This window comes from Eleutherodactylus coqui, chromosome 2 (assembly GCF_035609145.1).
Source record: "Eleutherodactylus coqui strain aEleCoq1 chromosome 2, aEleCoq1.hap1, whole genome shotgun sequence".
NCBI classification, from domain to species: Eukaryota; Metazoa; Chordata; class Amphibia; order Anura; family Eleutherodactylidae; genus Eleutherodactylus; species Eleutherodactylus coqui.
The window spans coordinates 132,537,716-132,609,067 of record NC_089838.1 but is presented as its reverse complement, the minus strand read 5'-3'; the positions used below and the strand labels follow the sequence as shown (position 1 = coordinate 132,609,067).

General features: G+C 43.2%; 4 protein-coding genes across 6 annotated transcripts in view; 2 read left to right on the top strand and 2 right to left on the bottom strand.

Annotated features, from left to right (window-relative positions):
- LLPH (LLP homolog, long-term synaptic facilitation factor) overlaps positions 1–3,956 on the bottom strand; it is a 7,545-nt gene extending 3,589 nt beyond the window's left edge. The window contains exons 1-2 of one of the 2 annotated variants that reach the window (XM_066591568.1): positions 3,861–3,956; positions 1,126–1,341 (exon numbers count right to left, since the gene is read on the bottom strand). In XM_066591568.1, coding sequence (XP_066447665.1) covers positions 1,126–1,330 — 205 coding nt within the window. In that variant the 5' untranslated portion in view covers positions 1,331–1,341; positions 3,861–3,956. The remainder of the gene's footprint in view (positions 1–1,125; positions 1,342–3,860) is intronic. The other variant, XM_066591569.1, reaches the window with a different exon arrangement.
- A 228-nt stretch (positions 3,957–4,184) lies between these two features.
- On the top strand, positions 4,185–18,856 carry TMBIM4 (transmembrane BAX inhibitor motif containing 4). The gene is made up of 7 exons (XM_066591567.1): positions 4,185–4,351; positions 6,659–6,767; positions 7,632–7,737; positions 10,742–10,775; positions 10,866–10,983; positions 13,705–13,750; positions 15,113–18,856. Exons 1-7 carry the CDS (start codon positions 4,258–4,260, stop codon positions 15,317–15,319), a joined length of 714 nt encoding a protein of 237 aa, XP_066447664.1. The 5' UTR covers positions 4,185–4,257; the 3' UTR covers positions 15,320–18,856.
- A 3,268-nt stretch (positions 18,857–22,124) lies between these two features.
- Positions 22,125–60,863, top strand: XPOT (exportin for tRNA). Of its 2 annotated transcripts, none has more exons than XM_066591566.1 (25): positions 22,125–22,299; positions 25,149–25,285; positions 25,791–25,873; positions 27,537–27,593; positions 28,944–29,013; positions 30,870–31,088; positions 33,533–33,717; positions 35,558–35,726; positions 36,762–36,998; positions 37,100–37,138; positions 37,421–37,483; positions 39,032–39,156; positions 42,802–42,946; positions 46,393–46,512; positions 46,999–47,093; positions 49,386–49,455; positions 51,032–51,270; positions 51,910–52,195; positions 53,282–53,471; positions 54,881–54,997; positions 55,084–55,199; positions 55,397–55,444; positions 56,025–56,096; positions 58,118–58,174; positions 58,261–60,863. In XM_066591566.1, the coding sequence occupies exons 2-25, from the start codon at positions 25,226–25,228 to the stop codon at positions 58,285–58,287; spliced, it is 2,889 nt and encodes a 962-aa protein (XP_066447663.1). In that variant the 5' UTR covers positions 22,125–22,299; positions 25,149–25,225; the 3' UTR covers positions 58,288–60,863. The 2 variants fall into 2 exon arrangements, with proteins under 2 accessions (XP_066447663.1, XP_066447662.1); XM_066591565.1 differs by having other exon boundaries at positions 33,515–33,717.
- An 8,454-nt stretch (positions 60,864–69,317) lies between these two features.
- N6AMT1 (N-6 adenine-specific DNA methyltransferase 1) overlaps positions 69,318–71,352 on the bottom strand; it is a 7,554-nt gene continuing 5,519 nt past the window's right edge. The window contains exons 5-6 of the mRNA XM_066591564.1: positions 71,019–71,160; positions 69,318–70,142 (exon numbers count right to left, since the gene is read on the bottom strand). Of these exons, the coding sequence (XP_066447661.1) occupies positions 70,030–70,142; positions 71,019–71,160 (255 nt within the window). The 3' untranslated portion in view covers positions 69,318–70,029. The remainder of the gene's footprint in view (positions 70,143–71,018; positions 71,161–71,352) is intronic.

Genomic DNA, 71,352 nt, shown 5'->3' with positions numbered 1-71,352 from the left:
ACCCCATTAGAAGTTAATGGTGCCTGTTGGTGGGTGAAGGGGCATTGTTGGCCGTTGTGTGATGGGTCCGACAGTTATGGCTTCTGCTCAGAAGAGGATGCAACTGAAAAGAAATGGGCTACAAGTAACACCAACACTCTAGGAAATATAAATGCCAAGAGAACCATTTAAAATACACACAAAAAGACAAGTGATTACTAGAGATGAGCGAGCATACTCGCTAAGGACAATTCCTCGATCGAGCATTGTCCTTAGCAAGTACCTGCCCGCTCGGGAGAAAAGATTTGGCTGCCGGTGGTGGGTGGGTAAGAGCAGGGAGGAACAGAGGGGAGATCTCTCTCTCCCTCGTGCTCACTGCCGCAACTCACCTCTCCCCCGCCGCCGGCAGCCGAACCTCTTCTTCTGAGCAGGCAGGTACTCGCTAAGGGCAATGCTCGATCGAGGAATTGTCCTTAGCGAGTATGCTCGCTCATCTCTAGTGATTACTGTAGGTGGGAATACTACAGCAATGGTAATATTCAGTCATATTTCCTAGAGTGATGAGGTTATGTGCAGCCCTTTTCTCTGCACGTCATACACATTGGGCACCTCATTACCAGGCTCCCTCATTGCGTAGTGCCCACTATTTTTTGGTTGTTAGTTTTGCTCAGTAAAAGGAGGAGGAGAAGAAAGAGGTGCATGCAGTGCTCTGCACACATGTTTTCCATATGCCCCACCTATTTCTATAGGACACACCCAGTGTTGGACCAGGGTGCCTAGAACACACCAGTACAATTAATTCTGGGGGCTCACTTTACTGATAAGGAAGACGGGCCCCAGGAAGGGAGAGTAGCGGCCAGCCCCCAATGCACATAGGTATTTCATCCAGTCTATGCATCTAAATAGATTGATAAACTAGCCACTTTATTAGATGGCCATACAGCCTGGCTGATATGCACTTCAGCAAGTGTACTGTGCCGTGTGCCATGGGGAGGGGTTGGAGTGCCCTCTCTGGGCTCAGAGCCCACTGGGGGATTCACCAGTCCAGGCCTGGATACACCACTAACAGCATTTCATTTTATCCAAAGTCCTTATTGCAACAAGACTGTTAACAGCCAGTAATATAAATGTCACACAAACGCTCACCTTCTGCGGCTTCGGCTTCCTTCGCCTTCTCCTTGGCTTTCTCAGCAGTCACAACAGTCGCAATGTCTTTCACATCTTCCATCAGTACGTCAGCATTTGCCTTTGCCAACACGATTTTTAAGCGGGCGAGTTCTTTAGGAGCATTTTTCTTCCTCTTCTCGGCCCGCATCTTCCTCTTCCATTTGCTTCTGATGCTTTTGGCCATTTTTATCTATGCTGCCAATGATGGAAGATGCGTGGTTACTGAACTGAACATGGTTTCCATTCCAAACCACTGAATGTCATCGGTCTTAACCCCTTAGTGATCAGCCTATTTGGTGCTTTAAAGGTCCAAGAGATTTTCATTGTCGCGTTGCAATAACTCGTTGACAACCATATGAGGGTGCAAGTTATATATTTTAACCCTTTCCAATCCATTTTCCCTGCCATTTACACACTCCCCAAGCTCTTACTTATTTTGGGTGGGAAAGTGCATTGTGGATTCCGTAAAATGACTCAGTAGGGTAGTAGGGGACATTCTGTCGCAATGTGAACCCAAAAAAGTCCAGGACCTCCAGGATCCTGCAGCAGGAAGGTCTGCCTCCTATGGACACTAAACTAAAAAGTCATTTAGTTGGGTGGCTACAGGAGGGGTATAGCTGATAGTCAATTCTTCATTTGCTTAGTGTCCGCCTCCTAGTGGCAGGAGCTATACCCAAGGTCTATGCAGTGACCCCCCCAAAGACACAATTAAGAAATATGTATTTTTTTTAATTAATTTTTTTTCCCTTTAACTTAAACTTAATTGAACTTTTTTAATGCTATTTTTTTAGTCTCTGAAGGAAACCCTGAAGATGTGATCATTCGATCACTAGGATAGTACACTGCACTACTTGTGTAGTGCATACTACTAAGCCTATGACAATAGCTTATTAAAATCTGGAAGGCGGGGCCTAATAGGCTGAGCTGCCATGTTTCCCCAATAAGACCGTCTTATATTACTTTTTGCCCCCAAAGAGGCACTAGGTCTTATTTTCAGAGGGATGTCTTATAACAGCAGCAAAGCACCTTGATTGTACTTTCGCAGCAGTGTTCCTGCCTTTGACAGCAGCTTTAGCAGACCCCATCATTGATGAAGTGCGATAAATACAAAAAAATAGAACAGACAGCATTCGAAAATAATGTTTGAGCGCAAGTCTGCAAGGCTCCCATTGAAATCAGTGGGAGCGTTATACCACGTTTTAAATGCCGCGGTAGTTGCATCTGTGTGCTACTTACCTAGCACGGTCTGGATCCCTCCCGCTGGTCTGCGGAGTTCCGGTAGCATGCTTACAGTCGCCGACTGAAGAACACTTTCTGGTAACAGGGTTTGTAAACCCTGCCTGCAGGAAGCGATGGCTCCGATTCTTTCTTGAGTGCCATGGCACTCAAACTGCAGCGCTTGATAACCCAGATTAAATGGCTGTAATTGGTTCATCGAGTGTGGCATTGGTTGGCTCAGCCGCGGCGCTTGAGAACCAATCAGAGCCATTGCTTTCTAGAGGCGGGGTTTACACACTGTTACCAGGAAGCAATCTTCTGTTGGCAGCTGAGGACTGCAAGCAAGCCGAAACTCCACAGTGCAGCGTGAGGGACCCAGACGGTGCCTGCTAGGTAAGAATTACTTTTTTTTATGCAGCATAGCTAGGGCTTATTTTCAGGGTAGGGCTTATCTTTCAAGCACCCACACCTCTGAAAATCAGGTTAGAGCTTATTTTCAGGGAAACATGGTACATAGCAGACATGGAGGCTTTTGTCAGGATTCCGGCTGCCATGAAACCCATTGGTACCTTACAATTACACTGCGGGGTGCCAGGATCTGAGGTTTCCCCATCACTGGTTGTTGGAGCAGGAGCCTTGCTATTAGTAACAAACAAACACTGTGCGAGTCAGTGGAAATATCATGGTGCTTACTGGCCGTGTGCAGCCACCTTATCGGTCAGTGTGAACTGACGCCGGCATCTAATGTGTGTGCAGACACGGACGGTACGTCTGCCCCATGCTGCCCCCTGGAGTAAGGGAAGGGCATGACATGTATGCCATGTTCACACGGGGCAGATGTGCCATGACTTTCCGCATGGAAACCCTACGACATTTTTGTACCAACAGCCGGAGAGCAGATGTCCTACATGGCAGACACACAGAAGGCCAACGTCACACCAGCTGGAACAGATGCAGAATCATCACAGCAGATTTTGCTGTAGAAACAGGGAAGCTTCTAGAATCTCCTTCCCCCGGAGGAGAAAATTTCCAGTGTTTTTATTTAAAAGCCGCAGCACGCCGTTTTGTGCCGCTGATATCAACCCTTGAAATACAAGCGTTCAGATCTACAGTAGATCTGCTACAAAAAAAAAAAAGTGCGTCCAAATCCACACCATTTTGGTACAAATATGTCCGCCGCTGGTTTCCAGTGCATTCACTGCAGAAGCCCCCATCAGATACAAATATATGAAGTTACCCAGAATGCACAGCACAATAAGCTCTTACCCACAGAAGCAGTGCAAAAAAATGTGCCCCGTGTGAACAGAGCCATACAGTCCAAGCACTGCCAGGAGGAACTAGAGAGGTGCACGCCTGCTTGACCAGGCTTTCCTTCAGCTTTATTACACAGTGGGCATTAAAATAATGCCGTCCTATGTTCTTCCATGAAACTATTGGAGAGTCTATAACGTTGATGCCCTCCAGATGTTACATACATGTTACATACATGGACTAACCTCTCGTCAACACGACACGCAGCTCCCACGCTGCGCAGTGAAAAGACCCGGATATGCTCCGCACTCATACAAGACACTAGAGGCAAAACTGCTCGAACGAAAAACAACGTCCCCTTAACAGCAGAGAAGTAACTGCCGCCATTTTTCCGAAGACACCCTATCCACCTACCACTTATACACTCCACACGTCCGCAGCGCTCTACAATTACACAGTACGTCACGTGACACGCTTAATCCACCTGTAATTTTATATTCAGCCATCCAAAAAGGTCACGTGTCTGGTATAGAGCCAATCGTACGATGCGGGAGGCGGGTGCTGAGGCCCGCCGCTACGTCATCACACCCCCAGCTGCAGTGTCAGGAAGTGTCGCAGATGCGATAGTGGGACCTGGTAATAATGACGGCTGCGGAGCACTACCCCCGCTCCTCCATCGAGGATGACTTTAACTACGGGACCAACGTGGCTTCGGCCAGTATCCAGATCCGTATGGGTGAGAAGGATGTCACCGGGCGCTGCTGCCCAGAAGTTTACAGACTGACACTCATTCTGGTTTTTCACAAAGTTTGCTGCTTCAGTGTTCTCAGATCTGTTGGTCGGCTGTTTCTATGGTTACTGAGGTTCAGTTCTAAGCATTTCAGAAGTTTTTAAACTTCTGTTGCATTACGTTTAGGCAAAGACTCCATACTTATAGCGATGACCCTTATCTTCAAGGCTTCTAAGATTTGCCCTGGCCTGTTGGATATCTGCTTCTTTGCCAAATCTTGACTGATTGCAGCCCATTCTTGCCCAATCGGTGCTTGGAGTTTCACAATTTCTGTGATTTTTGCTTCACACATTGGAAGTGGCCGCTCTCCTTCTTCCCGCGGTATAGCAGCTGTCGGGCTGCCCTCACAGGGGGGCGAGAAAACCGCCTGAGATTTGTGCATTGCCAGACGCTCAAATACGAACTCCATTCTTTTGAATGGGGCCATACACAAATCTTGGCATGCTCTACCTCGCTGTGTGCTCTTCGAAGTGATGCGGGGCATCCACTGGGAATTCAAAAGGGGGCCAGCGTGATATAATGCGTGATTCACAGCCTAATATTGCGCTTGCCTATGTGAAGTTAGCCTTAGAGTATTCGTTCAATTCAGGTGATATTGTAGCCATATCTATATGTGATGATCCGTTCAGTCACTCTATGGATCATCGCTCTCCATGCTGTCCTATCCTTGACCGCTGCTTTCAGTTCCTCCATGTACATGTTTGCTGAGCATCAGTGTTTCCAGAGAATCGGCTCTCAGGATATGTCCAGAGTATGAGAGCCACTGTTTGCTGATTTTGCCCTCCTAGGGATATTTTTGGTTATATACACTCTAGAACCATCTTGTTGGTGACCATTGCCGACCATGGTATACGCAGCATTCTTCTCCAGCTCCAGAGTTCAAAAGCATTCATTTTCATTCTATCTGCCTCCTGAGTGTCCAGCTTTCGCATTCATATATGGAGATCGGGGACACGATTGCATTTATCATTCGGATCTTTGTAGCAATGGTAATATCCTTGCCATTCCTTGCATTACACTATGGCCAAGTGCAATTCTTCGTTTGATTTCTGGTTTTGATTTTCCATTGCTGTCAATCTTGGATCCGAGGAAGAAGAAATCTTTAACTAATTCAATTTCCTCATTGTCAATTTTTTACATGGACTGTTCCATTATTTGCTGTCGTCATTACCTTTGCTTTCTTTATGTTAAGGTACAGCCCCATGCGCTCACTTTCTTCTTTAACTCTTCGGATTAGTTATGTCAGGTTCTTTTCACTTTTCTCCAGCAACGTTGTATCATCGGCATTTTGAAGGTTGTTGATGTTTCTCCCACCGATTTTCACTCCAGTTGTTGATTCATCCAGGCTGTGTCGTCTCAGGATTGTTTCAGTGTATAGATTGAACATGGCTGGTGATAGAATTAAGTCTTGTCAGACGCCTTTCTCAATCTTGAACCAGTCAGTGTTACTGAAAGCTGCCCGTACTATCTAGCCTTATCTATTAGGTATGCCTAATTGTATGTGTGATGCATCGGAGAAGAACACAATGAGAGACACTCAAGTGATGTTTCCAAGTTCTTCTAAAGTGTCTTATTATTTGCATGGTTTATTTAGAGACATGCAAAGCAGTGCTAAGAATCGTCCAACTATCATAAGTAACATGAGTGCAGAATGTGTTTCTAGCATTTTGTTGCAAATCAGAAACAAGGTCTTCTATGACATTTGCATACATTAGTTCATTTCACATGCCCTCCACAAACAAGCCAGCCCGTTCTACTTTTGAGTCTTTTTAGTGAAGTATATTAACCCTGGGCCATAATGTGCAGAAACAATTACTAGATTACAATATCTATTAAATAGGCTCATCACAGAGACCTGTCAGCGCTCTCCCCTCCTCCCCCACGGCGGACTATCGCTAGTGATATTCCGTCATGGCCGTGGACAGGCAGCCTACTCTTACACGGGTGTGTCTAGACTTGTACCTCACCCTGTGTGCATGCGTAATATATATATATCTCCACCCAATCCTGCTATGATGCCATCCCTGGACTCATCCTTGCACCGCTCTTGGATATCGGGGATTATTACTCAGTGGCTGATGCAAATTAGAACTTGTAAACCGGTGTTTTATGAGAAGGTGACTCTGGATAGTGCTCTTTCGCTGTATCTTACTAAATATGTGCTTGCTAATTATGGCCATTTTTGTTTCCTCTTTGAATGGCTGCTCATCTCATCGCCATCCCACTGCAATCGGTCATTGGTCTTTGGCACAGATTTTCTTCGGAAGGTCTACACTATATTGTCGGTGCAAGTTCTTCTGACCACCATCACAGCTGGAATATTCCTTTATTTTGACACCATCCGGACGTTTGTCCACGAAAGGTGGGTTTGTTACTTGTTTACTTAATGGCGTTTACCAAGATTACATTCACTTCCTAAAAATCATGAATATTTGCAGTTGCTACAATTTTTCTAAAATGTCAGATTAACAAATTCTCAACCCGCAAATAGTAAAAAATCTCTGTTTTTTCATCGTTTCCTATGGGCCCGTCCTGCAGTTGCTCTCTAGCAGAGAAGCTTAGTATGAGCAACTCTTCCCTGCACATAGCACGTGTTTCTCTCTGTACTGTGAGATATGTGCAGCTGAATCTGAGAAAGCTTGAACTGCGTCAAGCAAATGTACTTTTCACGACGGAAGCTTGTGCCGCATGTTATGTACAGCGCCATTTATTCAAATGTCTTGTCCAAGGAAGTTTGATGGAGTTGCAGGGTGTCATTTTTTGCACAGTAGGGCACAGAGGAGGTGGGTGAATGCAGATTTTCATATTCGCTATTACGGCACTATACTGTTCTTTATTCTACCCAAGCAAACCTGCCAAAAGTATTACACCAAGTACAGTGCCACTGAACATATGTGCCAGCCATACTGGGCTCAAGGCAAAATATAGTGGCACACGTATGCCAGTGACCTCAACTGTGTGTGTGTGTGTGTGTGTGTGTGTGTGTGTGTGTGTGTGTGTGTGTATGTATATGTGTGTGTGTATATATATATATATATATATATATATATATATATATATATAATGTGTGTGTGGTATGTGTTCTATTTATTATATCAATTTTTATTGAAAAACATGGCAGATTATGCGTTTCAATATAGTCTAAAAAAAAGATACCATTATATATATCACTGCTACTGCCAAACTTTGTTTGCATAACTTCCCATTTTGCCTTGGTTTCTTCCAGCCCCGGTTTGCTTTTGATCTCTGCCCTCGGATCCTTGGGTACAATCATTGCCTTGACAGTTTACAGACACCAGCATCCCGTGAACCTGTACCTGCTGTTTGGATTTGTGAGCATGCTTCGTTATCATATATAATTATCTTGGGGCAATAAATCATCCATGTAGCGTTTATTCCTTGTCACATGGCAGCGGGTCAGGGTTCAGTATGCTATTGAGGGTTACAGTATGCAGCAAGCCCGTTTGGCTTCCTAATAGCTGTGCTAAACACAACTGGAGGGAAGATATATATATATATATATATATATATATATATATATATATATATATATATATATATATATATATATATATATATATATATATATATATATATATATATATATATATATAATATAGCCTTGGAGTTTTACATGCTGAGTGGTGATGATGCAAGTAGTTACACATGAAGCTCTCTACATGATACGGTCAACTAAATCACATAGATCATCATGGCACAAGCATTACCTGGCAGGTGACTCTGAACCACAAAGAGGCTTCTGTTATCTAAATGGGAACTTTAAATGTCAAACTTGTGTACAATAATCTCCACTAATGTGTATCTAATCCTGCATGATAAAATATACAAAGTACATCGAAGTCTTCAGATGAGTGATGAGATGTATCTTTAGTTTCAGGATAAGTTCTCATAAATTAAGAATAACAGTTGTTCCCTATAATACAGCTAGAGAGTATTAAAAAAGCTCTGACAATCTGAGATGAAATTCGATTCCTTTGGAGCTGCTTTTATGCTTCTCTTATGATTCTTCATTGTGGTTTCCATCACTCTTGAAGACACAAATGGTTCAGCACGCAGCCCTGTTTTTATATTCCGGTCTGTCTGGGTTCCATCGTTTTGATAAGTTGCCTGATGAGCACATGAATGTGGTTATTCAATTTTGTGATAAAGTAGATCACAATCACATGGCTCAGTAGGGGGAATTATTGTACACTTTCTCAAAGAAAATTGAGTACCTAAGATGTCGTTTTGCTGCAGAATTCGGCCTACAGTCACATCTCGGGCAGATTTTTTTTCTTCTACAATGAGTGTATTTACACATCTGTTTGCACAAATGAAAATTTATGATCTTGAAATGAAAATGTTTAGCATGTCAGGAGACTTGCAATCACATTTTCAGCTTCTGTAGCCAAAGTCGTCCAATGGGAAGCATTACACACAGTATGTGCAGTGCTCAAAAGGAACAATCATAATTGGTCCAACTTTACATATTGTTGCAGGTAAGGCTTTAAGTTCTTGAATATCGCTAAGCCCACCTCCAGTCCCTGAACAGAGCAGCTGCAGCAGTAGAGCAGGCCATCAGATCTAAGTGTCCTTTTTTTCTACCTGCAGCTTTCTAAAGATGAAGGCCTTATGTCCACGGGGAAAATCAGGTCCGCTGCGGATATGTAACGCGGATTTCTGCTGTGGATGAACTTAAATTCCTTTTTTTTTTTCATGCAGGAGATCAATTGAGCTATGAGCTTTATGAGCTCCCGCACGCGTGATCCACACTTAAATGGAGCATGTCGCCTTTTTTTTCACGCGAACGAAATGTTAAAATCCCATTCGCGGCTGTTTATTTACCCGCAGGTGTTCAATGCATTCCAATGGGAAATTTTAGATGAAGATCATGCACGCGGGTGATCCGCTGCGGATTTAAAATTTTATTTTCCCCGTGGACATGAGGCCTTAGGGTACGTTCAGACATAGCGGATACTCTGGATTTTTCATTCAAATTTGTAGGTGGAAAATCCACAGTGTATTACAGAAGCGGGAAAGTGGATGATATTTTAACATATCCCATCCACATACTGTGGAGAAGGTTTGTGTAAATTGGCGTGGTGTGGATTTTGGATCCACAGCAAGTCAAATTTATGCTGTGGGGTTTTTTTGTTTTTTTTTTACTGATTAATGCCCTTAATGTGATGCACGTAGATTGTTTTCTGCTGCAGAAATTATGTTGTCTGTCAACTTACTCTTAGGCTGGGGTCACACGGCACGGAAATCCCATGAAAATCTCGCGGAATGACTGAACCGAAAAAATACGAGATTTCCGTAGGATAAGTGCAGCTTCAAAACCCACGGCCTTTAGCGGGCCTTTTGCTGTGGATCTGCAACATTTCATGCAGATCCACAGCAAATTTGCCCCTTCGATTTGAATTAAAATTGAATAGGTGAAATCTTATGTGGATTTGCACGAAGATTTGCAACAAAAGCCACACCAAAAAGTACAGATTTTTTTTTTCAGCTGCGGAAAATCCACAGCAAATGTGCCATAGGTGAACGTAAGACCTATTTCACACTGACAAGCGCAATATTGCTGGGAGAAGATGGCAGAATGAAGTCATTGAAAATCATGAGTCTTATAATTCAGAGTTTTTGCACTCTTGCATTGCTTAAAAATCGTGCGTTTTTTTTTTTGTTGTTTTGTGGTTTTTTTTTTGTTTGTTTTTTTTCCCCTCGCACATGTGAAGGCAGCCTGAGGGTGTGTTCACATGTAGCTCCTTTGGTGCAGATTTCATCTTTTCGATTGAGTTCAAATTGTGGAGAGGGGGCGGAGCTCAGTGCACTGCTCCCGGATCTTCCAGCCTCCTCCCCCTGGAATAAGCCCTAAAGGAGAAAGTGCACCAAATTCTGCATCATGATCCACACCAAATGCAGTTTTTGATGCGCAATTTGCACTGCGGACATTCCGCAGCAAATCTTTCCCATGCGGACACACAATTGGGGTATGTTCTCACGCTGCAGCGTCCAACAATACAGCAGTGTGGATGGGATTTCAAGAAATCTCCTCCTCATGCTGCAGAACAAATATAAAGCCTAAATCGACCAGTGGATCGGCTCTTTAGGTCCGCAGTAGGTCAGTTTATGCTATAGATTTTGGGAAGATTTCAACTAACCTGAAGGTGTGAGATTTATGTGTTACATTCAGAATTTAGTGCAGTTTTTTATTTTTTGTTATGCACTATATGTGCTGGATGTGGATGAAGCCTCATAGTATTCTTTCTTTGTGGCTTAATTGCGTGTATTTCTGAAGTACATACAAGATGATTGCTGTGATCTTTTTATTTGCAGACCCTCTTAGAAGCCGTAACAGTCGGTATTGTAGGTAATTAGGTTTTCTCTTAATAACATTTAGTGGCTATGTGTTCCTTTTGTTGTTATACCTTGTAATCATTTTCTCCTGTTTTGTCTTCAGTCACGTTCTACGAGGTGGCTGTAGTTCTTCAGGCTTTTATCCTGACAACCTGTGTCTTCTTCGGTCTCACTGCATTCACATTCCAGTCAAAGAGAGACTTTAGCAAGCTTGGAGCTGGGTATGTTTATTTCCTTCCACTGCTGAACTACAAACCTACCAAAAGAATGGTTGTATGTAGTAGAGCTTGTTAACCCCTTAACGACCACCAATAGGCCTTTTTAGGGACTGTATTGGCGGGCTATGTATGAAGAGAGATCACGTGGCAATCTTCCTCCATACATCACGGGCGCCGGCTGTTTCTTACAGCTGACACCCAGCGACAACAACTCCAATCAGCCACACAGCTCATCGGAGTTGTTAACATTTTAAATCCCCCGGAAGATTTTCAGGGGTCTTATATGGCCCACTGCGATCAGATCGCAGGGAGCCATGCGGCTGTCACGGCAGAATGCCTATCAAGCCATCCCTGTGGGGTGGCTTGATAGACCATTTGCCTGATAGCAGTATGGATGGACACTAATGCTGCATTAGCTTTGCAACTGACCATAAGGCTAGTCTCACTCAACCAGATTTGAATTGCGGATTCCGCAAGCGTTTGTTTCATGGTAATACGCGGAGCGCTCAAACGCATTGACTTGCGCAGTTCTGATCAGTGTGCTGGAATTGCGCAATCCACGAACAGAAAATAAAACGCAGCATGTTCTATTTTATCACAGATATAAACAACATAGAGCCCATTGTTCTCTATGGTTGTGTTTATACCCATACGCAATTACATTGCATATGGGCTGCAGTATCAGCGTCACCGCTGAGTGACGGCACAGGAAATATAAACAAAAAAACTGGTGTCCTGCGCATGACCGCCTCTGAGTATGCAGTCATGCGCAGTACAATTTCATGGCTACACACAGGGCAACAGCTAGGCTCACAGTTGTACTCCGCTGAGGGAGGCCCACAGCGGATTCCGCTTACGGCTATTTGAAATCTGCCACAAGCAAATCTGCATGCTTTATAGGTGGATTTTCATGAAGATATTTGGTGCAGAATCTGCAGCATTTCTGCTGCAAATCCACATCAAAATCTGTATATAAGACGTGGGGTTTGTGGCTGATTTTATGCCATGTGTGAATCCGAGTCTGCTTCACACGGGTGACAAAAATCACATAAAATTTGTGTGTTATGAGATGCACAAATATGAACCCCATTCTTTTGAATGGGGTTATAAACATGAGTGATGTTTTCCCGCATGACACCGTGATGCGGGAAACAAATCGTGGCATGTTCTATCTTACCGCGTGCTCTCGCATCGCACCACATGAAACCAATGGGAGAACTCCACAATTGCTACATCCCCGAAGTAGATGCGAGGCTGTTTTGACATGAACACCTCACATCCCTGGGAATTTCACATGGATGGCGAGCCTGATATGGGGCTGTGATTCACGGCCACATATCGCGCTCGCCCACGTGAAATTTGCCTGAAGCTTCAGTAGCAGACAGAGCGCTCTCTCCTAGGCAGATCCAGCCTGCAGGAAGTTTCTGTTGCAAAGCTTCATTTTATAATCAGCCAACCATTAGTGCAGGAGCCCCACTGTCCTTAAACAGGTGAGTACCCGCTATAGCTGACACTGGACAAGTCCCCTTAGGGACTGCTGTTAGTATATTGGTGGTCACTAAGGAGTCAAATGATTTTTCTAAACATTTTTAAAGTTTCAAAATGTATTTATAAAACTTTTATTATTTTGCATTGAAGAGAATAAATGACAAATAGAAAATATAGTAAAAATGAAACCGTCATTGATTTATAGTTTTGGTTTTTTTCCCCCCTCTCGGTTGTAAACCTTGTTTAGGGCCAGTTCACATTTGCGTTTTAGGGCAGAAGACCGTGCTATTTGTTTCAGTAAAAAAAAAATTGAAACAAAATGGAAACAAACTGAAAGTATTCCGTTTTTTGGAAAACCTATTTAAATCAATAGAGCAACAAAAAAAACAAAACTTTAATTTGTTTTATTTCCTCTTCTCTGCTCCAAAAACAGAGAGATTAAAGCCGTAAAACACAAATATAAACTGGCCCTTAAAATGCTATTGTAACAAAGCTTGCAGAATATTTAATAGACTTGAAATCTGTTGTAGAAGGGAGAGAACAGGAAGACTTAGGGTAAGGCTGGCTGTCCACAGGCGGTCCGATATCCGGCGGTGGGAGCAGGAGCCAGCAGATGGATCTCAGCGGTGAGCCTATCTGACAGATAGGCTGACCGCGGAGAATCACGGCAATTCGCAGCATGCTGCGATTTGCCGGCCGCAAGTGGAGAATCGCTATGATTCTCCGCTAGTGGACAGGCGGCTGCGCTTTCCATAGCAACGCTATGGAAAGCTGGCACTGCGTTCGCCGCGGCCGAATTATTGCCGCAGGAAACGCAATGCAAAAACGCCCGTGGACAGGCAGCTTAAAAGGGTTTTTCTCAACCCTTCGTTTCTTTTCTCTGCCTGGTGGATTTCCCGCTTGTGTTGGAAACTACATTGTAGTCCCATTTCCCTGCTAAGTAGGAGATTAGAGCATCGCTGTTAAGGAAAAGCTGAAGGGATCTTGAAGAATAAGCACTTTATTGAGATGGGAATACTATATTAATTTCTATGGATTTGGAAGAAAGGTCTGCAAGAATCGTAACATATACAAGTGGTCATTTTGTAATTAGTGCAACAAATCAAATCATGTAGATGGAGTTAGATGCTTTAATAGTAGTTTCATGTACAAGGCGATAACAATACTTATAATTATGAGGACTAGTACGCTTTATACAACTAACCAAAATAAACTGACTGCAAATTATTGTTTCAGGCTTTTTGCTGGTTTGTGGATTTTGATCATTGCTGGATTTCTAAGGGTAAGTAAAGAGTCACTAAGCTGAAACCATATCTGTAGATTTGTCCTTGTACCTTCATTCCTTCATTGTTGTTTATGGCCTGCCCGATAGAAGGTAGCTAGGGGGACACAATGTGTGAAGCCCTTATCTCCACTTCTTCCCAGTCTTTGGAGGGCACGTGTTTCACACGCTGGGCAGCAGACTGCAGGTAGTGCTCTGCCACTGGATGGCAATGTAGTTTCAGTAGCAGATCTGTGCTGCCTATGAAGAACGAGAGCAATTCTAGCGCTAGTTTACACTTTGTAATGGGGGGCATGCTGGCAGCTGTTAAGGGCTCCTGCACACTGGCGAGAGCAATATCGAGGACAGTAAATGGAGACTGTGTTGCCGGGTGCAGGTGGTTATTACTTTGGGGTAGGGACGTTTCCTTCCATGTGTATAGGACTATAAATTCATATCCCATTCTTTTACTTAAGGAAATAACATGCAGAATAATTCCTTGATAATTGCTGATTATCTGAGTTGTCCCATTCATTTCTGATAATCGGTGTATATATAAAGGAATTGCTGTGTCTGTAATTTTCTTATGGTAGTTTTAGCTTGCTTAGCAAAAAAAAAAAGTCAAGATTAAAAATGGAGTCATTAGGACAAATCACCCTAATAATATATCTAAAAAATATATATCTGTGCCCTGTCCCTCCTGGAAACCCCAATAAAGACAGAGTACACCATGAAGATTGTATTTGCTGGGAAGAGGTATGAAGCTTTACCTTTATATCTATATTTTTCTCTTTCTTGTTGGATTCAGTGTTGATTTGTTTCTGTGGTCCAGAAAACTTAGCTGTTCCTGCTTGTGACTAGAGTTGAGTGAACATACTCTGCCGAGCTTGATGCTCGTTTAAGTATTAGCGTACTCGATGGTGCTCGAACGAGCATCAAATCACATTCGACCCCGCCCCAGCTTTTGGCTCCTCCCACTGATGTGCCTGTTTTGGCCCCTCCTCACCACGACACAGCGCGTGTCATTTGAAAATTTTTGGTCTGGCGGGGAGGGGGAGAAACACGAACCAAGAAAAAATAAAAAATAAAAAATCGCTCGGCACCCAGCGTTCCACATACAAAAATGCTCGAGTCTCCCATTGTAGTCAATGGGGTTCGTTACTCGAGTAGAGCTCTCACATTTTACGAAAAGCTCGACTCAAATAACGCGGACCCGAGCATTTGGCACTCATCTCTACTTGTGACATACAATATGCTGTGATCACACATATCTCTCCTAATGACTAAGATTGGGTACACAGAACAGTCCTCATGGGAATAACTCTTTAATAAAGCTGATTTTTGTGAAGAATATTAACAAATCTCTGAATTCTCTCTCCCCAGCTCTTCTTTTATAGTGAGACTATTGAACTAGTCATGGCTGCTGGTGGAGCGTTGCTCTTCTGTGGGTTCATAATCTACGATACACATCTGCTGATGCACAAACTCTCTCCAGAGGAGCACATCTTGGCTGCCATCAACTTGTATCTGGATATCATCAATCTCTTCTTGCATCTGCTTCGTCTACTAGAGGCTTTTAACAAGAAATAAGACACCATATTCTTGTGTAACAAATGGTCACCCACAGAGTGTCAGTTTTACCAGTTTCATTATTTTGCACAATACTAATTATTTTAGAGAATATACTTCTTTTTAAAGGGGTTTTCTAAGACCAAAGTCAAACTGCTCTGTGCTAGATTTCGATCCCGACACAGCAATTGTAATTTCCAAGCAGTAGAGTGGTTGCTAGTCAAGCAATTACCTATAGTAGTATTTGAAGTAAAAGTAACCGTACCAAACTTGTATTTCCAAAACATTGGGTGGTTGGATGATGAGCAATTGCCTATAGCAGTATGTAAAAATACAGCAACCTATATTTTGGATAATGTTAGACAATTACTCGACTGGCAGCCGCTCAAGGTTATGGAACTGCAAGTCCTTGTTACAGCTACTTTTGTTTTAGATAATGCTATAGGTAGTTGCTTGACTGTCAATGGCTGAATGTTTTAGAAATTGAATTTTGTGGTACAGCTACTGATATTTTAGATAATGGTATAGGCAATTGCTGGATTGTAAATGCTGCAGATTTTCTGGATAATTTATGCCCAGTGTGAACATGACCATAATGATGAGTAATTTCCAATAATCTCAGACCTGATCGCTAATATATTTTTCCTTCGGCGATATGCTAGAAATATAATTTTTAAAGATCAGGTCAGAACCCAAAAACTTGAATATGCTACACTATTCCTCCTACTTCCCTGGCCAGTATCCATAAAGCAATGCTTGAATTGTTTGTTCGAAGATTTAACGTTATCCTATATCTGATCAGTGGGGATCAGACTGCTGGGACCCCCTCTGATCATGGGAACCTGGGTCCATTCATTGCAATGGAACTGCTGGAGATAGCCAAGCGCTTGAACTTGACAGTCTACTTCAGTCTTAGGCCAGTGACACACTGTCGTATTTCGGGCTGCATTTTTCATCCAAAATATAGAAGTGTTTCCCGGCCTGAACTGCAAGCATCATACATTCCTATGATCAGAATATGGGTCAGGAGACCCACAATCAGGCTGGTACGCACTTCTGTATTACCGTACAGATGCAAAACACGGGCAAAAATAGTAGTACGTCATTGGCCTTAGTGAAATGAATGGGGTGGGAGCGTGCATACTTGACCTTGGCTCTATTTCATTGGGGAGTCTTTGGGCCTACGGCTTGACCTTGGTTCTGGCAGCCTCATTGAAAGGAATGGAGTGGCAGTATTTATGCTGGGTCTCTGCTCAATTTCATTGGGGGTTCTTTGGGATCTTCATTCTAGTGATCGCGGGTGTTCCAGTGGTCAGATATCCACCAATCAGAAAGTTATCTTCTGCCCTGTATCGAGGGGATAACTTTACCAGTGGATAGAAATACAAATTTCATTTAATGCACAATGCCATCTGTGCATTTACTATCCCTTCAACCAAAATGCATCCTATAGGAAGACTGCCTGCATCACACATCTGCCAAAGGCAGACTTATTTCACTACATCTGGACTTGCCCAGATCACAAAAATGCACCCTTAGTAATCTATAGGGGTCTCCTGGTGGTGACTAGATCCTTGATAAACAACTGACTTCAGCCACATGCCTCAACCTTATGAAGAATTACAGCCAAAATGAAATACGCTCTGAGTTTGGATAGAGATTTAGAGGCCCTTTTACACATCTCGTTGGGTGTAAAAGGGCCTTAACAGAATGAAGGAAAACGTGCAAAAAGCTTATTTAATTTGCAAACCTTTAGATAACGTGATTAAGGCTGGTGCAAGCTTTCAGAAATACTGATTGGTAGCTTAGATAGGACGTCCAAAACTAAAGGCCCGTTTACACACAAGGACAATCTTTCAAATGATTGAAAGCTTGACAGTTTTAGCGATTGTTTTGCATAAAGTATTAATGGACACTAATGTCCATTAATACTTTTATCACCTTCATTCGCGTGTAAAAGCGCCTCCAGGAACTGTTTGCAGAACTTCATTGTTCTCACATGGGCTGCCGGTAAAATACAATGTAATCTCCAGCACCTGCTGAGAACACCGCGCACAGTCCCAGTTATCTCTCACTGGCTGAACGATTGATTTTAAGCTCACCTTAAAATCATCATTCAGACGAAAAGTGAGCGATGGCCGCTTTTACGCACAACGCTTATCGCTCATCTGCAGTTGTTTAAACGAATTTTGAGCAATAATTGTTGCGTGTAAATGGGCCTTAAGGCCAGCCACACACAAACGATCCAGAATCTGGCTGTGATCTCCACATACTTGCCATTTCTGTATTGCAGATGACCCCGGCGGCTCGGGTCGAACAGTCACCATTGACTTCAGTGGAGGCTGTCCGCAGCAAAGTAGAGCGTGCTACCTTTTTTAATTTTATCTCCGCTCATGGAATATGTGATCTGTTTCTGTGAGTGTGAAGGAAAAATCGAAAGCACATACCTTTCAATGTGCACGATTTGCTGCGGATCCTCCGTGCGGACACTGACCGTGGATTCCGCAATAGGAATCTGGTCATGTGAAGCCAGCAAACTTGGAAAAGTAAAAGTATAAATGTAGGTCTTATGTATTAATTACTTGGTCAAATTACTAAACTTTTTGGCGACATCTAGAACAGAGCTGCTTTCACACCTGCGTTAAGGTTCAGTTCAGGGACTCTGTTTCTGTCTCTCTTTCTGGACGAGAGAAACTTGAATAAAACTGAAAAACAAATTTTTAAAAAAATTTATACTCTTTTAAACCCCATTGAAATCAATGGAGGAAAAATAATCAAAGTATACTGAAGGGCTTCAGTTTGCTTCCATTCTGCCAGGTTTCTGTTTTTTGGGGGCGGAAAAATAATGCAGTTTTTTTTTTTTTTTTAAACTAAAAAAAAAGTGTAAACCTGGTGGAATCTTTTTTTTTTTGTTTTTTTTTAGTTGATTTCAGTCTCACTCCTCCAAAAACGGAGCACAGAGATGGAAACCCTAAACTGCTATATGTAATGTACTGTACTGTTTTACCTTGTTTCCTCCCCTTAGGGCTCATCCAGACATCCGTATATCGGCTGGGTTTTCATGCCTGGCCGATATATGCTGTCTCCCTCTGCTGGGGGAGGAGGCAGGACAGGAGCAGTGCACTGAACTCCCGCCCCTCGAAACTATTAGCAATGGGAGGGGGTGGGGCAGAACTTGGCTCCACCCCCACCCCTCCCATTGCAAAACAGTGGCGAGGGCGGGAGCTCAGTGCTCTGCTCCCAGATCATCCTGCTTCTGCCCCCTACAGAGAGACAGCGTATATCAGCCGTGCGTGAAAACCCAGCCGATATACGGATGTCTGAATAAGCCCTTAATTTGATTGTGTTGTATTGAAGCAAAGATAATTTTCAGTTCATGATTCTATAATTTAAATAAGTGATCCATATCTTGCTCGAACCATCTATGTTTGTCTATTATGTAATTCTTGTTTATTAACATACAATAGGGGAGGAGTCTAATGAATGTGATTGTTACATAACATTTAAAGGGATGCCGGCCTGGTTTATTCAGACAATAAAATCCTCTAAGCAAGTAAATGTTTCCTATTGCGAAGTATTTGTACATGTCTGTGTACGAGCGTTCATGGGAGTGGATATACTTTATAAAGAATGATTGATTAGATTTGAGTGCTAGAGCAGCCGATGAGACGGGGCTACTGCATCGTGCCACGTTTTGAGTCGCTGAAGCGGGGCCCAGGAACCAGATCAGTGGCTGTACGAAAATAAGAGGGCAGCAGGTAATCCCCACTCTTCTTACCACCTCTGCTTCCGCGACAATATTTTGAGAGCGTGTGAACGTTCTTGGTTTATTTACGTATAACACAAGGCAGAGCTCAACAATATACTGTAATCACAGGAAGAATCTAGTGTTGGTTGTACTTCCTTCTGCACCCAACTTGGTCCGATGCTTGTGTTGGGTTTAGTGGATGCTCCGTGATGAACTGAAAGGGCATGAAGGATAGTTGGGTTCTTTTGTCAGATAAGAAGGTGCTTCTTCATCTGCAGGTAGGATCAAGTGTTATCATCTAACTGCGATTTAATCTTAAATGGTAACTAATGCCCCTTTTTCATGGGGCAATTCTTGTTTGCCCGTGTGAATGAGCTTCTGACAGCACTAGCTCGCTCCCGCTCGGGCAGCGTTTTTAGACTGCATGATCCTTGTTCACTTAGGAATGTGAAACACTGAACGATCAGTGTTTAAACTGCCCGACAAGTGAATGAGCCAGCGCTGTTTTTTTTTTGTTGTTTTTTTTTTGCCAACTGAAACTGAATGAGCGAGAACCTTGTGAATCTCTATTGGCATCTAAACTTCATGATTATCATTCAGTTTCTCTCGTTGGTACGAGAATCCTTTAGTGTAAATGCACCTTAAAAGGGGTTTTCCAAGGAGAATACTACTGAGGATTTATCCTTAGGATAGGTCATCAATAGTTGATCGACTGGCGTCCATCACTCGGTACCCCGACTGATCAGCTGAGTGGGCGCATGCTGTCAGCGTCACAAATACAGAGGTCAGAGTGGAAGTCTCCGCTCTGCCCTCTGTGTAGTGGCCGTCGCTTGTAGTTGCAGGCACAGCTCTCATGGATTTCAATGAGAGCTGTGTAGAGATGAGAGAGCATACTCGCTAAGGGCAATTACTCGATTGAGGATTGCCCTTATCAAGTACCTGCCCGCTCGGAAGAAAAGATTCGGCGGCGGGCGGGGAGCAGCGGGAAGATCTCTCTCTCCCTCTAACAGCAGGCTGTGATTCACAGACTCATATCGCACTCCCCCTGTGTGAAACTAGCCTTACTGGAGTCAGTGAGACAGGAGATGTAGAAGAGGGACTCATTGAATTACATGTGAGTAGGGACGGACACACACCTGCTGTTCATTCACATCTCCACTCCTCAGGTGTGTCACAATTGTGGCATATAGTACTGTCCACCTGATGCACTGAGAGCCCAGTCAGTGTATCGGCAAGTGCACTGTGAAGGGATAAGCCAGTGGCATAGAACAGATTCTTCATACACAGCGCACCACTGGAGGAAGAAACAATATACTAAACACCAGCGCTAGTCTACAGCTGTGGGGCACAGGACAAAATATAGTAAAAACTGAATAAAATGTTTCAAGCAGGCTTCAAGTATTATAATGGTATAGACCAGTACATACAACTCGGCCACTCTCTTCTGCTATTCAAGGAGGTGTCCCTCACAGCTTCCTAACAATTGTGGCAATGTCTGCAGGGAGGGTGTCAGCGACAACACAGCAGCCCACTCAGTCCTTGTAAAAGTCCAAATAACCCTATTGTCTTAAAATATTCAGGAGTAACAGAAAAACTTAGTGGAAAACAATCCCCACTGGCAGCGCATACAGTGTGTGCAACAAACAAAACAAGCGCTTGTCCGTCAAGGGGCTGACTAAACAGCAGCCCACTCACTTACTACTAATGTGCAGCAATGGCCAGCAACCAGCAGCAGCCCACCAGGGTTGTGGATGTGCTCACTCCAGTCTCTAACTGCTTGAGCGCCTGCAGCCTTTTATGTCCCAGTGATTACATTAGTGGATCCAGAAGGAAGACCTGGCATGGAGAGTTATCTCACCCAGCCTAAGCATTTGGGTCCAATGTACCCTCCCTCCAGTGCTCCTCCTTGCACATGTCTACACAATGTATTCTAGCTGCAACAGCAGAAGAGGGATATTGATGGAAAAAAAATACAGAATAGGTTAATAAAACATATTACGAAAAGGCTTAGAAAAGCCTATTCTGGACATAAAAAACCTTGTTCACATGGGCAACAAAATCTCTCGATTTTGCTATAATGCTACAAATCGTATGTATAGGAAAGCATGGGCTTCACATGGGTTCCTTCACACTTGCGATGTTTTGTAGCATGCAACAACCCGACACAAGAACTTTGTGGGTCTGGCGCTAAACTTGTGAGGTTTTGTAGTCCATGTTTCCTAATGGAGCCTTCCTCTCTGTTGCATCGCAAAAAAACGTGATTTTCGTGCGGTGCGATGCAACTTTGACAGTAGGAAATCCTACTATCAAAACCTAATCTAAGCCTTAGCTACTGGAAAAAATTTTAAAAAACTGTGTAATCACCTTAGAAGCGCTGTCAGCCCAGATGCAGCTTCTCCCTAGGTCCCTGGCACTATTCTCCTCCATCTCTTCTGGCTGGGGATTGAAACATCCCGGCCTCCTGGGAGCGCTGGCTCTGATTAGCTGACGCTTAGCCAATCACAGCCATTCATCAAACGCTGGCTCTGATTGGCTAAGCGTCAGCCAATCACAGCCAGCGCTTCTAGGAGGTGGGGATTTTTCAATCCCCAGCCAGAAGAGATGAAGAAGACCAGTGTTAGGGACAGACAGGAAGATGCTGCCGTGGAGCTTCGTACAGCGCTTCTAATCCCTGTGTATTGCACTGTGGAAATCGTCTCATATGAATGAGCCTTTAGAAAAACATGGCTGCTTTCTTCCAAACAAAGCGTCACTCGTGTCCATAGTGCGTACGACTATTGAAGATTAGCTCCATTGAAGTGAATGGCAACTAAGCTGCAATACGCGACACAACCGCGAACAAGGGTGACGCTGTGAATAAAGGAAAGCAGGCATGTTTTTCTAACCCAGGAAAATCCCTTTAAGTCAAGCCTTGCGCAGAGTCTAGTGTATAGTATGAACACAAGATTCATGCGGAGACATCTGCAGTAGCTCTTCGCTACCGGTAGATGTCGCTGTCACACTGGGCGCTTTGTACGCCGTTACAACCAGCGAGTAGAGTAGGCGTCGCAGCGTGTACACGTCATGAGGCCACGCCCCTGGAGCGCGCCGACTAGCTGAACGTGTTACTGGAGTTCGCTGGCTGGCTTCTGCACTAACTACCGACGCTGTGACGTCATACACGGAGCATCGGGGATCCCGCACGGTACGCCGGTGTGGCGGAGCGGCGGCTAGGAGGAGGAGCCGCCGTATGGACCAGTGATCGGCGGGGAAGGTGAGGGTGAAGGGCTGGGCTGTAGGAGATACTCAGCAGGTTCAGCATCTACCCCATGTGGTCTCCTATAGGGCGGCGCGTGTTGTGTGGGGCAGCAGAGTCCTGCAGCCGGCGCAGACGTGTCACACATGGAGCTGCCAGCAACGTGTCAGTGCAGAGCGCCAGCATGTGTTGTCCTGGTGCTTGCAGCCTGTTGCATCATGTGCTGCTGACCATAGGACGCCTGCTGATGAGGCCAGCAGTCTTGTAGAGATCTGTGTGCGGTCGCCCCTAGTAACGCCATCAGTCGTCTAGTGTCCCGTATAGATCTGTGTGCGGTCGCCCCTAGTAATACCATCAGTCCTGTAGTGTCCCGTAGAGATCCGTGTGCGTCGCCCTTAGTAACGCCATCAGCCCTGTAGCGTGCGGTGCTCAGCGGGGAGATCCGTTGCCCGTAGTAACGCCATCAGCCCGATATTCGTACGTATTCCCGCATACAGCAGATTTCCTGTAGTTCCCAGCGCCTGATCCAGAGGATGGCTCTCTATTGTCTCAATAGACTGCAGTCTTCTGGTTCTCACAGAACCAGATATTGCGCGTTCTCCGATTTGCATCTGCAGCGTATCGTACGTCACGTAGCCGCCATGTTCTCATCCCGCAGTTCCCATGCCTGGTGTCCCATCGGTGTCATTTCTATAGTGGCTGCTGGTTTTCAGGCAAGGGTCACTTCAAGTTCAGCCTCCGGGCGTATATTCCATCCGTTTTCTTTTACCGACTGAATGTGGAGCCAGTTACTTAAATTGGTCATTCAGATGTGCTTTTAATATTTTTTTTTTTTTTTACACAAAACAATGTTGTGCGTAAAACAAAAATAACTCGCAGTGCGTCTTATTTTGGCCCGTGTTTACAGATCAAAATCATCCACTATAGTCTATGGGTGGGTAAGCTTTTCACCTACCAAAATTGCATACGCCTGTGTGAACGAGCCCTGGGTGGTGGTATCTGCTGTTTTTGTGGAGGGAGGAGGTAACCTCCATTGTGTCTGATGGTCCAGTGTGCAAGAACCAGAGCTTGTAGGAGGGTGGTATGAGGCTGTATTCACACACGTCCGTGCGCTCAGATCCTGCACATCACATGTTACTCTGGTCCGCGAACAAGAATAGGACATGCAGCGATGAATTTTTTTTTTTTCTCCCGTGTGAAAAATTGACATGTGAATGGGTCTTCAGAAGCGTATAATCATGCCCTCCTTTATAATTAAATGGGTATTACAGTTGCGGAACAACTTTTCAGGTTTTGATACATTCCCAGGATGGGTAAAAACTGATAGATCAGTGGAGGTCTGACCGCTGGGACCCCCACCAATCCTCTGTGCTGCAGCATGGAGGACGTTGAATGGAGTGCAGGTTGTTCCATTCACTTTCAGTGGGACTGCCGGAGATGGCAGAGTACAGAGAGCTCAGCTATTTCCATCAGCCCCATTGAAGTGAATGGAGCAGCGGGGACACAAGCCTCTCCTGCGCTCCATTCAGTGACATCACCGCGGGTGGGAGAAGCATCAGAAGCGAGAATGAAGGAAACGGGACCTCTTGTTCCCGGGATCAGTGGGGGTCCCAGTGGTCGGACCCCCACTGATCTATCAGTTTTTACCCATCTAGTGGATGGGTGAACACTTGAAAAAAATATGTCCCGTAACTGGAATACCCCTTTAATGTCACATTTGGAAATGGCTTGTTTAGGGTTTTAGAACATTGCCGCCTGGCACTTGGGTAGATCTGTCATTCTACACTGTGTGATGGAAATGTGAAATCAGTCTATTTTAGTTGAATTACATGATTTATTTCAAACTACGATTTTACCTGGTCTTACTGCTCATGTCCATGGAGTCAATGAAAGTTGATTGACTTTCACTGATCCATGCACACTGGCGTGTAGATACGCACGAGAAATAGATTGCAGCATGTTCTACTTCTCCGTGTACCACGCAGCGTGAGCCCTATACATGCATAATTAAATATTGCGCATATATATAATGTGCGTGTCACTGACTTCAGAAATAGAAGATGCTTTTCGTGTAGGAATAAGCTGAAGGATTTGCCCAATGTCTACTTGCACGCTCGGATTCCACTGTGGAGTCCAGCCATGCCCGCGGACATGGAGAGAAAAAAACATTTTCTTACCTTTCCAGCTCCAGCGCGGGTCTGCTCCGTGCTAGCCGGATCTTCTTTCTTCAGCACGGCAGATGAGCCGGACGCATGCGCTGTGCAATTAAAAAATAAAATAAAATCTGCTTTTGCGCGGATCCGCGGCACCTCCACAGTGACAGCTGTGTCTGTGCCACAGATTGGACGGCTTCCATTGCCTGCAATGGAAGCCGCCTCGCAGGATCCACAGAAAAATGGAGCATGCTGGGATGTCTTCCTGTGTGTGCGATCGGCATGACAAGAAACAAAAGTCACATCCGCGTCCTCTAAATTGTTTTGCGGATGCTAATGCATCCCTATGGGTGGCAGGAGGTGCGGATCTGATAATAAAATCCGCCTGTGGACATTGGGCCTTAGACTTCCCCTGCAGTATGATAGTGTAAGCTGCAGTTAATGATTCTCCATACAGAAGGAGCTAAAGCCTGGTAAATAATCTGTCATGTTGTTTGTTCATATTCTGCTTTTTTAGAGAATGAACATATTTCAGACTGGAGCCCGTGATGTTTGGTGTCCTGTGCCCCTTGCATGTATCCCTCGTGTATCTGTGGACGCGTTCCACCCTTTATCTGCCTTGTTCCTCTCTCCAGGCTTTTGCTGAGACCAGCAGCACTATTGTGCTTGTGAATAACATGTTTCTCCTAACTTTGCTTTTTCATTCTTTGGCAGATGTTGGTTGATCCCGCTGTGCCAGAAAGGGGCAAACCTATTGTGAGAAGCGGGGAGCTTGAAGTATAGCAGCAGAGATGGATGAACAAGCCCTGCTTGGACTAAACCCAAATGCCAATGCTGACTTCAGAGAACGAGTACGTCTGCTCACTTACTGCTCCGGGTCACAATTCTGTTCTATAGAATGGAACACATTGGCATTTTATTTTTGATAACTGATTTACTTTTCTGTGGCACAAAGAACGTATTTGTCATAGTATTTTTGTCAATAGCTGATAAATGTGTTTTCTGGAACTTGATAAACTTTTCAGTGGCTGAGAAATGTATAAAATGAAAGTACATAGTCACCTGCTCCAGTGGCATCCTGGCCAGCGCCCCGATGCCTGCCACCGGCAGGCAGCCACGTGCCATTCATTGTATAGATGAACGCTCAATTGCAGGCTTTAGCGGTTCCATTCATCAGGATCGGTGGGGGTCCTGTGGATAGGGTATAGCTTGTTCCAAATGGAATACTTCTATAAGGACCGTAAAACACCTTTAATTTGCCACAATATTTTTTTTTTTTTCTTGGATTTCTTGATATTCTAACGTTTGCCCTACAGTGTAAAAAGACCAATAACAATGTGTATCATTTCATTTCAGGCATTGGCATATTTTGAACAGTTAAAAGTATCACAAGATGCATGGCAGGTCTGCGCTGAAGCATTAGCCCAACGTATATATAGGTGAGGACATATGTCACCTTTTATTTTTAATACCACTTTCTAGGTATATACGTTGACTAAATATTTAACCCCTTAGGCCTCCTGCACACGGCAGAGCCAGATTCCGCATGTGGGATCCTGCAGTGGAATCTGGCCCTGGGAGCAGCGGCGTTCACACGTACCTGCTTACTTTCGTTTGCATCTGTACGGCGGAGGGTCCGCACGGCGAGCTAACGGACATATGCAGCACAGATTTTTTTTTTTCAAACTCCTGCTTTTTCGGCGTCATTGCCTAGCAATGTCAATTGTAAAAGGGCTGTGGATTGGATGGCTTTCATTGACTTCAATGGAAGCTGTCTGAGGAATCCGCGCAAAAATGTAGCATGCTGCGATTTTTCCTTCACGAGCAGAAATCGCAGTCAATTTCCTTTCGTGTAGAGGAAGCAGTGGTTCTCCATAGTAAGTAATGGGCGGTATTTGCTGTGGAATTGCGGTGCTGTATGAGGGCTTGTTTTTTGCGGGCAGAGTTGTATTTTTCAATGGTACTATATAATGTACCGTATAATGTATTGAAAAGCTTGTAAAAAGCTGACAGAGGGAGGTTGCTCCCTCTGTAACCCATCAGATGGTGGGGTCCCGATGGGTTGCTATGGCCTCTAGCTGAGCTTTATAGGCTTTATGAAACTCTGCTAAACTGCAGTATAACAGTGTGTTATAAGTGAAAAAAGATGGTGATATTAAAGTCCCCTATTGGGATAAAAATAAACAGTTTAAAAAGTATATCTAGGTTAATTTAAGTTAAAACCCCACCTTTTTCCTTTTACTATGTAAAGAAAAAAAATAGCAAATCTGGTATCGCCGCATTATTAATGACCCAGAGAAAAACAGTACATTATTTAATCCGCATAGTTCACTCTATGAAAAAAAAATACAAAAAACATGGCAAAAATAGCTAATTTTTTCGCTTTACAAAAAACAGAATAGAAAGTGAAAGATCATAGGTAACAGCAAATTGTACTATTAAAAAAATACAAGTCGTCCCGCAGAAAAAACAAGTCGTCCCTCACACAGCACTGTTGGCAAAAAAGAAAAATATAAGGGAGCTTAGAATGCAGAATTAAATAAAATACCTTCTTCATTCTCAGGCTTAGTTGAAGTCTTGGCAGTCGGACTCCCACTAGTCAGAAAACGATGGCATATCTTAGCAATGCCTTCACTTCCTGGGGAAGGAAACCCATTCAACTTGAACAAGACGGAGATGGTTCCTTCTGAAAGCCTTTTTTTTTTTTTGTTTGTTTAATTTTATGAAGGTGTTTTTTTTTCTTTTTTTACATCTCAGCAGCAATAGTTGTCATGTTAGATTAATGGAGTGTCCTTATATCGGCTTTTCATAGCTGAGATGAGAAAGCAAAGCTTTGGTCACCGGCCAGGCGTCCGAATCCCACAGAGAGAGCCGAGCACGTCAGCTGAGCGCTGTTTTTGTAGCTCTCAGTGATGTGTCTGGGAGCTACAGAAATGGGGTAGCACCGTGCACTAAGCTGTTTCCATGACTCCTCGAGCTACAGAAGTGGCGTGGCACCATGCACTAATATACAAACAAAAGGTCTAGTAGCTTTTAGTTGTAATACAGTGAGTTTGATTTTTTTTTTTTTTCATCCTCTAACAACAGTATTTGTGTTTTCAGCGATGATCATGTCAAGTTCTTCTGCTTTCAAGTCCTAGAACACCAAATCAAATTCAAGTAAGTATTATTTTTTAACCTTTTTATAAAGAAAATTGTATAAAATATCATCTTAGGCCCCCTGTCCATGACCGTGAATTCGCCGGCGGTAAATCGCCGGCAAATCACGCAGGCTGAAGCTTTCCATAGCATTGCTATGGAAAGCGCCGGCCTCGTGTCCACTAGCGGAGGATCATACCGATTCTCTGCTCGCGGCAGGCAACTCGCAGCATGCTGCGAATTGCCCCGATTCTCCGCGGTCAGTCTATTAGATTAGAAACGTGTGCGGCTCCTGCTCCTGCGACGGAGATCTGCCGTAGGACTTCGCAACGCCCAGGGTCAGCCGGCCTAAGGCATCCATATGTTTTTCATTTTGGTATGTTTACAAAATCCAGCAAAAAGCCATAATAACTGTAACACAAGTCACACATATAGTTGTGGCTTTTATTAAGAATAGAGTCCCCTCAAATGCTGATATCAGTGTTCTGGGGAAAAAAAGGGGACAATATTAAAATGCCAAGCCACCCCAAAAAACAACTCAAAAATGCATTGTGTAGAGACCCTCATATTCTTGTTTTCCCTATTATCAAAAACTTGGCTGCTCTAAGTCATCTGAGACTAATGAGGTGGGGGGGGGGGGTTATTGGTGGTCCAACGCTCGACACCTCTGCCAATGAGCTGTTTGTAGGGGCTGTGGTGGTGCTTCTGACTTACAGTGAAGAGGCTGCGATGCTCACCTGAGCACCACGCTGTAAACAGCTGATTTGTGGAGGTGCTGGTAATATATTTATGGCCTATGCCAAAGATAGGTCATCAGTATTTTAGGCCGGCACTTCTGCACAATTCACAGTACAAAAGAAGACCCGGACAAGTAAGTAGGGTCCTTGGCCACAGGCAGGGTCGGATTCTGACCTGCCCGTGGACATGAGCTGTTAAACGTATGGCTTTTTTATACTCCAGTGGGTATATATTCTCTGTAGGTGCCAAATGCAGCCTTTTTCTGCTTTTATAAGGCAAGGTGGTTACCTTGCCAGCTAGATGTTAATATACTCCTCACCGTGTACTGAAAGCAACATTTCAGATCATAATATTCATACAAGGCGATTTCTTTCGCTAGGAAACCCAAACTTCCTCAATAACTTCTTAATTTTGGATGGTTCACAATGAAAATTGACATGTAGTTACCTTATATGTTGCAAAAAAAAGTTTTTCTTAAATTTTTCATAAATCTGCCCTAAAATCCTTTTTTTTTTTTTAACTGAGGTATGTTTAGGCTTAATGTTTGATCATTAAAATGTGTTTGACTGGTTAATAAATGTTCCCAATGCTTCTAAGATGGGATTTCCATAAGGTCCTTTTTATATTTTTCAGGTATGCAGAGTTAACAGCACTCCAACAACAACTAATAAGGGAAACGCTAATCACATGGATACAAGCTCAGGTGTGTATTGAAATAAGACCTTTAAACTGGGATAGATTGTAAAGGGGCTTTCCGAAAATTAAAAAAATCTTTGCAGGGAACGGGCTTAAATAAACTAGAAAAAAAAAGCATACTCTCTGGTCAGCGGTCCCAACACTGCGCCAGTCCAAGAAGAGGCTGCAGCAGTCACATGCTGTTCATTGTACAAGTGATGGGCTGAGCGGCCAGGTGTACTATGAAGAACGTGACCGCTGCAGCTTCTTATGGGACAGTAGCTGTCAAGAAAAGTAAATGCAGGTAGGTTTTTGAAAATCCACAGCATGCTCTGATTTTCGTGTGGATGTTTTGCTCTACGTGTGAATGGGGTTTTAAAGACCCCGTTCACTTGAATTGCACTGTAAATTGCTGCAGAATCCACACTGCAAATCCACTACACCTGAACCCAGCCTCATACTGTATAGGAATCACAAAACTTATGGCTAGAGGTGCTTTTACATGGGCAGATAATCTACACACCCTAACCAACAATGAGCATGCCTGCCTTTCAGCGTTTGTGACTTTTCTGTTGACCCAGACAGATCATTACTAGAGATGAGCGAACCTACTCGTTTCGAGTAATTACTCGATCGAGCACCGCGATTTTCGAGTACTTCCGTATTCGGGTGAAAAGATGTGGGGGGCGGGGGGAGGCGTGGCGGAGCGGGGGGTAGCAGCGGGGAACAGGGGGGAGCCCTCTCCCTAGCCCCCCCACTCACCCACGGCGCCCCCCCGAAACTTTTCACCCGAGTACGAAAGTACTTGAAAATCGCGGCGCTCGGGCGAAAAAGGGGCATGGCCGAGTAGGTTCGCTCATCTCTAATCATTACCAACATGGGGACAAATTAGTCATTTTACTGCAGTTGTTCGTACCCATAGAGCTATTATTGGTTGGCTGCATATCTTCCCGTTTAAATAAGAACATGGGCAACCAAGCAGCTAGCATTTTTTTCTGCTTTCACAAACAAGTTGATCAGACAACAAACGAGTGTTTGTTCATTTATCAGCACGTTTGTTCTTGCCCGATTATTGGGCCATGTAAAAGGTCCTTTATATGGGACTCCACCTATCAAACACAGCATAACCCAATGATATGCCTTAAAATGAATTTGTCACTTTGTTCATGCAGTCCATTCTGTAAGTACCATGTTATAGAGCAGGAGAAGCTGAGTAGATTGATATATACTTTATGGAGAAAGATTCAGTATAACTTTTTTTATTCATTTATATCACTGCACATTCTGAGCATAGAGGTCCAGTGGGCGGAGCTACCAGTGATTGGCAGCTCTATGTATGACTGTACATATAAAACGAAAAATGGTTTGGTACCGTGTTAGCCAGTAGAGCAAAGTGTGATTGCTCTCAGTAGGAGAAACCAAGTAATCTTGTAGATATGATACCTTTTAATGGCTAATAAAAATACATGATGTTATAGCGAGCTTTCAAACCTACTCAGGGCTCTTCCTCAGGCATAATGAAACAAATCTAAAGACCTATTTATATTAAAATATAAACACATAGGAGAGCACAAACATGGTGATCTTAATTTGCACTTGCATGAATACCAGAGACCGGGTACGAGGGTGCAGACGTTTTGTGATTAATAGAGCTTAGATAAATACCAGGGATGAATACATAAAACATTACATAACAGTAAATAATTAGTTCTGTGACAAAGAATGTGAAAGTGTAGTCATTCTCTTTTAGACTTTAACATTCCTTGTCACGTTACGAATTATTTACTGTTATGCTCATCCCTCCCTGGTATATGTTCCAATCGATAACATGTACATCATGCTAGTTTTAATATTTATTCTAGTTATGTTGTTTTACTTCTACAGATGCTTAATTCTCAGCCGGAGAAAACCTTTATCCGAAACAAAGCTGCACAAGTTTTTGCTCTAGTCTTTGTAACAGAGTATCTCACAAAATGGCCTAAGTTTTTCTTTGATATCTTGTCTGTTGTGGGCCTCAACCCCCGAGGTGTTGATTTGTACCTCAGAATTCTAATGGCCATCGATGCAGAGGTAGTTGACCGGGATATAATTCATACCCCAGAGGTAAATAACACTGTTGCATTTTTCATTACATGGTGTAAGGGTATATTCATATTCATATGCAACAGTTTGGATACAGTAAAAACTGCATGCATTTTTGCCACGAGTGTTAGGCTGCCTGTTGACGGCCGCTGTGCTTTAACGCCGCAGATTGCCACCGCGGGAGAACCCTTAAGTCACCGCAATTGTCCGCGATTAACCTATCATTATGATAGGTTAAATTGCGGCATGCCGCAATATTTATACGCGAGCGGAAAATCGCGGCAGATTTTCTTTTTTGTACATTGGACTGCACTTTCTATAGTTATCCAATGGAAAGCGTTCATTGCGTTATCTGCGTGCGGATTATCACCGTGGATAATACAATGCAGAATCGCCCGTGGACAAGAGGCCTTAAGTAAAGAGATACGATTTTGCACATGTGGTTGTTACTCATCCAAACCGCCCGGTGTGAATGCACCCAAATGTTTGGTTTTCATCTGCTATTGTCTTCTGATTTTTCTTTTTAAAACATAAATTGGAGAAAAGTGTCCAACCTAATAGAGTACAGGTAGGTTAGGGCTGCACTGCAACTTTGATCACCTGTAGAGATGAGCGAGCATACTCGCTAAGGACAATTACTCGATCGAGCATTGCCCTTAGCGAGTACCTGCTCACTCGGAAGAAAAGATTCGGCTGCCGGCGGGGAGCGGCGGGGGAGAGCGGGGAGGAATGGAGGGGAGATCTCTCTCTCCCTTTCTCTACCCCCCCCCCCCCCCCCCCCCCTACTCACTACCGCAACTCACCTCTCACCCACGCCGGCAGACGAACCTTTTCTTCCGAGCGGGCAGGTACTCGCTAAGGACAATGCTCGATCGAGTAATTGTCCTTAGCGAGTATGCTCACTCATCTCTAATCGCCTGACTTTGGTTGCAGACTGCAAATGGCAGGGGGGAAAAAGGATCAGGCACCTCGAATATTAACACCGATCTTTTTGTTCGCCTTGGAAATGAGCCTTAGTGGTCTCACTGTGGATGTCTTCACTCATGTAAAACAATCAAATGTTTTGGCGGAACCGATAGTTCAAGTTTATGGGGGAATCAGATGGAATAGCTTTTAGCCAAATAAACATTCAGCTAACAGCTATTAAAGGTGTATGGGCAGTTTCATAAAAGAGTCGTAGGATTTAAAGAGGTACTAACTTTTTAGACCACTTCTGCTCACCTTCTAGATTGTTTTAGTCTCATAGTTTCTGTAATATACTTGCATTAAAAATGTTGTTGCTTCATCATTGGAAATCATATTTGAAGTGGCTGCCACTAGGGGTCTCCCTTACAGCTTCTCTGCAGTCCATTCTCTGTCTTTAGGTACAGAGCTACCTTAGTAACAAGGACATTTACATAGCAACAGGGGGAGGAGCTATCTTCACAGGCAGCTCCCCTGCACTTACAGGCTGCAGGTTGACAGATATGTAGACACTGTGATAAAAATCTTTGGTCTCTACTGCTACTGCTGTTACAGTGGGGGTGGTGGGATCTGTGCACATATTATAGTATGTTTACTAAAAACATTTGGCTAGAATGTCTCTGAATGCCTAAATCATACTGGAAAATCAGAGCGGTAGGCATTCAGATACTGCCTCCTTGCTAATTGGAACACAGACTGCAATGCAACATGGGAAGTTAGGGCAAGGGCGTGCGGATTAGTAAACTACTGTCAGAACGCCAGGCTTCCTAAACGCCCCCTCCTCGAAAGTGAATGCAAATAGCAGAAAAATTGAGAAGACCATCTGAAAATCCAGAACTTACAGAGATGAAACTGGGTGCAAACAGCAGCAATTGAGAGGTTAATGATAACCTGGGGTATTTTAGATAATGTGCTGAAAAATCAGGTGCGCTTTAAATTCAAGAGCAAATCACACACATTTGGTTGTACAGTGAAAGTTGCTGTGTAGACCTGATCTAAGGGCCCTTTTACACTGAATGATCGTTCAGATTCTTACGGAATTGCAGGAATCTGAATGATTGTTCAATGTAAATGCCGGAAGCAACTGAACGACAAACAATAATTTATTCATTGTTCAGTCTGTGCAGGCATAAAAATCAAACGTCGATCGGCCTGTGTAATGTGAATGGAGGCAGGCAGAGGGAATGATATCCATTTGCTCTGTGATCCCTGCACAGGAGTGGTGATCACTGGGACGACTGTCATGCTGTGTTAGAGGACCCTAGGGTCTCATGCCCACGAGCTATTAGGTTCAATAGAAACTAATAGATGTGGAATTCACGTGCGGACTTCCGCCGCGGGAAACGCGGTAGAAATCTGTTCGTGGGCATTCACCCTAAGCCAAGAACATGATGATGCCTGTACTTTAGATAATCTAAGTTTATATATAATTGGATAAACTGCAATCTTTTGTATCTGACAAGTTGTGTTGTTCTTATACAAAGCTACAACTTGACTTACAGGAGGCGCGCAGGAATACTTTACTGAAGGACACGATGCGCGAACAGTGTATCCCAAACTTGGTAGAATCGTGGTACCAAATTTTACAGACATATCAGCACACTAACTCTGAACTGACGTGCCAGTGCCTTGAAGTGATTGGAGCCTACGTTTCCTGGATAGATCTAACATTGATTGCTAATGATAGGTATGATATTATTACTTATTACTGTTTTTACTATTATTGTATGTTCTCCTGTTTGTAAGACTTGATGATTCATCAGAACTACTGCAAGTAGCCTGTTAATACTCATTAGCAAAACGAGAGCTAGAACCTCGTTGCTGTGAGCGAGTACTTCACGTTTCCTTTGCACTTAAGGCCCAATGTCCACAGGCGGATCTGATTTGCGGAAGGGATACATGGGCATCTGCAAATGAAATATAGACTTGATTTCCGGACCTTTTGGTCCAGGAAAAAATCACAGCATGCTCCATTACAGTGCAGATCGCAAGTCAGTGGAAGCCATCCGATCTGCAACCCGTCCGCGGGAAAGCAGGAACTCAAAAAATAAAAATTGTATGTTTGGTAATCTGTTTTAACTTCTGATGGTAACTTTTTTTTCTTACTCTTTCCTGAACATGCTTATGATGGCCATCTTGTTTGCACTGCTAACAACAATTAGGGAGATGCTTTAAAGCAAAAAAATAGCTGTACAAACCTGTAGTCTGGAGATGATTCATTGACTTCTAAAGGAGAGTGTTATAGGCATGCTCTGTGACCTGTGCAGGAAGGGGAGGAGGTGAGCTGTGACCATCAGCTATTGTGAATGATGGATCCTGTGTTATCTATAAAGGTGTTACCTTTCATTGTAATCCTGCATCTGATGATATGACTTCTAATTTGTCTAGGAAGTGTCATCCTATAGGTACTTTTACATGGGGGCGATTATTGCGGAATAATTGCTGGAAACAGCGAATTTGGGTCGTAGTCATCTCGTGGACACCAACAAGGCATTGAGCGATAAATCGCCCTCTTGTCACAGTTGCTTGGTTTTTAGCTCCCCAAAAAACCCAGTGACTATCAGTCCATGTAAATAAGCAGTCATTCATCTTTGAATGACTGATTGCTTGCAGTGAATGGAGGTGGGTGGCCAGAAGGCATCTCTAGAGTGCTTAGCCTTCATTCTCTGAACAATTCTTACCCTGCGTGAAAGCACAGGAGTGATGGTCATCAGGATGGCTGTTGGGCACATAAGTCATCCAGCATAAAGTTATCTTATTAGGCTTGGTGGTCTATGTGGAAGCGGTTGAATTTTTTTTTTCCATATATGTAGAAAAATTACCAGTAATACATAAAAAATGTTTAACCTAAAAACCTGATTACCTATTTTTTTTTACTTTAAGTTCTACAAGATTTTTTTTATGTAGAGACCACATTTCTCATGGAGTATTTCTTTTTTGTGTGATCCCCATATTTTTGTACAAGTGTCAGCCAATAATTGGGAATGGAGACATAAGCGATCTCTTTAAAGGTGTAGTCCAGGGTTCGAAAAACATGGCTGTTTTCTTCCAAACACATCACCATCTTCATCCATGCATTGTGTCTGGTATTGCAGCTCAGCTCCCATTCAGGTCAGGGGAGCTGAGCTGTGATACCACACACCCCCACGGACAAGGGTGGTGCTGATTTTGGCAGGAAGCCATGTTTTTTTTTTTACCTTAGACAATCCTTTTAAATGAAATGCAATGTGGTTCTGGATGAGTATATATGTATTTGGACACTAGTGAGTGTTCTAGTGCAGTGTTCCCCAACCCCAGTCCTCAGGGACCGCCAACGGGCCATGTTTTCAGGATTTCCTCAGTGTTGCACAGGTGATGTAATTATTGTCGGTGCCTCAGACATTGCCACAGGTGTTCTTACCATAGGATATCCTGAAAACATGACCTGTTGGTGGTCCCTGAGGACTGGAGTTGGGGACCCCTGTTCTAGTGCTTTATCTGACTTTATTAGCAAGTTGCCTTATCTCTTTCCTATGCTGGTCTTTCAGATTCATTAATATGCTGCTGGGTCACATGTCGGTTGAAGTCCTGCGGGAGGAAGCATGTGATTGCTTGTATGAAATTGTAAATAAGGGAATGGATCCGGTTGACAAAACCAAATTGGTGGAATCTTTGTGTCAAGTATTACAGTCTGCGGGATTCTTCAGCGTTAATCAGGTTTGTGATATCACTATTCTGTTATAACAGTCTTAAGGGCACGCTCACACAGGTGTATCCATTTTGGTGTGTGAAAATTGCACCATTGTACACGTATTTAGTGTGTTTACAGTAGGAATGCATGGTTTACATGCGGGCTGCATTTGTTTTTATTGAATTTTACACGCATTAAAATAAAATCGCAAGAAGACCCAATTAATGTTGTTTGTTTTGGTTTTTTTGTCTACTGGCAGCGTGCAAAATAACGCAGTGAATATGCATGCAACTTGCGTATCTGCTGCGTTTTTCATGCAATCCCATAGTTTAATGGGCAATTTTGGTCCGTGATATGGCTCAAATTAAAACATGCTGTGACTTTTTTTTTTTATTTTAAATGTACGTAAAATCTGCACGTTGAATACACCAGTTAAAATCAATGGGGTTTATGCTTTCCGTATTACATCCCTAAAAATATTGACAGAAAATACGCCTGCGTGACTGTGGTGAACTGTACACTTTAACATGAAATATTTGTGAATGGGGCAGATTTAAACAACATATACTTAGACAAGACAGGCACAACCGGCTCCAAATTTATGCATACTATGTGATAGATTTGACGCACTTTTCTCTTATTTACAACTTTTTGATTGGCTTACTTTATACCGATATTGTGCATTTTAACCCTTTTTAATCCACTGTCTGACGTCTTCCTACATTCTGATTAAAGCTTGTACAGACAGTTCCAATGTCAGAAGACGTCCGAGAGGGTATTCTTACCATCTACTGCCAGCCATCCCGCTTTCAGAGCTTGTCTGGTGGGCACACACTGGCTTTAGCCAGCAGATGTCACCGTTGTATAACAGCAAAAAGAAAATGACTTTTAGGAAACCCTGAATCCAAAATTGGATTGGAAAGGGTTAAGACCTACTCCTGGTGTATTTACCGTACTATATCTCCCCCAATGTGGTTTGTATTTTTATTCAATGGCGATGTTGTTGGATGTGTCCGGCTCCATTGTCTTCCATAAGTAACAGACACATTACTTTACATTAGGAGGAAGATGTGGATTTTCTAGCCAGATTCTCAAAGCTTGTCAATGGAATGGGCCAATCTTTGATTGTTAGCTGGACCAAGCTGGTGAAATCCGGAGATATGAAGAGTGCCCAAGACACTCTGCAGTCTATTGAATCCAAAGTGCCTCTGATGTTGCAGTTGCTAATCCATGAAGATGATGACATCTCCTCTAATATCATTGGATTCTGTTATGAGTATTTGCACATCTTAAAACAGGTATTTGATGTGTGTTCATGCTAGTTTAATAAACCAGTTGTCTTAAGTCGTACTTAAACATGCTGCTTGATTTAAGATTTTATTTCACTTTTTATTTGCAGTTGGTATTACTTTCTGACCAACAAAAAACTAATGTTGAGGTAAGTGGGCCACAGACCTGGAAACCGTTCTTGCTCAGTTTACTACAGTAAGAGCTACATGTGGACATCCACAGTACTGGACTACTGTTTATCTTTTCCTCTGGACATTTTTTATTTTTTACTAAAACCTAAAAATGGGTATATTTTGATACAGATGAGAGGCACCCCATATAGATCGAGCTATTTGTAAATATATCTGCCGTACACTTCCATATATATGTTTGACTTTTGCTATTTATGTTGCCTTTTTGCATTATTTGATCAGTTGACCTTCTGTTTTAGGCAATAATGTTGGCCGTTATGAAGAAACTAACTTATGATGAAGAGTACAATTTTGAAAATGAGGCAAGTTTCTTGAAAATTAACCTTGAAAAATATTGCAAATTATGTATAAGATGACTTTCTACACAATTTTAGAGATGATCTCACTTTATAGATAATTGTGTGTGTGCGTATAATATATTTTGCATATATATAAATAACCATTCTTGGGAGTCCTTCTTTATGTTCTCAGTCAGCCATGTCCTGTTCAGATACCACAGTATTAACTGCTCATTGCTGTTTTGCACTTTGTCCAGAGAGCAACAAAGTTGCAACTTTATTTCATGGGTATTAGTGACGCCACCGGAAGCTAGCGGTTTGACAGGAGGAACGCCCCTCTCACACCCCTAGCTCCCTATTGGGTCAAGAGCTGAAGATCCTGGAAGAAGCTAAACTGCTCCGTGTGAGACCACCGCTGCTCTGTCTTCCCTTCTGCAGATCGCTAATAGGGCTGTGGAGGGGGGGGCTGGCCCTTTCAGCGGCGCGGCCGGCAAAGCCACTTCAAGGCCCTGTGGCCTCCCTCATGCAGACACCGCTGTGCGCTTAAATACAGAGCGGGGTGCCGGCTTATGTGCGTCCATCAGGGAAAGGGGTTTTCAGCTGCTACAATGCTCGGCTGCAGTGGGGCACCAGAGTGCGGCTGCAGCGGGGCCGGTAGACAGCGGAGGTGCAGGGCACCCTGAGGTCGCTAGGCAACGGAGGTGCAGGACGGAGTGGAAGGGGTTTAAGGTGCCCCAATGCGCACCTGAAACAAGGGCCAGGAATGAACGAAGGTGCAAGGCGGCCTGAATTACAGCAGCTGCAGCATCAGCGTACTGGCCTGCCAGGACTTTCAGCCAACACAGATTTCAGGCCAATCACCTACAGGGGGCATCACCCCCCTGTCAATCTGGACTCCACCACTTGCTGATGGTGGCGTCAAGATACACTAATACCCATATAATGTTCAGTGTGGGATTTCTACTGCAAAATTCTAAGTAGCTACAATATAAGGTACACAGTAAGTTCCCATGCTGATTACTGGATCCTTAGAAGCAGCACATGGCCTGCAGAGATCTGGCAGTCTGCGTTGGTCTCTAAGTATGTGGTAATATTGAAGGTCATAATCGCAGATTTTTAGATTTTTCTTTTTTTTTAGTTACAATTGATGGTAGGCTAAAAATGCAGCAGTCTTCTCTTATTAGGCGATAGAAAATAGTTTCACACTTCCACTCATGTTACTGGGAAACTTGTGGAACTTCTGTGAATATCTGTAACTCATGACAAAACTGTCCGTATAAGGGCTCCTGCACACTTGCGTTTTCCACGCGATTGTCAATGGGACTTTCTAATGTTAAAAACGCATCCCAAGTTGGTGCTTTGCAATTTTTGTGCGATGTGTTTTTAACATTAGAAAGTCCCATTGACAATCATGTGAAAAAAACGCAGCGATACCGCATGAAAAAAGACGTGCAAGAAAAACGCAAGTGCGCAGGAGCCCTAACCCTTGCTTTATTTGATCACTTTTTAATGTTGCATACTACTTAATTGAACTGTAATTCAAACTCCGCCATTCTTTTTCTCTGAAACTAGGGTGAAGATGAAGCAATGTTTGTGGAATATAGAAAGCAGCTGAAACTGTTGCTAGACCGTCTTGCTCAAGTATCACCAGAGTTACTGTTAGCTTCTATCCGAAGAGTATTTAATGGTACACTACAGTAAGTTGGCTGCTACATTTTACTCATTGAGGAAGGAAAAGCACAGATTTCTACAGTGTTGGCTTACAGAAAGCCTAGTCCAGGGACTAAACTGTCTTAAAAGGGATAGGTGATAAATGTTAAATCGTGAGGAATCAACCGCTGGTACTCCCCTCCAATCGAAAGAACTTGGCCAGGAGGAATTTAAATGGAATCGAGTTAGCTACATCACCATTCAAATCCTATAGGAGAGGGGAAACTGCTAAGTACGATGCATTCAAAACCACACCAATGTACCTAATCACCTGTCCACTAAATAGACAATAACTGTATATGACTGAATCGCCCATTTAGGCTAGCTTTAGACAGTTTTTTTTTTTTCTTTTTTTTGTTTGTTTTTCCTACAATTCTTTTTTTTTTATTTGGGGAAGCACCGCCAAAACAAAAAATCATGTTTTTTGGTTTTTTTTGTTTAATGCCTGTGTGTGTTTACTGGCATTTTTTCTTCAGTGTTTTTTTTTTTCTATATAGACACCTATGGAAAAACACCATACCCAGAGTGTGATGCAACTTGCAAAAACGCCATGGACTCACAGAATAAAAAAATAAAATAAAAGTGAGGAAAAGTGCCACTAAAAAAATTGCAATGTTTGTAGGGTGCTTAATGTTTTACTGTTGACCTTTTAGCAATTATCTAGTAAAAAGCCACTGGCAAAAATGGCGTGTTTTAGAAAAAAGACTGAGAAACCAGCCTTAGGGCTAATTCAGACTACCGTATATCGGCTGGGTTTTCACGCCCGGCCGATATACGGTGTCCATCTCTGCAGGGGGAGGATGCTGGAAGAGCCGGTAGCAGTGCACTGAGCTTCCCGCACCCTCGGAGGCCCAGGACGGGGGCGGAGCTAAGTTCCATGACTTTGCTCCGCCCCCTCCCATTGCAAATAGCGGAGAGAGCGCGGGAGCTCAGTGCACTGCTCCTGCCCTTCCAGCCTCCTCCCCCTGCAGAGAGGGACACCGTATATCGGCGGGGCGTGAATACCCAGCCGATATACGGTCGTCTGAATAAGCCCTTAAGGTGGTGACATCCAAATGTAAACAAGTTTTGTTTTTTGTTTTTTAAATTGGGCAACTCCTTAATGCCCAATGGCGTGTTCCTCTCTGTGTGTGTTTCCGGTTTGTATGGAACAGAATTGGCAGCCGATCACGCTCCATACACGGCAGGTGCTGGCCGTTTTGACAGCTGATGCTTGCCCGCAATGGCTGCAGTCAGCATTTCTGCTGATCGCAGCTGTTAACTCTTAAAATGCCATTGTGAATTTTGAAAGCAGCATTTGAATCAGTGTTTCCCTACAAGTCATGTTTTCAGGATTTCCTCAGTATTACACAGGTGATGTAATTATTGTGGGTGCCTCAGACATTGCCACAGGTGGTATTACTATTGGATACCCTGAAAACATGACCTGTTGGGGTCTATGAGGACCAGTGTTTGGGAAGCACTGATTTAAAGGGGTTGTCCCGCGCCGAAACGGGTTTTTTTTTTTTTCAACCCCCCCCCCGTTCGGCGCGAGACAACCCCGATGCAGGGAGGTAAAGAAAGCTCACCGGAGCGCTTACCTGAATCCCCGCGCTCCGGTGACTTCTCTACTCACCGCTGAAGATGGCCTCTTCCTCCGTGGACCGCAGCTCTTCTGTGCGGTCCACTGCCGATTCCAGCCTCCTGATTGGCTGGAATCGGCACGTGACGGGGCGGAGCTACACGGAGCCCCATAGAAGACTGCAGAAGACCCGGACTGCGCAAGCGCGGCTAATTTGGCCATCGGAGGGCGAAAATTAGTCGGCACCATGGAGACGAGGACGCCAGCAACGGAGCAGGTAAGTATAAAACTTTTTATAACTTCTGCATGGCTCATAATTAATGCACAATGTACATTACAAAGTGCATTATTATGGCCATGCAGAAGTGTACAGACCCACTTGCTGCCTCGGGACAACCCCTTTAAATGCTGCCCTACGCAATGAGATCATGAGATGCCGTTTGGTTGCCATGGCAGCCTTATGTAGGCCCCAAGGGTTGCCATGACGGACTGCCTATGAGAACATCTCTGTGGCACATCTTGATGATGAAGCAAATCCTGCATTGAGCAGGGGATTGGACCCGATGACCCTGGAGGTCCCTTCCAACACTACCATTCTAGGATTTGATAGACAGACTGTCAGAATGCGGTATAATCCAACACTACGGTATTACGTTATACTGTATAAGCAATCAAACAATCACTAGCTGAAAGTCCCTTATAGCGACTACAAAATATTGTAAAAATGAGTTTAAACGCTTAATTATTAGAAAAAAATACAGAAACATTTAAAACAAACCCTTTTCCCATAATTTATAACTAAAAAACAACAAAAACATATTTGGAATCGCTCTGTCCATAAAGATCCACTCTATCAAAGCAATATATTTATCCCGCATGGTGAACGTCGTCAGGAAAAAAAGATACACGCCAGCTTTTAAGCAAAAACTCATGCTCCCCCCCCCCCCCCCCATCCTTTCCTCCCCCTTTTGTTAGTTGTTTTTATACAAAGGCTTTATGTTATAGTTTTGTGCCATAGAGGATTGGGCTAGAGCGCCTATATTTTTGATAGCGGCAGCTTTTTCTTTAATTATTTTTTATTTGATTTGATGAGTGGTGTTTTTGTTTTTTAATTTATACATTGTGACACCCATTTCCCTCCAAGCAAGGTCATAAAAGACCTTTTGGCGGTCCATTATAATATTCTTGCTACTTTTTCCATTAACAAGGGCTATATATAAGACTCAGTTACGGGAGAAAAGCAACTTTCTGAGATATATTGCAAAGCTGATCTGGGTCTGCTAAGACTCGACAGCTCTTGCAGCTTCCCAGTCAGTACCTGGTGTCACCTGATCATCTGGGCTGGAGCAAGCATTGCTACCTAATCTGTGTGTATAGCACTCAGGAAGGCAGAGACAGTAGTAGTAAACAGTTGCTGCCTTTTTAATGGAGAGTTCAGCTGGCATCCCTCTTCTGCAACAACATGATTAACATACAGTTGCAGGCTCGTTGAGAAATGTCTGTGCAGATAAGATGGGACAGACATAAGTGCAGTGTGCTTTTTTTTTTTAAGTACACTTCAATCTTGTGATCATGCTGATTTAACCCCTTCAGTGGCAGGTTTATTATTACCAAGTCATGTCTCATAGGGCAGGTTTTTTAAATGAGTCAGCAATGCAATTTAATCTCGCAAGTATTTATTAAGGAATGCAATAGTCACATTGCAACATTTTTATGTAATGAAAGAAAACATTATAACCGTTTTGGAGAATAAAAATAAAAACCCCAGAAGATTTCAGATGACAGCTCAGTGCTCTGCACATTTCAGCACTAGAGCTGTCCACGGAAATCTTCCAGGGTATAACTTCATGGTCAGTGCAGCAAGCCCCAGGGATTTTCCGGGCGTGGCACTAAAGGGGTTAAAGGAACTCTCCAGTTTGGAGTAATTATGTAAATGATTTATTTTCCTGTTGTCCAATGTCATATTTTAATAGCTTTAGAATATGGACATGTTGGTTGTATGAACTACTACTTTGCTAGCAAGCTTTCCCTAAAATATTTAGTTTAACTTTTCATATTTCTTGTTTGGTAGAAACTGGCAGAGTTCTCCTTTTATGGAAATAGAAGTTGCAATCAGACTGCTGTATATGTTGGGTGAAGCCATCCCTGCATCCCATGGAGCTCATTTTTGTGGTGATGTTGCCAAAGCAAGTGCTCTACAAGATATGATGAGGACGGTAAATATTTTACAGCTTTATCTTCCTTTATCCAGTAAGAGAGACCATTAACGAAGATTTGTAGATTAGTCGCTCATGTCATTGGCGAACACAGATCGTGAGCACAGCTGTATATTGTGCAAAAAATCTGAATATCATAAGTTAAAGTCTAGGGGGACTAAAGAAAAATGTGAAAATTAGTTTTTAAGAAAGTTTTTGTAAATGTTAAAATGAAAACACTTATCCTATATTTTCATGCAAAAAAAAAACCAAACCGAAATAATAAACATAATTGGTATCACTGCGTTCATAAAATCTGATCATGGGCATCTACTGAGTTCACTGTTCCTCTTCCCATCAGAGTGGGAAGAAGTCTGGTTACATCTACCGCTTGTATACAACCTGATTTATCTCAGTGTCTGCAGGACAGATACAGTATAGCAACTGGGAACTAAGGCTGCCTTCACACGGAGGAGGAGATTAACGAGATTTATACGTTGCGAGACGCACAAATATGAACCCTATTCTTTTGGATGGGGTCATACAAATGAGCGATGTTTTCCTGCATTACACCTCAATGCGATGTGAGAAACAAATTGCGGCATGTTCTATCTTTCTGCGTGCTCTCGCATCACAGCGCACATTGTTTTCAATGTGGTCAACGGCAGCATCGCACCATGTGCTAGGTCCTCCATTGAAAACAATGGGAGAAACTCTGCGATCCCCGAAATGATACGAGACTGTTTTGATATAAAAACACCTCGCTTCCATGGGGAGTTCACATGGTGGGGAGCACGATATGGGGCTGTGATTCACAGTCCCATACCCCGCTCGCCCGTGTGAAGTTAGCCTAACACTTTTAGCTTAGTGCCTGCCTCCTAGTGGCAGCAGCTATACATGCAGTCGTCTATATTCTCGGCCACACTGCTGGTCCCTGCTATGTATTTACTTGGATGTGTGGGAATGTGGAGGCACATTAGGATCCTATAGATGTGTCTGGAAATATTATTTCTGTTATGTCATTGTGGGACACAGCGAAGACCCTAGGTATAGCTCCTGCCACTAGGAGGCAGACAAGAAGCAAATGAATAGTTGACTCCTCCTACCAGCTTTGGTTCTCCTGTATCCACTTGGCTAAATTAGTTTTTAGCTTAGTGTTCATAGGAGTCAGATCTTCCTGCTACAGGTCTTCAAGATTTTGCAGTCCCTTGGACAGTTTGGGTCCACATGGAGACAGAATACCCCTACTACCCTACTGAGGAGAGATAGGTTGCCACTAATTTCCGTGCTGCTTCCCTACCTTCCAAAGGCTAGGTGGCACAGAGAAGCCATAGGTTTTCTGTGACCTGGAAGCAAAGATCCTCTCGCTTAGTTTCCTAGCCTCCCCTTTTCCACAAAAGGGAGGCAAAAAACTGCAAAGGATCAGGGTGAATCTTGATGCCACAGCAACTGGCCTTCACTCTCCAGGGAAGGTAAGTATGAGGGCCCTCCTTCCAGTCTCTTCCCATCTCCCTTTCCTGGCTCCCTCTTCATGTGCGACTGGCTCCCTTGCAGCCCCAGTGGCGGGAGGTTACCTCGCGGGACAGGTCATTCCCCCTTAGAGGTGGATTTTCCCAGACTACGCTGTGTTTATGGGAATTTTTGATTTGCTTTTCAAGGCTACACTCTTTTAGTCACTTCCCCTTTTGATCTGCCTGTGCTCTTTTGGTCGCCTTCCTGTCCGGCCTGCCTCTTCGCTTCATCTTTAGTTAGTAGGGCCACTTCTGAATGGGCAAAACGGTTATGCCGAGGCATCCTATCCAGTGCCCTACAGGAGGAATTAGCAGAGTTAGCAGTTCAGCTTCCTTCCTGGCATCCCTGACCTCAGGCAACCAAGCCTTACTCTGCATGAAGAGCGGTCCTCACCCCAGTCATCCAGGATGGGGGCCACCTTCTGCTCACATCCAAGAATCCTGGGTGCGCAAGATCATTTTCGGGATATGCAATAGATTTTCATTCTACCCACTCAGCGCTTTTTCACTTCTTCCCTACTGTCCGATCCGACCAGACTTTTGCAGTACCTTCCAGCCATTCAAGATTTATTGGACCAAGGTGTCATCGCATCTATTCCTTTTCATGAATGTTTTACTGGATTTTACTCCAAACTATTCATTGTTCCCAAAAAGGACAGATCGGTTGACCAAGTTGTAGACTTGAAGCTCCTAAATCGCTATGTCAAAGTCCGACATTTTCATATGGAATTCATCTGAGCTGGGTTTACGTCTATGGATTAAAGCAAAACTCTTATCTTCGGTAGACCTCAAATATGCCCATCTTCTCGTCCTGATTCACCAGCCCACCAGCACTTTCTTTGGTTTGCAGTCCAGTTGAATCCCTTCCAATTCGTCGTCTTGCCATTCGACATGGCAACATCTCCCCCTGTGTTCACCAAAGTTCCTGACCCATTGGTCCTAGATATTGTCTGGTCATCGGATCCTTGTCCAGACGGACAAAATGATGACCATCGTGTACATAAACTACCAGGGAGGCATAGGAAGCCCAATGTTGATATGAGAGACTGCCAAATTCCTCCACAGAGGCACACATCTCAGCCTCAGCGGGGAAACTATAGCTCCAGGCCTGGTAGCCATCACTTCGATCCATTACTTCTCCAAGCTTTACGCTTTATCATGCCAAACTTTTTCTGGTCCTTCATCAGGACAAGGTGGTCCTTCACCCTGTTGTATGCTTTTTTTTTCTCCCTGAGGTGAAAGGACGAAACCACCTTAACGAGGACATTGTGCTGCCATCCTTCTGTCAGCAGCCTGTCTTTCCTGTACAAAATCCTTCCACTGCTTGAATTCTTTGTTCCTCATACCTGACAGCCATCGTTGAGGTCTGGCGTCCTTCAGGTCCACCATCGCTCATTGAATCAGGTTGGCAATCATGGAGGCCTACCGCAACAATGGCAGGACTCCTTATGGGGTTTCCCATAACACCTCTGCTTTCCATGTTTGAAAATTTGTGACCTAGTATTCACTTCATAAGTTCAGTGTTTTACCGGGTGCATACTTTTGCATCTTCTGATGCTGCTCTTGGTTGCAGGATTCTGTAGGTAGCAGTACCCTGATTGCATGATAAGCATTTTTGTCTTACCCCTTAGGGACTGCTTTTGAATGTCCCAAGGTCTTCCCTGTGTCCTCCAATGACACATCTGAGAAAACAGGCTTTTCCTTTCCTTCTGCTGAAGTATAAACTAATTTACTTGGGTAGTTACAGGAGGGGGTACAGATGGTAGGAGTTATCTCTTCCCTTGCTTAGTGCCCATCCCTTAGTGACAAGAGCTATATCCAAGGTCTTCGCTATGACTCCGATGAACATCCGAGAAATTTTTTTTGTTTTTTACAACTAGTAAAAATCCTGTTTTTTAGATCTGTGTACTAAACATTCTTGGAAGTTTATAATATCTTCTTTTCGCCCTTTTGTAGTTGGTGACCTCCGGTGTGAGTGCCTACAATCATACATCTGTTACATTAGAATTTTTTGAAACTGTTGTAAGATATGAAAAGTTCTTCACGGTTGAACCCATCCACATTCCTAACGTTCTGGTAAGCTATTATCTTTATTGATGTACCCAAGTCATTTCTTTTAATGGTATTGCTTTTCATTACATTATAGAGTTTGCATGTTTTTGACATTCTTAAAACCAGACCTCTAATTTTGCTTAAAGAAGTTGTCTTAGATTTTTTTTATATAATAAAGCACAGCTCCTCCTGCCATAAAACAACAGAGGGATATATTCACCGGACACAGCAATCAGAGGTGAATATGCCTATTTATTGTTTTTATGGCAGGGAAATCTATGTTTTATAGAAAAAATTCTTGGACAACCCATTTAACATACGTTTCCATATTTAGAGGCCAGTTTATTCTGCGCACCTGCTTAATGCTTTGTTTGCCATCTTTTGCTCATCTTCATACGTTGAGAAATCCAGCATTGCACTATGTTTAAAAGTTATAATTTAATCTTTTTACCAATTACCATACCTCTGTTTTGTTTTTTTCTAACATTTTGTGTATGTTTTACCTTTCAGATGGCATTTTTGGATCACAGAGGCCTGCGAAATTCTAGTCCTAAAGTCCGTAGTAGAACAGCTTATCTTTTTTCAAGATTTGTGAAGTCTCTTCAGTGAGTATTTCTGATATTCATATCGGTATTCATTTGATTTTCTTTTTCTTCTATGTATTGCTCAATTGTTCTGATTCTTGATTACTATAATTCACTGTAAGAGGTCATCAAAATCTGCCAGCATCGGTTGGGAGGGGTGTGCGTTACAAGGAGCCCTCTCTCTATTCGTCTAAGCACTTTAATTCTGTGGTCAGCATTGGGGGTTAAATGACTGAGATCAGAGTTCTCTCCGATCCCCGCTGCAGGCAGCGGTCAGCAGTGTAACACAGCAGGCATCTGTCATATATTCAGTGGCCCCGGCCCCTGAGTTCCATGCTGTACCTTCTGTCTTCCACTGTATGTCTGGGAGCGGTTAGGGGATATACCAAATTCAGCCCATGGAACACATACCAGCGGAACGCACTTGTCATTTCCATTTTTCAAAAGCCATAACTTTTTTATTTTTCCGTGGACGCGGCCGTATAAGGGCTTGTTTTTTGCGTGGCGAGCTGTAGTTTTTATCGGTGCCACTTTTGGGTACATAGGCTATATCGTAAAATTAAAAAAAATTTTTTTTATGATAACATGGAGATAAACCGCATCAATTCTGCCATAGATTTCTTTTTTTTACAGCGTTAATCATGCAGCATAAATGACACACAAAATTTTTTCTGCGGGTCGGTACGGTAACAACGATACCAAAATTGTTATATTTTTTTAGGTTTTTACACTTTTTTGCAATAAAACCCCCTTTTTTTTGGAAATCTTTTTTTTTTCTCTATAGCTGCATTCAAAGTCCTGTAACTTTTTTTTTTTTTTTTTTAATGTACGGAGCTCTATGAGGGCTTATTTTTTGCGAGGCGAGCTGTAGTTTTTATTGGTACCATTTTGGTGAATGTACGTCTTTTTTGATCACTTTTATTGCACTTTTTGGGAGGCAAAATGCTAAAAATTAGCATTTTGCCTCTGTTTTTTACCTTTTTTTTTACCTTTTTTTTTAACGCTTTTTGTCGTACAAAATGAAAAGTGTGTTCAACTTTTTGTACACGTCATTACGGACGCGTCAATACCAAATATGTGGGATTTTCATTTTTTTCCCCTTTTTTTATGCTAATATTAGAAAAAGCCTAAAAAAAAGGGGGTTTTTTTACATTTTTTTTTTTACATTTTTCTTTTCTTTTTTTTACACTATTTGAGTCCCTCTGAGGGACTTGCAGCAGTATGCCTATGATCGCTGTGATAAGGCATGGCAGAGCTACTGCTCTCCCATGCCTTATCGCCTATACAGCGATTATAGGCACAGGCAATACAGGACGCCAGTGTCTGGCGTCCTGTTGCCATGGCGACAGGCCGGGCTCTCGCGATGACATCGCGAAAGCCGGCCGGAGACACAGAAGGATCGCGATCCCTCTGTGAACTCTTTCCCTGCCGCGATCTACTTAGATCGCGGCAGGGAAGGGGTTAACAGCGGGGCGGCGCATCTCTGTGAGTGACAGCCGGCTCCCGCTGCGGGATAGCACGGGATCTTATGTGATCCCGTGTTATCCCCAGGACGTACCGGTACGTCCTGTTGCGGGAAGCACCAGGCTCCCAGGACGTAACGGTACGTCCTGGAGCAGGAAGGGGTTAAAGGGGTTGTCCCGCGCCGAAACAGGTTTGTTTTTTTTCTCAATAGCCCCGCCGTTCGGCGCGAGACAAACCCGATGCAGGGATTAAAAAAAACAAAAAACGGGTAGTACTTACCCGAATCCCCGCGCTCCGGTGACTTCTTACTTACCTTGTGAAGATGGCCGCCGGGATCTTCACCCTCGGTGGACCGCAGGTCTTCTGTGCGGTCCATTGCCGATTCCAGCCTCCTGATTGGCTGGAATCGGCACACGTGATGGGGCGGAGCTACGAGGAGCCGCTCTCAGGCACGAGCGGCCCCATTCAGAAGACAGAAGACAGGACTGCGCAAGCGCGTCTAATCGGGCGATTAGACGCTGAAGATTAGACGGCACCATGGAGACGAGGACGCTAGCAACGGAACAGGTGAGTGAATAACTTCTGTATGGCTCATAATTAATGCACGATGTACATTACAAAGTGCATTAATATGGCCATACAGAAGTGTATACCCCAACTTGCTTTCGCGGGACAACCCCTTTAATTCATGTTTTAACAAATGTGCCATTTTCATGAATGTGATTTTATAAAATACCTTTCACACTGTGCAGCCAAAGTGTGTTTTTTAGGGCATGGTACAGCTTTTAGTTTTTGCAAATGGAACTGGTCTCTTGCTCTCTTACATTATTGCTGTTCTCTGTCCCCTAGTAAACACATGAATGCCTTTGTGGAAGATATACTGAGTAGGATTCAAGATCTCCTTGAGCTTTCGCCACCGGTGAGTTACTGAGCAGCTGCATTTATATGTGTATACATTGTGTTCACTCCGGCATGTCAGTAATATCACAGGCTGCAAAGGGGATTTTTCAATAGCTTTTTGTATCGCTGCCTTCAAAGTCCCATAACTTATATATTTTTTTTATTCTTCCTTGGACAGAGCTCTGTGAGGGCTTGTTTTTTTGCGTGCCTGGCTGTAGTTCTTAGTCGTACCATTTTGGGGTACATATGGCTTTTTGATCACTTTTATTGCTTTTTCTTGGTGGCGAAATGTGCAAAAAGAAAGCATTCTGACTCAATTTTTTTTCTTTGCATTTTTGGCGCGCAGGATTAAAAGTGTGTTCAATTTTTTGTATGAGTTGTTACAGATGCGACAATATCAAACTCGTGTATTTAATTTATTTAACTTCATTTTTTTAAACACAGGAGAAGTGTGGGGGGTGGAAAAATTCTCTCAATTTTTTACATGCGTCTTTACTATTTATCGTTTAAACATTTTTTTAATGTCTCTGTAGGGGACTTGAACCTGCAATGCTATGATCACACTGATAATACATTTCAGGACTTCTGCCATGGCAACCAATCAGTCCTCCGTGATTACGCGGCAGAGTGCCGATGATGTCACAGAAGGTGCACTCTCCCTCTGTGAACACTTTACATGCCTTAATCAACATTGATCGTGACATGTAAGGGGTTAACAGTGGGAATCTGTGTTTTCGCCAATCCCTGCTGTTGCAGTAGGAGGCCGGCTGTCAGTTACAGGCTTCTGAGCCTGCGCCATCCACAGAACAAAGGTTTACGTCCATTTGTGGGAACCCCTTCCCAGCCAGGATGTACACTTACGTCCTGGGCGGAGAAGGGTTAAAGGGGTTGTCTCGCGAAATCAAGTGGGTCTATACACTTCTGTATGGCCATATTAATGCACTTTGTAATATACATCATGCATTAAATATGAGCCATACAGAAGTTATTCACTTACCTGCTCCGTTGCTAGCGTCCCCGTCGCCATGGCTCCGTCTAATTTCGGTGTCTTCTTGCTTTTTTAGACGCGCTTGCGCAGATGAGTCTTCTCCCTTCGGCTCGGCTCAGCAGCATCGGCGTTTTGGCTCCGCCCCCTTGTACGCGTCATCGCGTAGCTCCGCCCCATGACGTGTGCCGGTTCCAGCCTCCTGATTGGCTGGAATCGGCACGTGACGGGGCGGAGCTACGCGATGACGCGTACAAGGGGCGGAGCCAAAACGCCGATGCAGCCGAGCCGAAGGGAGAAGACTCATCTGCGCAAGCGCGTCTAAAAAAGCAAGAAGACACCGAAATTAGACGGAACCATGGCGACGGGGACGCTAGCAACGGAGCAGGTAAGTGAATAACTTCTGTATGGCTCATATTTAATGCACGATGTACATTACAAAGTGCATTAATATGGCCATACAGAATTGTATAACCCCACTTGATTTCGCGAGACAACCCCTTTAAGCTCCTCAAATGTACATGCAAACATGAAACTTTTTTTTTTTTTTTTTTTTTTTTTTTTAATAATGTTTTTAGTATATTTATGCTTTTTATTTATTTTTGTGTAGGAAAATGGTTTCCAGACGTTGCTAAGCAGTGATGATCAGCTCTTCATATACGAGACTGCAGGTGTGCTCATAGTAAATAGTGATTATCCTGCTGAGCGGAAAAGTATTCTCATGAGGAATCTTCTTAATCCTTTAATGGAAAAGTTCAAAATTCTTCTGCAAAAGCTAGTAGTAGAGCAAGATGAGGAGAGACAGACTGTCCTGGCAGACTGCCTTAATCATGCTGTAGGATTTGCCAGGTACGTACCGTTAGCAGGTATTTTGGCATTTCTTACAGTTTCTCAGGTACAGATTTTATTTGCTTACATCATTTCAATTTGTAGCGAAAGGGACTGAAAGTATTATTTTTGGTTCTCAAAGAAATTAACCATGAAATATGTATCCTAATTTGACTAACTCTCCTTTAGTAATCCAGCTGTGGGATCTCAGAAGGTGTCCCAGCACAAAGGCTGTTCAAAAGTTTTTTAGAGTCCCAATTGTTGTGCATCCAAATTAAATTTTAACTTCTAGACAAAACTTTTTTCTTAAAGTCAATTATGTAAACACTCGTTCGGGTCGCTTACCTTTCTTTTAATGATCTCAGCGCGTCTAAAATTCTATACTGATGGTATATCAACTTGTTCTAGATGCTAAAAGGAAATGATCGGTATGCTTTAGCATATCATGGGGTATGCAGATAGATAGGTTTACCACCACCAAGGTGCCAATGCATTATGCCCATACAGCCAAAGGCATTTTGTAACCAAATAACTTATAAAATGCTGACCCTACTTGAAGACTCTGGTTTAAAAAATGTAATGTTTTTACAATGCTAACTTAATAATGGAGTGCTGGATTTAAAGCTTTGTTCATTCTGTCTGCCCTTCTATCCCCTGCAGCCGTACAAGTAAAGCGTTCAGCAATAAGCAGACAGTAAAGCAGTGCGGCTGCTCTGGAGTCTATTTGGACTGTTTACAAAATTTTCTGCCTGCTCTGAGTTGTCCTGTTCAAAAGGAAACCCTCAGAGGAGGTGTGCGCACCTTCCTGCACCGCATGATCATCTGCTTGGAGGAAGAAGTGCTTCCTTTTATCCCCACGGCTTCAGAACATATGCTAAAAGACTGTGAAGCAAAGGACCTTCAAGAATTCATTCCCTTAATTAACCAAATTACTGCTAAGTTCAAGGTAAGAATATATCTTTGGAATGGTATGGTTTGACATCGATTGCTTATATATTTTACAAAATGTATAGTTTTGGCACATTTATATAGAAATAGTTTCAAAAAATCAGTATCAGAAAAGTGGTTGGATGGTGAAAAAAAAGTACGTCCGAGCACACTGGACCCCAAAGCTGACCCTACTTCAGCATTTTCTCAAAGGCTTCAGAAAGAATTGAGTAGATCAAGCTGACGGGGAGTTTGTAGGGCAATGCTTCATGGGAAAAGGGATGCAAAGTGTTTTTATAATGGCTGACTAACGGATATTAAAATATTCATGCATAGCGAGGAACGGTCTTTATTGGTTGAATGAAGGTAATGCTAATGGAGCATTACCTTCTCCAAGAGGGTAGTGCTGATCTACTTTAAATGGGCATTTGTCCACTTTGGGTGACACACTGTTGATCACCCTGTCATGAGCACCGAGAGGGCGATCAACAGTGTGTCACCTAAAGGGACAAATGTCCATTTAAAGTAGATCTGTCATTGGAAAATAGGAATGTTAGTGTACATTCAAATTGTCATAAGTATTAGTAGCAACATCTACGGTAATCGCTTGAACACTGTGTCATCCCAATTGGGTACTGAGCACACAAAATAGATATCACTTAGGTTACTAAGACTATTGAATGGCAAACCTGGCAAGCATCTGTTACAGGGATAGGTAGATTATCACTGCATAACTAGGCAGATTTGCCTTCAAAAGTCGGATGATAGACATTTTTAAAAAATAGGATTTTACTGGGAAGAGAAACGCTTGATGACTTATTTTACAGTGAATATAATAAGTAGAAATCCAAGAGTAAATGACGTTCCTAAGAATAAATTGAATTGTATCGAATAACACAGAAGCGCAGGTACCGCTACGTTCTATCCTTTTATTGACGTCTACCAAAGGGATGCGAAGGGTGTTCCGTCCCAAGCCTCCTTCTCACGTTCGTTTTATCCATCTAGTATCCTTGAGATACATGGAACTTGGTATATACACACAGAAAATCTGAAAATACTGCAGGGTTTATGCCTCGTTTGATTTTCACAAACATTCTTTCTGTAGGCACAAGTGTCACCTTTTCTTCAACAAGTGTTTATGCCGCTACTTCATGCCATATTTGAGGTGCTAGTCCGCCCATCGGAGGAGAATGACCAGTCTGCAGCACTTGATAAGCAGATGTTACGTAGGAGTTATTTTGCCTTTCTACAAACAGTCACTGGAAGTGGGATGAGTGAAGTTATAGCCAATCAAGGTAAGACTCTGCTTGTTTAAGGCCGTTTGACGGGTGATTTTTGCCCCTTTCTTACCATGGCAAATTTCCCTCGTCCACTATATATATTTTTATAATAATTTCTGACACTAATTTGACCATATGACCTGCAATGACGTCATTCAGTAAAAGGAGTTCTTATATCACCCAACCTACAGGTGATCACTGATGTTGATCACTTATTCTAGATATGCATATATTTATCTTTATAAAGGGGTTGTCCGATTGTAAACTCTTGATGATCGGCAGGGGACCCCTAACATGGTCGTGTACTGAGCTAATATAAGCCGGAAGCAGACAGCTCCGTTCTTACTGGAGTGGCCAGGCTTGGTATTGCAAAAAAATTCCCATCCATTTCAATGAGAACTTTACTTGGAATACCAAGCCTGGACACTGCAGTAAGAACGGAGGTATCTGCTCAATACACAAGTGCTGCTGCATTTTCATTTTAGATGCATTTAAACAGTAAGAGGAAAAAAGTTATGAAGTTTGACTTTTAAAGTTTTTAAAACTTTTGCATTACATGTTTAACCATCCTACACTTTCATTATATTTTACAGCTATCTGGGAGTCAGTTTTAAAGTAACCCTCTGGTTTCAAACAAAACTCCTGGGTGCAGAAAGGGGTGGGGGTATATTAGCTGCATTTGTTCTTCTCTGCCATTCGTCCGATCCACCTGTCTCTGGCCCAGTTTTTGGCCGTCCAAGATGACTAGCGCTGATCAATCAGAGAGCAGGTATAGCGCATTGGTAGTCTAACTCTACCAATGCACTATGGCCATTAGGTAGTCTGAAGATTACATCAGCCACGTTAGACAGCCGAAAACAGGTTCCATAACCCATGCACACACAAGGACCACAAGGACAAGTGCAGGTAATACACTCTCCAATCCCAGTACAGAATTTTGTCCCAAAACCAGAGGGTCACTTTAAGGGTATGTCTACATCAAGAGATGTGCTATATGGACATACCCACAACTGATTTGTGGAAAATCCACTCTGCATTCTAGTAGCTGCAAAGCGGGTGAGACTTTAGCAAATATCATCCACACACTGCGAGAAAATTTACAAAGAATTTGATATGTTGCATGTCAATTTATTTTGCGTAGTTTCACTCCTTTCAATTAGCTGTGAGAAGGGGAGATCATTGTGAATATCGTGGGGGGTTTGCTGCAAAATATCCTGTGTGGCCGTACCCCTTTTACTGCCGTTTACCCTCCGTTTGTCTTTTCTCTGTATATATGATTATAGTTAATACTCTTGCCAATAATCCATTTTATTTAATGTGTCAAGTTCTTGAATGTCTGAACGTCTCCTAGGTGTGATCTCTGTTTACATTAGTAGAATAATGAAACCTCTGAAAATAACCTTTCCTTCATTGTTTGCGTTCAGGTGCTGAGAATGTGGAACGTGTTTTATTCACTATCATTCAAGGGGCTGTAGAATACCCAGATCCTATTGCTCAAAAAACCTGTTTCATCATCCTTTCCAAGCTGGTTGAGCTTTGGGGTAAGGGCTTTGACTTTAAAGCACTCTAATTAGTTTCTTTTGTTTTGCTGTAATATTTAAAACCTCTTTAACGATATCTTATACAGGTGGCAAAGATGGACTGGTTGGCTTTGCAGATTTTGTCTACAAACACATTGTCCCTGCTTGCTTCCTTGCCCCATTGAAGCCTACATTTGACCTTGCGGATGCCCAAACAATTTTGGTAAGTTGATTGCTCATGTAAGTCCGTCGTGTTTAATAAATATGCAAAACGATGCTTTTGCATAATTCATCCCAAGATTAAAAGTTCTTCCTTACAAGCTGTAGACAAAACAGCACAGTTTTAGTAGTAGTTTTATTGTATTTTGTATCAAGTAGTTAAAGTAATTTAAAATGTATCATTTTTTTTTTTTAATTCAGGCTTTGTCGGAATGCGCTGTTACAATGAAAACTATATATCTAAAAAGGGTGAGTTTTTACAATGTTTTTATTACATACATAGTTTAATTGACATTGGTGTCTATATGATCGCGTGCCTTAGCTGTCTGATGGATGTGGGACCCAACTCTTAGTGAGGTTGGCCACTGGTCGCCATACCCAAGTAGAATGAATGGAATGCCGATGGCACATGTGCATGGCTCTCCATTCACTTCTAAGAGTTACAAACACAGCCAGCAACTACGATCAACCCTTCAGTTATTCTCTGTGTGGATGCGGGACACGATGGTCCCCTTAGCAGGCCAGAAGAGGGTTAGGGGAACTTTGTGTTTTGACATAGGTGTGTGTCCTAGACCTGGGATTCGCATCTGTCAGATATTTATGCCATATCCTATGAATAGAAACCCCCCTTTTGCCACATTTAGATGTACACTTGTGGCCAGGATCCAACTAATGTTCTAGTCGTTTTGGTTTTATTTTTTTTTGTGTTGAATCCTAACATTCATCTGGAAATGGCCACAACAGAAGATCTTGCCTATGATACAATAGCTGTCAAAATATATCTTAAGACAGATTTTTGCCTGTCTAACTTGTAATATTGCTGCTTTAGGGACCGGAATGCATACAATATCTGCAGCAAGAATATCTGCCTTCCCTGCAGGTAGCTCCAGAAATTATCCAGGTCAGTTCTGTTGTGTTTTTTCCTTTTCATGTTTGGTTAGCGTTAGTATTTTATCATTTTGATAAGCACATTATTGACTGGTTATGTACAATGAAATCTGAGATGCCCACAAACTTTTACAGTTGGCTCCCATGTAATTAAAGGAATAACCTTCTTAATAGACGTGCAAGACCAATTGTAGCAATCTGCTCCCCGGCATTTAAGCAATGGGCTTTTTTTTTTTTTTTTGCCATTTCCTCTCAATAGGGAAATGGCAACCATGAGGCAAAACAGACAGTGCGAGATGGACCGCCACCTCTACAGCGCCACCTATTGTAAGACAGCATTCCTGCAAATCAATGTGTGATCTTTTAACAGCCCTTGAGCCATGACTGGGAATATAAGCCAAAGCCAGAGTCTTCCCCAGAAGGAAAAGATAGCCATGTACAGACCGACTGACGTTTTTTCCCCCTCATCAGTGTGCAGTAGTTTGCTGGGTGAGAGGCTTATGATCTGATTGAAAGTCAATGTCTGACCCTGGTCATAAGCCTCTCAGACAGGCAGTAAACTACCTGAGGGGCAAAACCCCAAAAGAGTCTGTACATGGTTATCTGTTCCTTCTGGAAAACCGGATAAGACTCCTTTGGCTGCTGTCACACCTACATTAGCGCTCAGTTCAGAGTTTCCATCTCTGCTCCGTTTTTGTAGAAGAGAAACTGCAATAAAACTGAAAAAACTAATTTTTTTTCCCCTATTGATTTCATTGGAGAAAGCAGATGGAAAAGCTTCCATTCCGACACGTTTCCTTTTTTTGGATGTAAAAATAGGGCAGTCTACAGCGTTTTTTTCCCGAAAAAAGAAAACCTGATGGAATGGAAGGCCCCTTGAAATCAATGGAGAAAACAAACTGAGCAGTTTTTTCTGTTTTGTTTGTTTCTCGCCTCCAAAAAAGAAGAGAGACGGAAACCCTGAACTGAGCCCTAACGAAGATATTTCCACTCATTGTTACAAGGCCTGCTAGAATGTCAGACATTTGTTTGCAGGAATGCTACTTTCTAATAGGTGGCGCTATAGAGGTATTGTTCCATCTTTCCGTTTGCATACTAAATTTCCCTGAGCAGTATGCATGGCCTTATAAGTCCCCTTATACCTGCTAGGTGCTCTCCACAAGGGAAACCATACCTCTCCCGACCAGCAGGTTACAGGGAACAGGGTTGTCATGCCTGAAGCTTACTGCGTGCCTGCAGTGATGGGAAACGGCCTCAACTTCAGCCAAAACACAGAATAAACTACATTCTCAGTGGGGTAAAGAATAAGGCAGTCTGAAAACAAGCTTTGAGTGGACTGTCATTACTGTGTCATTTCCTTACTATTTATTAGCTTCATTCTATGTTGCTGCTCATTTCTCTTATTTTGGGTCCCATGCACACGCTTGTTAGAGGTGTGTATGGATGCTGTGGACCTATACTGTACGTGGTGCTTTCCGGGTTCTTATGGCCCTTTTACACAGAACACATATGGCTGGCACGCGGGAATCTGCTAACTGTTCAGTGTACACGCTGCCGGTGACTGAAGGACAAACCAGAACTCGTTTGCTTATTGTTTGTCGTTCAGTTTCTGCAGGCATAAAAATCCGCCAATTAATAGGCCGCAATCGCTCATATATAAAAGATTGCCTGTCTACTGTAAATGGAGGTAGGTGGCCGGAAGTGATATCCGACCCACTGCGCCTCCATTCACCGAGCGGCCATCGCTTCTGTGTGAAGGCTCAGGAGCCGCAGTCATCCCGTGTAAAAGGAACCGTGTGTGTGTGTGTGTATATATATATGTATATATGTGTGTGTGTGTGTGTGTGTGTGTGTGTGTGTGTGTGTGTGTGTGTATGTATATGTGTGTATGTATATATGTGTGTGTGTGTATATATATATATATATATATATATATATATATATATATATATATATATATATATATATAATTCCTGAGATAGTTACATATTCGTGAGATGTACTTTATGTCAATGTTTTTGTTTGTTTCACTAGGAATTTTGTCAAGCACTTCAACAACCTGATGCTAAAGTATTTAAGAATTATCTAAAGGTATGCGTCTCCTTTTAATACAACTAATATGTCAGAGAATAAAATGTAATTTCTTTGGACTGATTTTTTTTTCCCTTTTATTTCAGGTTTTTTTTCAAAGAGCAAAGCCCTGAGGAATCTACTGGAATGATCATGCGCCTGATATCATACTCAGGAACTCCAGTTATTAATTTATGTAGATTGCTAATTTTGTACATGCCTATAAACTGGTGTTCTCTACAGAAGCCACTTCCTACCATATAAATGCCAATTAATTCAAGGTCTTAGGAGCTCTAGATACATCTTATTGGTGTTACTATCCATGTTGCACACGTGGTAGAAACTTGCTCCAGTGAGGAGCATACAACCAAACCTATTTTTTGCTGCATTTTAAGCCTAATCCAGTTAAATAAGGTGGTGTTGGCACTTGCTTTTTTTCCAGGATATATATTTTTTCTTCTGCAAGGCTATATTCACAAAAGTGCGAATCTCGTGCCGCCCATTGTTTTCAATGGGACAGTCAAGCACATGGTATGCCGTGCGATGTGATGTTTCCCATTGATTTGCCGATCCTCCAATGCACGTGAAACGAGCGCCAGAGGATCGGAAGTTCACAGACGTAATGCAAGGCGTTTTTGCATCTCGCATCCACGGGTAAAAACGTGCAATATTGGGCCGGGTTTTTCGACCTGATATCGCGTTTACCTGTGTGAAGGTAGCCTAAGGGTGAGTTGATGAACCACATTTGCTTACAGTGGAAAAAATCAGCTGTAGATGTTGGTCAAGCTTTGTTTGTCCAGATCACAGTGTGCAGAAATGCCACAGGTTTTCACAGCAGAAATTCATTAACTACAATTAGTGCATTCCATGGTTGAGATCCGCATGCAGACTTACTCCACAATGTGTCCTCATGCCCTAAAGGATCTAATCCAATTTAATGGAAAATACTTACTTTGCCATTTTAAATCTTTCAGACATTGACTGCAGTGATTAGATATTGAAAAAAATTTAAAACACATCATTAAAAAAAAAATCATGGCGCAACAATAGAAGTCACTGATCAAATCTGATGGATCATGGCATCAATTTATAGAGGACCTTTCCTGTCAGCAGGGGGGAGCATGTAGCTTTATAGCCTTGCCGACTCCAGCAATGTCTGTCTCTTTTATTTATACTGGCCTGTTTTCCTTGTTTTGGCTTCCCTTAGATTCAGCTCCCCATGTTTGGAATGTGTCAAATGGGCGGTCCCCACTTATTGACAGTGAGCTGTGAGGTTCACCCACTTGACACATTTAGTGTTGGGAACTGAACCTAAGAACAGTCCCTACAGGGGAATTGGGGTTTATAAACAAAAAAGTTTGAGTCATAGTATGCAGCCACGCCCCCGAAATAGGGACATGATAGGTCCTCTTTAAGGCCTCATGTCCACTCAAAAAATACAATCCGCGCAGAATCTGCTGCGGATTTGCTTTAAATGGCATTTTTTTGCATGCAGATTTCTGCACACATTGCTATCAATGTGATAGCAATGTTGCCGATCCGTGCGGAATCCGCTGCAAATGGAGCATGCCGCATTTTTTTCTTCCGTACATGAAAAACGCAATTCTTTTAAAATGCCATCCGCGGGTGCAAAAATCAATTTAATGGACCCGCGGATGGCAATGATTCCCTATGGGCAAAATCCGTTGTGGAAATCTGCTGCGGAATCCGCAATTCCATTTACCCAGTGGACATGAGGCCTAAGTTCTCCAGACCCAATTAGGATCCATCAACTGATCTGTCCCGTTTTGTGTTTTTTTTGTTTTGTTTTTTTCCTGCAAAAAAAGCAAGTGCGAACTTGACATAATATTGTCAATATAAAAATTTGGAATTTCAAAACCAGGACTGTATAAAAATTAAATAAAAAATGACAAGTCAGGAGGATCACTATGTACATTTTTTATTTTTTAATTACCCCAAGTGAAGGCGTTAATTTTAAGTTTTGATCTCCTGATGTGTGTTATAAAGTAATAAAGAAAAAAAAGTAGAGAACTTTGTAGATAATCACTTTTAATTTTTTTTTTCTTTAAGATTACTAAATCTCTTAAAGGGGTTGTCCAGTTGAACACTATTGATGACCTTTTCTCAGCATAGGTCATCAATAATAGCTCGGTGGGAGTCTGACACCAGGTTCCCCGCTAATCTGTTGTTTTTAGGGCCAGTGCACTCATGCACTAATCGGATTTCTGCAGGAAGCAGACAGCTCCATTTTCACTGCAGTGGCGGGGCTTGGTATTGCAGGCATTGAAATGAATTGAGATTTTGCTGCAATACTAATCCTGGCCACTGCAGTAAGAACAGAGCTGTCTGCTTCCTGGACAAATCAGCTCAGTGCATCGGCCCGGAAACAGCTGATCGACTGCGACTCCACGTAACAGACCCCCACTGATTTACTATTGATAAACTATCCTGAAGATGGGGCTTGCAAATGGACAACCCCTTTAATCTCTGTCAGTATATTAGCTGGCACAATATAGTCTGCAGTTGTGACATCAGTGAGCCCACAATGGAAACAGACCTGAAATGCAATCCACAAAAGTATTTAAAAATTAGATTACAGAGATTGAGAAGTTTCAATATTGAATGAATTGCTTCTTGGAATGTCAGAATTTATAGGAGCTGAATCTATAAACTTTTTATAAAAGGAGACAATAAATTTTATGTAGTCAAATCTAGTTGTTTTTTTCTGTTGCAGTTGTCATGGTTGTACTTCAAGAATATATACATTGCAGACCAGTAATCTATGCTACTACTAGTATGGGATTTTATCGCTTGGCTAGCTGCAGTAAAGATTCTTGGTTATGGTGAAGTTGTATAAAACTTGAATTTATACCCCCTGAAGTCTACCTTTCATGTCCTATGAGCCCCATAAACTAAAGTTATGGCTCATAGTATGGGCCGCTGAGCCCAGGGCTGTGACGATCATGCTCTCCTGCCTCCTCGTTCCCTCGCTGCCCAACGGCAAAGCTGCTGCTCGGTGCATTGTGCCAACGCCATTGCTTGTGAGGTGCACACAGACCGTCTATAATGAAAGGTCAGTATGTACACGCAGCGAAGAGGAGCAGTCCGCTCAGTGCACCAAGCAGCAACTTTGCAGGAGACAGGCAAGTCTAAAATTCACACCCTTGGACGTAGCAGCCCGTATCCTTGAACCTTATGTTTAGTTTATGGGGCTCATAGGATGTGATAGGCTCCCTTTTAAAATTGCTTAAATTAGAGAAAAAAAAGAGGGGGTTTACAATCTATATAGCTATAAATATTTCAAGCAGCAGAGGCTTGCTCACACTTGTATTCACGGCTTCCAGCGGGTTTTACTTCACCTTTGCAGTATTTATGACAGCAGGAATTGCGCCCTCTGCTGTGCTATTCTTGCGAAAAATAATGGAACCTTGATGAAGCCACTGTCAAAGTACAAAATGCTTCCAGCATAATAATTATGGCTCCGTTATGTACCCAGCCTAACCTCATCACAAAGATGTCCTAGAAGCCAGAGCATCTTGATATGCGAGCAGATTGTCTAATGCATCTTTGCAGAATGTCTAATTATCAAGTATTTTTCTTTTGTTAAAGCGGTTGTCCGTGTTTGGGACTCTGAACCGCTTCACCCCATGCTTTAAAATAACAAATGGCAGTATACTCCTCTCTCCTCGCTCCCACTGTGTCCTGCAGCTGTTAATAGACCGGAGTGGGGGGACCGAGCACCATGCGGGGACACAGTGGGAGCGGGGAGAGAGGAGTAGATCAGCATTTGTTGTTTTAATGCCTGGGAAGGGATTTCCAGTATTCTTACAATGCAGCCAACCACTTTCATGCTATTGCTTACATGCCTAGGAAGGGTATCTTAAAAGGAGCTGATACCAATGCATGGGAAAGTAAAGGCCCAACACCTTAAAGACCCCTTTTACACATGAAGACTGGTTGGGCACAGATGCCTGATGGCTCATCCCAGCGATAATTGTTCTTGTGCTTTTACACAGGAACAATCCTTGCTGGTGGGTGGAGGCAGAGCAGCCGGGGATCGTTTCGGCCCACTTACCTGCATTCACAGTAAACAGGAAGCCCTTTATCTATGAAAGCCTGCCTGTTTACACGGGCTGATCCATCGTTCGCTTCTCGTTTGTTCAATTTCTGCATGCAGAAAACCGAACTAATTCTCGTTTGTTCAGTTGGGCCATATATGTAAACTGAAGGATAATCGTACAGATTCCCACTAGATGCACTCCATCTGAATGCTTTATCAGACCCGTGTAAAAGGACCTGGAGCTTTAATGCTACCCAACTGCTGATAAAACTATCCAGTTCGGGGGGGGGGGGGGGGGGTTTGAAGTTAAGCAATGACTTCTGTGAAATGGCAATCCTCAGGCACGTGTTTCATGAACATCAAAGGATTGCAAGTGTTACGCATTGGTTACAATAGGAAACATGGCTCTCATATGCATGTGCCATGTTCTGTCTTTTAAAGGCCCATTGATTATAAAAAAAAACAGGCGAGGCGTTCCGCAAGAACACCCAAAGATAGAATGTGTGATTCATTCAAAAGAATTCATATTTTTGCACGTTTTGTGAGATTCCCACCCATGTGCATAAGCCCCAACTCTGGGCCCTTCACATATTTTAACACATATCATTAACACACATTGAATGTGAACTATACTACATGCAATTCTACACTGGAGACAGGGGCAACGTGTTTTTGAGAGGGGGAAGGAGAAGTCAATGACTGAGCACAAAGTGACTGGGAAGAATTGAACCAGGAAATTGAACAGTGTGTCTTCCCCAAACCCCCCCCCCCCCCAAGGACCACTGCTCTTATCGGTGTCTTATGCTAGTACTGTGCCTCCCAAGGACCACTGCTCTCATCAGTGTGTTAGGATGCCTGTACTGTGCCTCCCAAGGACCACTGCTCTCATCGGTGTGTTAGGATGCCAGTACTGTGCTCCCAAGGACCACTGCTCTCATCGGTGTGTTAGGATGCCAGTGCTGTTCCTCCCCAAGGACCACTGCTCTCATCAGTGTGTTAGGATGCCAGTACTGTGCCTCCCAAGGACCACTGCACTCATCAGTGTGTTAGGATGCCAGTGCTGTTCCCCCCCCAAGGACCACTGCTCTCATCAGTGTGTTAGGATGCCAGTACTGTGCCTCCCAAGGACCACTGCTCGCATCGGTGTGTTAGGATGCCAGTACTGTGCCCCCCAAGGACCACTCCACTCATCAGTGTGTTATGATGCCAGTACTGTACCCCTCCTGTGCTGAAGAATGACTCTGCAGGAACTCAACCCCTCCTCCGCCCCACGCCCGGCTCTCCATGCTTTCAGACTGCGCTATTTGTTCCATTTAAAAAAATAGGAACTGGAGCAAACTGAAAGCTTTTTTTTTTTTTTTGTTTTCAAACACATTGAAATCAATGGGGGGGGGGGATGTTTAATTGAATTTTTCTGTTGCAAAAATAGAACTGACACGAAAAGCCCTAACTCCTACCACTGCTTCCAGTACAGCACTGCCCCAGGTACCAGGTCTGAAGTTTCTAGGACTACACACAAGCATGACTATTATAGATACACCATTGCAGGGACAGATTTTGATCCGATACCACCCTGTGTAGAAATTACTTAAGAGACACACACCATCCAAAAACAGAGCCATTTGGCTGCAGGGATTCCCCTTTTCTGCTTCCCAAATGGAGCAGGAAAGCGGAATCCTCAACGCAGATGTGAAACTACCCTATCTCACCCCTCTATCATAGGGGGGACCTTTCACACAGGCAGACGCTGTGGAATTCTGCACCCAAATCTGCAGGGGTAACTGAATTTTGATGTGGAATTGCAGACCGATTTAAGCTATTCCACATCACAATCGTCAGGTAGACCATGGAATTTACCATGTGCTGCAGTGCATCTTGCGGGCTAATTCTGTCTGTGTGAGGGGTCCCTCAAATACAGTCACAAAAAAATGTTATATTCTCACAGAATCAAAATTGTAAATAAAACAACTTTTCATATATATAAACCTTTTAATCTACTTGCTGCTCCACCTCTGGTATCGCTCTCAGATGCTCCTCTTCCAGGACATCTCTCAGTGCTGTTCCTGTGTGACAGGTGGTTTATAAAGTAGGAAACTATTTCTCAACGAACAATGCCAAAATTGACATTCTGCGGGTCATAAATCCGCACGGCAACATTTCCGCACAGTGTACATGCGTATGTTTTCTGCAACATGAAAACCACATTTCTCGCAACCAAATCGAGTTGGCTTATATGTAAATGTAGTAGAAGTAGCAAATCGCCCCGTGTGAACCAAGCCTTAGGATACAGTACCTGGGAGATTTTTTTTAAGGGTTTTTTTTGGTATTTTTTTTAAGTGGTGCAATTACAACTCCTTCTGCGAAAAAACACTGATTAGGAAAATTGTGACAAAAATTGCAATCAAAGCCGCAACTAAAATGTACTCAAATGCCACCTTCACACGGGGGAGAAATTCGTGTGAGATTTGTGTGTTGCGAGAAGCACAAATATGAACCCAATTCTTTCAAATAGGGTCCTACACAAATCGTGGCATGTTCTATCGCCCTGCGTGCTCTCGCATCGCAGCGCCCATTGTTTACAATGGGGCCGGTGGCACGTGCTAGCTGCAGGCGGTACGAGGTCTCACCATTGAAATCGCTACTTCCCCGGAGTGATGGGAGGCGGAGTTACTACAAAAACACCTCGCATCCGCAGCAAAAAAAATCGCATGTTGGTGAGTGCAATTTCTGGCTGTGAATCATGACCCGATATCGCACTCGCCATTGTCTAAGGCTATGTTCACATGTTGTGGAATATACACAGTAGTGGATTTTGGTGTTGATCCACATCTAAATATATATGTGCTACCTGGTGTGGAATTAACCCTCTGAGGCTACATTCTTTTGAATGGGGTCAAACACATGAGCGATGCTGCGTCTCCTATTTTTTTTGCATCCCTTGGAACGCATTGCCCATAGTTTTCAATGGGAGAGTAAAACACATCACACACCAATGTGGGAAACACTTGCCGATTCTCTGATGCTTGTGCATGAAAAACGCCTTGCATCCACAGGTACAACGCACATTAACAAGCACGATATTGGGCTGAGTTTCTCGCCTGGTATCGCACTCGCCCATGGAAAGTCAGTCTCACGACCAGATTTCAATTGCGAAATCTGCGATCATCACAGCAGTATTCCGCACACATTGAAATAAATAGAACATTCGCATGTCCGCTCAGATATCTGAGCAGATTTAAAATCGCAGGATGTTCTATCGCTGCTGCCCGCTATAAAATCGCACAAGTCAATAGGCGTTTCTATTGTTAAAATCGCATCGCACCAAAGCACAAGTTCGAGCGATGCGATTCTAACATTAGAAACTCCTATTGACGTGCGGTTTTATAGTGGGCAGCAGCGATGCAAGGTTATTCTTAAGAGAAAAAAAAAGGATCACTGATGCTACAGAATTGTGGTAACAAACCTGCAATATCGCCATGGCGACATTGCGATGGCCTGTGTGAAAGAGGCCTTACTGGAAGGGTGAAAATCCACAGCATACTTTGACACACTGTGGAATTAAAGTCTCCACCACAGGACAAGTTACACTTACACTTAGGCCGGTGACGCACGCATGTATTATGGCCGCATTTAGGCTGGGTTCACACAGGGCGGATTTGCCGCGGAAATTCTGCGTGGAATTTTGCCGCTGCAAATCTGCCCGCGGCCACTAATCTCGGGATTAGCCAGCCATGTGGACGAGATTTCTGAGAAATCTCGTCCACACGGGACGGCCAATCCGCTGTGGTAAGTCAGGCTGGAACCGCGGCTGCCGCAGTTTCAGAATATGCAGCATGTCTATTTATCTTTTCTTTCCGCCGCGGCCGCGCTCTCCCCTATGGGAGAGACGGCCACAACGGAAAAGCGAGCGGCCGGGCCGCTTAAAAGCCGCCGCGGGTTTTTCCGCGGCGGTTCTCCCAGTGGAAATCTCGCGGTTTTTGCCGCGGCCAAACCGCGGGATTTACGCCGGTAATACGCCCAGTGTGAACCCAGCCTTATATGAGTATCCTGACCCGAACGCCACGTATCATAAGAATCTCCACTGGAGTTATACACTAAGAGAGAAGTCGCATTGCGTCAACTCACCGCAACGGAACCACTTGCCCCTACAGAACAATTTCTCGCTCAGTTCCCGGTCGGAGGCTGCGTGCGCATGGGTCATCAGACTCTCCTAATCACTTGTTTCGTTATTCGTGAAAAGGTCGCCGGATGTTAATGCTACACGGCAACGTTTTGGGCAGCCAAGGCCGGCCCGTCGCACTGCCTTCAGCACGAGCGGTCACAATGCCATCTGCGAGTTGCTGTGACACGATAACTGCAGGGAGTGCAGCAGGTTTGGATGTCACGTGACTCTTCTGATATAATTGACTCATCACCTGCAAGGACTTAGGAGCAACTTTGAGGGTGTTTGTTACGCCCAGCCTAAAAATGTTCCGGCCCGCGGGGTTACAAATCTGCTGCTGAACGAGCCCAAGAAAAGCACTAAAATCCACAATTAAATGTCCTGTACTTCACCTACTGAATTTAGCAACTGGTGATATCTGCATAAAAAAAAAAGGCCAAAAAGAGCGCATTGAGCATATTTCTGTGGCTACTTCTGTAGATGCCTAGTAGCCACTATACTTAGATATCCCATTGTGCCTCCTGTCACTCATCTCTGTTATTGTCCACCTTCTAAGTGGAAGGTTAACCCTTTCCTGTACACGGTTACTATCACTATTCTACTTCTTATATTAGACTATTAACCATTATGAACTGCGTGCAAATAAATGGTCCTCCTGCAGCGAACTGCCAGCGCAGCAGCAGCAGCGCCGCCCGCACTGCTCACCGCGCCGCCAGGGTCTCCTGTACTACGGGGCTCGGGGCCAACAGCGCCACCTGTCTGTAGTATCCGCTCACTACAGTACTAACTACTGCACATATTTCATCTGCAGAGACGGATCCCGTTATTACCGTTATTGCCTCCGGCTGTGACCGCGGTTCAGCTTACCGTTGTTTATATGGCAAAGTTCACATAAGAATAATCACCTTTTATTAATGTAGAATAAACCCTGAATGTAATAACAGCGACGGGGGATGAGTAACGGCGATACCCGCATCACATGAACGATGGGTTGAAGTAATCGTTCTTTAAAATAGTAAATTCACTTTAGATTGAAAACTAAATACCAGGAAAACAGACCCAAAATAAAAATCTGGGGGGAAAAAAAATAGCAGAGGATGGTTTCGATCCATCGACCTCTGGGTTATGGGCCCAGCACGCTTCCGCTGCGCCACTCTGCTGTATGGAATGTAAGAGGGATGAGCTGTAGTGAAGCCTGTTCAGAGTCACATGACACATACACCACAAACAGTGCAGACGCTGCGAGGCAGCAGCAGTATATGGCAGGAGGCTTCTGCATTCTTTTTGTTACAGTCATTTATTAATTTCCATAAGTATAGCAGAGTATAAGATTTTTGGGGGTCATTTTTTACAGCGTTAATCATGCAGCATAAATGACACTATATGTTTTTTCTGCAGGTGGTACGAATACAATGATACCAAAATTCTTACATTTTTTTTAGGTTTTTCCACTTTTCCGCAATAAAGCCTAATTTTTGGGGAATAATTTTCTTTCTATATCGCTATATCGCATTCAAAGTCCTATAACTTTATTTTTCCATGGACAAAGCTTTTTTATGAGAGGGGCTGTAGTTTTTATTGGTACTATTTTGGGGTACATACGGTTGTTTTGATCACTTTTGTTGCATTTTTTGGGAGGCAAAATGAAAAAAAGAATAAGCATTTTGACTCAGTTTTTTAGGGTTTTTTTTTAAACGCTTTTTGCCGTGCAGGATAAAAAGAATGTTCAATTTATTGTATGCGTCATTACGGATACAACGATACCAAATATGTGGGATTTTAATAAAAAATATATTTTTTATGCTAATATGGGAAAAAGCACAAAAAAACTTGGTGTTTTTTTAACATATTGTACAAGTCCCCTACAGGGACATAAAAAGTAGCACCCATGATCGCTATGATAAAGCATTGCAGTACTTCTGTCCTGCAATGCCTTATCGCTTGTTATAGTGATCATTGGCACTGGCAATGCAGGACGCCCGTTGCTGGCGCCCTGTTGCCATTACAACCCGTCGGGCTCTACATCACGAGAATCCAATGACATCACAGAGGGAGCGTGTCCCCTCTATAAACCCTTTACATGCCGCGATCTACATAGATCGCGGCAGGAAAGGGGTTAACAGCAGGGGTTGCTGTCCCAATGCATGCCCACTATCGCAGGGGGAGGTCGGCTATCAGTGACAGCCGGCTCCCTCTGCCGGATTGCGCAGGATCTCTTCTGATCTCGTGCTATCCTCGGGGTGTAACTGTACATCCTGTTGCACTAAGTACCTCTTTACCAGGGTGTACAGTTACAGCCTGTGGCGTTAAAAAAAATTAAATAAAAAAAAAAATGTAACCCCTTGTCTCACCGCAGTCCAACAATTTTAAATTGATCTTTATGACAGCTCAAATGTTCTTTGCCGGATGAGGATTACACAAAAACTTGGCATTTAGCATTTATTAATCTCCATGTGTATATCAATCACAGCATCGCACTTGTAAATACGCAATTTTTTATTTATGTGATTGCGATAGGTTTTGCAAGAAAAATATGTAGCAGCGCTGCACTTTCATCTGTGTGAAAAAGTAATGTAAAAATCTTATTGTTTCAACAGTAGAAAATGAAAACAGAAAACAGCACTGCATAAAACTCACATTTACATACAAGTGCTTTTTTTTTTTTTTACTGATAGGCATTCTGCCATGACAACCCAGGGGCCTTTCAGAAGGACCCCGGCTGCCATGACACCCGTACATCTCCCTGCGATCTCATCGCAGGAGGCCGTACAGGACCCCCGAACATCGTTTGGGGGATTTAAATGCCACTGTCAGGGTAGCTGTTGCCACGGGCACCCGAGATGTATGAAGGTAGGTCTCCCTTCATACACGCAGGACGTAAAAACATGATAGGCCAGTCACTAAAGGGTTAAAAATTTTAAACTGAAAGGTTACAGCAGATGGGAGGTTAATGGTTTTATTTCAAAACGCATCATAATGGTATAAACATGATAAATCTATGTAACTTGTAGTGGAAGAATCTGCTGCAGAATTTATAGCCAAGTCCGCAGTAGATGAATATTTTACCCTGATTGTTGGATGGGATTAAATCCGCAGTGAGAATGTGCGACATACATAGACATGCTGCGGATCCGGAGTCCACACTGCCTGAGACTTCCTGTGCACAGGGAATTTTCCCACAGGTGGATGAGATTTGGTAAAATCTTATGTACTTCGCTGCTACTGTACTGCGCTGCAGATTTCCCATGCACAACTCTGTTGCAGACAAGTTGCAGTAAATCTGTCCCATGTCCTAAAAAGGGATTGATGTAATCGGATGCATCAACAAACACAATACTACTTTGAATTTCACAAGTGAATTATGAATGCAGTCATAAGACTCCAAATGACTGATCGTTCTACAGAAAATGAGTGTTTCCGAATAATCATTCTGCCCAGTCCGATCCTTTTTCTGTATATTACACCAGTTCTGCACCATCTATAAGATCCAGCATAAGAAAACAGCCATTTATCCCTCTAGGAGATCACAAAGTAAAGTCACCAGCTCTAAGCAGCGGTACAAGTTGGATCCGCTATTTGTGTCTTGTCAGCAAAGTGGTTTATTCGCTATATTCCTCTTCGAGGATACTCAGCAGCGCAGCACTACATTCACGGTCAAGCTGTACATTTCCAGAATTTTAGAATAGTAAGATGCTCTCTTCCCGCTTGTCTAACAAGTACTTTGGATCCTTGTAGTCCATAGGAGTTCATTTTCGTCATGATGTCATCTGAAAGTAGAAACAAATTATAGAAATATTACACTCTCTGCAAAATAGCTGATTTGGGGAGATCAATTAGATAAAAACTAAATGTTATTTTCTACACAGCCAAGGTGAGAGTGACAAACACAGACTGAGGCCCAATGCACACGGGCAGATTTGCATTGCAGAATCCAGTGCGGGCGGCCACCTCCGGATTCCACAGCAAATACTGCCCATAGCAGGCTATAGACAATCACTGTTCCCTGCACACAAATGGAAATCAATTGCAATTTTCCGCTTGCGGAGGGGGAAAAAAAAAAATAGAAGCATGCTCTATTTTGGCACAGAATCTGTGTGGATAGCTTCCATTGAAGTCAATGGAATCTGTCTGATTCGCGGCCCGTTTGCAGCTATCACCTAGCAACAGTGCAGTTCCTTTGTAGCTACAAATCTATAAATCTCACTTTTCAGGTTGCGTGCCAGGGCTTATATTACTTGTACAGGAGAAAAGATCCATGGGGATGATGCCATCAGCATGTGATGTCCCTGCGTGTCCTGTGGGCCATAACATTAATGGATTCCTGGCATGGGGCCTACACCGATAGATATATGTATATATATATATATATATATATATATATATATATATATTAGAAAGTCACATTGGACTCGGAGGCTACACAGCTCAGTTATACTTCTGCAGCTTGCAGGAAGGCCACCAGACTGGAAACACTAGTGTCAGACTATCAGGTCATCTTCCTCATAATCCGGCACTACTCCCGTTGCATGCTGTATTCAATCAATTTTTATAGAATTGTCTGGCAGATGTTCCACACTTTACTGTAGCAGGTTTATGTCACACTAATAAAGGTCTACAGCTTAGCATTACGTGAACCTCCTCACCTGGGTTGTTCTCTTTTAGAACAAGTAAATACAACAAGCCTTTCGAGGACAGGAGTTTGGGAACCACAGGAAGAAACCTGTCTATAACTTCACGACCATTTTTACCTCCAGCCCAGGCGGCCTCTATTCCATTACTTCCTACCTAGAGGAAAAAAAAAAGAATGTTTTCAGTAGAGCTGTATCAAACGTTTATGTTCTCAGAATGAAACATCAGCCGATATGATTCACAAGAAAGAAGTAGGTGTAGTCTGAGACCTACAATACCAGACAGAGCTTAGTAGAAGCTTAAAGGGGTTTTCCAAGAATTTCCTCAGGATAGGTCATCAATAGTTGA

Excerpts from the sequence above, each read along its gene's own strand:
- TMBIM4 (XM_066591567.1), top strand. The coding sequence starts at position 4,258 with ATGACGGCTGCGGAGCACTACCCCCGCTCCTCCATCGAGGATGACTTT. Across the intron at positions 10,776-10,865 it reads CGTAACAGTCGGTATTGTAG|TCACGTTCTACGAGGTGGCT; the intron begins GTAATTAGGTTT and ends TTTTGTCTTCAG. Across the intron at positions 13,751-15,112 it reads TCATTGCTGGATTTCTAAGG|CTCTTCTTTTATAGTGAGAC; the intron begins GTAAGTAAAGAG and ends CTCTCTCCCCAG.
- XPOT (XM_066591565.1), top strand. The coding sequence starts at position 25,226 with ATGGATGAACAAGCCCTGCTTGGACTAAACCCAAATGCCAATGCTGAC. Across the intron at positions 36,999-37,099 it reads ATTTGCACATCTTAAAACAG|TTGGTATTACTTTCTGACCA; the intron begins GTATTTGATGTG and ends TTTTATTTGCAG. Across the intron at positions 46,513-46,998 it reads TCCACATTCCTAACGTTCTG|ATGGCATTTTTGGATCACAG; the intron begins GTAAGCTATTAT and ends TTTACCTTTCAG.